Source organism: Argopecten irradians, chromosome 10, assembly GCF_041381155.1.
Source record: "Argopecten irradians isolate NY chromosome 10, Ai_NY, whole genome shotgun sequence".
In the NCBI taxonomy this organism is placed as follows: domain Eukaryota; kingdom Metazoa; phylum Mollusca; class Bivalvia; order Pectinida; family Pectinidae; genus Argopecten; species Argopecten irradians.
In genome coordinates this window covers 43,272,573-43,336,331 of record NC_091143.1, presented here as the reverse complement: position 1 = coordinate 43,336,331, position 63,759 = coordinate 43,272,573, and the positions used below count along the sequence as shown (strand labels likewise).

General features: G+C 36.4%; 4 long non-coding RNA genes and 1 pseudogene across 8 annotated transcripts; 3 read left to right on the top strand and 2 right to left on the bottom strand.

The window, feature by feature from the left end:
* Window positions 1-3,877: 3,877 nt before the first annotated feature.
* On the bottom strand, window positions 3,878-7,140 carry LOC138333979 (uncharacterized). Of its 2 annotated transcripts, XR_011210064.1 has the most exons (4): window positions 7,038-7,140; window positions 6,146-6,287; window positions 5,156-5,267; window positions 3,878-4,790 (listed from the first exon to the last, which is right to left on the bottom strand). It is a non-coding gene; the product is annotated as an uncharacterized lncRNA (long non-coding RNA). The 2 variants fall into 2 exon arrangements; XR_011210063.1 differs by having other exon boundaries at window positions 3,880-5,267.
* An 850-nt stretch (window positions 7,141-7,990) lies between these two features.
* LOC138333978 (uncharacterized) lies at window positions 7,991-16,641 on the bottom strand. 2 transcript variants are annotated; one of them, XR_011210062.1, is made up of 11 exons: window positions 16,529-16,641; window positions 15,621-15,762; window positions 14,631-14,742; window positions 14,041-14,267; window positions 13,141-13,282; window positions 12,147-12,258; window positions 11,557-11,783; window positions 10,673-10,814; window positions 9,685-9,796; window positions 9,094-9,320; window positions 7,991-8,346 (listed from the first exon to the last, which is right to left on the bottom strand). It is a non-coding gene; the product is annotated as an uncharacterized lncRNA (long non-coding RNA). The 2 variants fall into 2 exon arrangements; XR_011210061.1 differs by having other exon boundaries at window positions 7,994-8,346; window positions 9,094-9,796.
* A 6,956-nt stretch (window positions 16,642-23,597) lies between these two features.
* LOC138333977 (uncharacterized) lies at window positions 23,598-29,009 on the top strand. 3 transcript variants are annotated; one of them, XR_011210060.1, is made up of 7 exons: window positions 23,598-23,648; window positions 24,017-24,243; window positions 24,990-25,131; window positions 26,008-26,119; window positions 26,485-26,711; window positions 27,454-27,595; window positions 28,473-28,677. It is a non-coding gene; the product is annotated as an uncharacterized lncRNA (long non-coding RNA). The 3 variants fall into 3 exon arrangements; XR_011210059.1 differs by lacking the exon at window positions 23,598-23,648 and adding an exon at window positions 28,949-29,009 and having other exon boundaries at window positions 23,969-24,243; window positions 28,473-28,584; XR_011210058.1 differs by lacking the exon at window positions 23,598-23,648 and having other exon boundaries at window positions 23,969-24,243.
* Window positions 29,010-42,643: 13,634 nt separating this feature from the next.
* LOC138333973 (uncharacterized) lies at window positions 42,644-45,016 on the top strand. Its single transcript, XR_011210057.1, has 3 exons — window positions 42,644-43,994; window positions 44,475-44,691; window positions 44,937-45,016. It is a non-coding gene; the product is annotated as an uncharacterized lncRNA (long non-coding RNA).
* A 12,770-nt stretch (window positions 45,017-57,786) lies between these two features.
* The window catches only part of LOC138332717 (uncharacterized), a 74,985-nt pseudogene continuing 69,012 nt past the window's right edge, over window positions 57,787-63,759 (top strand).

Here is a 63,759-nt window from a genome sequence, read left to right as displayed (position 1 = left end):
CTTAAAAAACCAAAAGGCAATAGCGACCTGATATCAAATTTCATTTAAAAAACCACAAGTCAATAGCGACCTGGCCTGCCTGGCAATGGCTGGGATGAAAGTGCAAACCAAGTTTGTGTTCCCAATGAATGACCTTGATCTTCCATTAAAGGTCAAGGGGGTCCAAATAGGCTAAAATCTTTTAAATGACTTCTTCCTCTCCAAGTGAACTAGAATGCCCCAATGGGGGGGGGGGTACTGGAATTGGACATGTAGCATGCTTGGATGGAGGGCTATCAAAGTTTATTCAAAAATGAATGAATGACCTTGGGGGTTTTTTTTTTTTGCGCGCGTCGTAAACCTGTGCTGTTACTTTTATTAAAATTGAATTATATTATGCATGTGTTGATGTGCTTTTACCTGATTTCAGCGTCATCATTTGGTTCTTTCATTAGCTTTGATAACTTTGTGGAAAGTCTACTTTTCAATTGACTGGTAGAAGCAGTGTTGTACAACTCGCGAGCTGATACTGAAAACTGGTTTTTGTTATCAATTATTTCGAATATAATTTCATCCCAAGAACAAGGATGTATTTGATAGGCTCGAAGATTTTTTTTCGGAGAATTTCCGGTCTTCCAAAAGGTACATTTTTTGACGTTCGCTTGCTTAAAATCACCTGCAAGCATAGACAAGATATACATGTATATGAAAGAAGTTAGCACACATACATGTACAATTAGTATATGTAGTATAATTCTTAGCTCACCTGCCCGAAGGGCAAGTGAGCTTATGCTATGGTGCATCGTCCGTCGTCCGTCCGTCGTCCGTCTGTCTGGCCCTCCGGCGTCAACTTTTCCATTTAAACAATTTCTTCTCCAAAACTTGGAGACCTAGAGTCCTGAAATTTGAATTATAGCATGCTGGGATGAAGGCTACCAAGTTTGTTCAAATGAATAACCTTGACCTTCATTCAAGGTCACAGGGGTCAAAAAGGCTAAAATCTTTAAACGACTTCTTCTTAATCACCAAGAGGTCTAGGGACCTGATATTGGGCCTGTGGCATGCTGGGATGAAGGTCTACCAAGTTTGTTCAAATGAATGACCTTGACCTTCATTCAAGGTCACAAGGGTCAAAAAGGCTAAAATCTTTAAATGACTTCTCCTCAAGAACCAGAAGGCCAAGGTACTGATATTGAGCATGTAGCTTGCTGAGATGAAGGGCTACCAAGTTTGTTCAAATGAATGACCTTGACCTTCATTCAAGGTCACAGGGGTCGAATAGGTTAAAAATTTTAAATGACTTCTTTTTAATAACTAAGAGGCCTAGGAACCTGATATTGGGCCTGTGGCATGCTCGGATAGATGGCAACCAAGTTTGTTCAAATAAATGACCTTGACCTTCATTCAAGGTCACAGGGGTCAAAAAAGCTAAAATCTTTAAACGACTTCTTCTTAATAACCAAGAGGCCTAGGGACCTGATATTGGGCCTGTGGCATGCTGGGATCAAGGGCTACCAAGTTTGTTCAAATAAATGACCTTGATCGTCATTCAAGGTCACAGTGGTCAAAAAGGCTAAAATCTGTAAACGACTTCTTCTAATAACTAAGAGGCATAGGAACCTGATATTAGACCTGTGACATACTGGGATAGAGTGCTACCAAGTTTGTTCAAATGAATGACCTTGACCTTCATTCAAGGTCACAGGGTCAAATAGGCTAAAATCTTTAAACGACTTTTTTTAATAACCAAGAGGCAAAGAGGCCTCTAATGTGCTTAGGGATGATAAAAATTCTTATTTATTCTATTTGTTAAGTATGAACCATGTATAATTACCAGATTGCAGGTGAGCGATTCGGGCCCATTGGGCCCTTGTTTGTATATGAATTTTAATTTGATTTCTCTCTTTCCTTTTGTTTAAACAGTCTTTGTTCTCCACTTCATTAAGCATGCTATATTATATTAATGTAGTAGTGATTTGTATACCCGTCACCTATCAGTATAATTCACGTAACGACACGTGTATCAGTACGTGACACAGACGTGTGTTGCACGAGCGATTAAGAAGTTTTATACGTTGATATAAACATCATTTGAACGTCACTGTTTGCCATTCTTTCGTGAGTATACATCTTTTCCTACTTAAAATGTAAGTGTATTATGTTTATACCACAAAACGAACAAGAGGCCCAAGAAGCGTTGACGGTCACCTGAGTGCTGCTAGAGAAAGAGCATTGCAAAGTTGGTTCAAATCTGTAAAAAGTATTTACGAATCAGAATAAATTTTAAAGTTGAACCTTCGTATTAGAATTTTTATTTTTTGTTTTTCATTTTGATAGTTAGTGTATTATGTTACCTAACCTTATGCTTAAAATTCCAATTTGCTTTGCCAACGTTAAACAACAAAACCAAACAAGAAGTCAGCGATTTTACAAATTTCACTTTTTAATCTATGAAGATTATTTGGTTCCATCAACACTGTGAATTCAGAAGAAGATTTTTGAAATTTTAGCCATTTTGGCCCCGCCCCTCTGGCCTCTGGGGGTCAGTCAGGACCAATATGGATATGGTGTTAAAATGCTATCTCAGGCTAATAATTCTAACCCAGATTAGCCTATTTCTTATGAAAACTAAGCAAATAATGTTTATAAATGTGTTTTTCCTATATAAACTATAGTAAATTTGACCCCCTTCCCAGGGGAAAATCTGAGATCCCAAGGCCATGAAATTCACAATTTTTGTAATGGGCCTTAAGACCTTCCAATTTATGAAGAGTACTTGGTTCCATCAAATCTGTGAATTCAGAAGAAGATTTTTGAAGTTTTAGCCTATTTGAACCCCATTTGGACCCGCCCCTCTGGTCCCTGGGGGTCAGCCAGGACCAATATGGATTTGGTGTTAAAATGCTATTTCAGGCTAATAATTCTAACCCAGTTCGGCTAATTTCCTATGAAAACTAAGCAAATAATGTTCATAAATGTGTTATAAGTTTTGAAGTTTTAGCCTATTTGACTCCTTTTGGCCCCGCCCTTAACGTCCCTGGGGGTCGGCCAGGACCAATATGGATATGACAATAAAATGCTATCTTAGGCTAAAAATTCTAACCCAGTTTGATTAATTTCCTATGAGAATCAAGCAACTAGCATTCATTAATGTGTGTTTTCCTATATACATGTAAACTATAGTAAACGTGACCCCCTCCCCAGGGGGAAACATGAAACCCCAGGGTCATATAATTCACAATTTTTGTAAAGGACCTGAAGACCTCTCCATCTATGAAGAGTATTTAATTCTAGCAGTTCCAGAATTTCAGAAGAAGATTTTTGAAGTTTTGGCCAATTTGACTCCTTTTGGCCCCGCCCCTAAGGCCCATGGGAGTCAGTCATGGAAAATTTGTTAATAGGATTCAATGGCCAGTTCATATGGATAATTCTGACAACATTTAACTAATTTTCTATGATAAATGACCCAAATTTACTATAACTTATATAGGAAAAACACATTTATGAACATTATTTGCTTATATTCTAGTTTTAATAGAAAATGAGTCAAACTGGGTTAGAATTATTAGCCAGCCTGAAATAGCATTTTAACACCATATCCATATTGGTCCTGGCTAACCCCCAGGGACCAGAGGGGCGGGGTCAAAATGGCTAAAATTTCAAAAATCTGAAGCTGACTGACTTCTAGTTTGGTTTTGTTGTTTAACGTTGGCAAAGCAAATGGGAATTTTAGGCATAAGGTTTGGTAACATAATACACTAACTATCAAAATGAAAAACAAAAAATAAAAAATTATAATACGAAGGTTCAACTTTAAAGTTGATTCTAATTCGTAATTACTTTTTACAGATTTTAACCAACTTTGCAATGCTCTTTCTGTAGCAGCACTCAGGTGACCGTCAAGGCTTCTTGGGCCTCTTATTTTCCTACCTTTTTGATTAGAGATGTGTCACCTCTTTGACGAATCATATGAAAATCTAAGATGTATATTCCTACGTGTGATGTCATCATTATCTATATAGATGCCAGAGCTTCACAGATAATCTTCATGTGGGCAAATTCATAATGTGCTAGCGCGCATAATGATTATTGCGATCTCAACATTAATGGGACCATTCAATGAGGCTAATTCTGTTACATAACCACGACTTAGACTGACTTGTCTTTTTTATAGAGTTATAATGTCCAAGATTTGGCTGTCATTTATACCCACATATATTTGAATTTGGCTTGGTTAGTTTATATATTAGAAGTGACAAGTAAATGTAGATATTAAAATGTATCCTGCTGGAGATCAGATCGTGGACACTGATAATGAATAAGATTGTTCATAAATGCTTTTGCTTTGTTTCAGCAAATGGATCCAAGAAGGGCAGGGTCTTTTCTTACTATTGTGTCTGTACCACCACCATATGTAGATTTTAGACAACTTTTGGTTGCCTTCCTTTTCCTTATCAACCAAATTCCCACGGATCTTATCAGAAACATAAGAAATAGGCTATTTGGTAACATTGAAAACCACTGGCAGGGAAGAGATGTGTTTACTATATATGCTGACCATCCATTTGAATTGTTTGAGTCGACCGGGGAAACGTCAGAAACTTTAACAAATATTTTGACTAACATTTCACATGCTTTGCCAAGAGAAACCCTGGAGCACACACTTTCACCTCGTAACCGTGTATACAGAGACCGCAGAACCAAATGATTTCGCTATATACGATATATTAACGTTTGCCGCTGTCAAGGTTAAATGGAGTTTTCAAGTCTGGTCACCTGTCACTAATTTTGAAGAATGGCATCTCGCATACCTGTGAATAAAAAGAAATAAAGATCTACCATCTTGCTAAACTTTTATGTGGGGGGGTGCCATCTTATGTTGAATTCCGCACCAAAAATTGACCAAAATATTCATGAAATTCTAATATTGATTACCTCCCCCTGTCAGACACACACTTGACAGAATTTTAAAATTTCTTTATATATTTTACATCTACATGTATTGCCCAACCCACACATTAAACATTTGAAACTGATGCACCCTGGATACCCAATCAGCAGGCTCCGAAACATTCACCTCTCTATGAAATCTTGTGCCCAAAAGGGGATTTCCAGGAATCTATTTTTGGTTTGATTCTGCGGTCCCTATAGCATTTTACATATTTTTCAAATTTACCATTTTTGGAAAGCTACATGTCCATAAGGTCTGATTCCAAAATGGGAGTTTGCTCGCTGCATGGGTTGGTCTGGTACTGCAAGCTGTGTACTCGTATCGACGATGAAGATTCCTGTAAGAAAAATTATGAGAATTGAAACAGTTTTGAAATAAAAATTTAAATATTTCAATGAAATTTGAACCTAGACTTTTGACTTTTACTTATAACTATAGTATAGTTAGTGTACTACAGGGAAATATGACCAATTGAATTAAACTTGGAGGTCAGGGGGAGATAACTCATATTCTTTACCCCCACCCCCCCATTTTTGGAATTTCTAGCAAAAAATATCCAGAACTGAACAATTAAGCAAATCAAAGTTCCAGAACTGGCTCAATACTATAGATATATATATAACTTAGTAAACAATAGAATATCATAAAGAAATGATTATAACATATTATGTCATAATATATCTGATATAACACAGAGAAATTACGGTGCAGCTAATAAAATATGGATACAAAATAGCCCCAAAAATTTCAAATTTGCCCTGATTTTCTGAATCAGATGATTCTAAAATTACAAATGTATACCAATTGATGTAAAAAAGGGAATTATTAACCTCTGAAGGATTCCAAGGACAGATAAAATCAAATCTAGAGCAACATTTGAACCCGAAAAACTGGACAGAACTAAAGAATCGTGGCTATTAGAAAGAAAATGATTTTGAAAAATAGAATTAAACTTATCCTTCACTCACATATTGATGTATACTAGTCAGTTACAAGATCTGGAAGTGAAAGAATTACACAATTCACCTCTAAATTTGCACCATCTCACTGCTAAAAAAACCCGTTTACCAGAGACCTACAAATGTACAGACAATGGAAGGGAGATAACTCGAATTTCACTCGACTATCCATCTCGAAGAAATTAATAACACTGATAATTGAACCAAAGAGGTATATGAGAGAAATGTATAGAGAAAAAAAAAAAATTATACTCACAATTAAATACTCAGGTCAATTATGGAAAGGTAACTCTGTCTAGTATTTTCATGAAATGAGTTAACTCCCCTTGGCGCTGTCTTCATGTCAGGAAAAAGCTGTTAAACTGGTCGGCCCAAAAGGTACCATGGTCAAAGCTCGGCTGAAACAGAAGAAATGTATAAATTAATAAATAAATGACTAAAATGAAAGAGTTAAAGTAGCTGATTAATGAACACAAAAACAGAAAGTGTTTTATATAGATCGGTTAGGGTTCATGGCCATTTAAGGATGTGTCAATACTTGGAGGAACCCAGAGTATCAAAATAAAAACCACCGTCCTACAGCCTGAATCTATTACCTATTCCTGACCAGTCTTAAACATTTAATTTTGAAAAAGAAGACTATACTGTTTATTTTACAGAACCAAACAACACTATATCCATTTGATGAATTTATATATAAAATATTTGACTTACATATACAGATAAATAGAATAGTGATTATGATAAATAGATAAATACAGGGAAAGAGATTATTAGGCTTGAATAACTCCTAATCACAGAGTATCACGCGAATTCAGAGAAGTTTACTAAATATCATTGAAATACACATCATATTCTAAATATTCTAAGTCACCAGACTTCTTACATGTACCCCCCCCCCCCCCCCGGGCCAGGACCCTAGCCCCTGTGTCATACTGCCCCAAGCCCCTGTGTCATAATCGTGACAAAAACATCTTCTGTATAATCACTTTCTAAGATATTGGTTCATGTGCTAAGCTATATTAACAACATATGTGTAATGTGATTTTTTTCAACAAAATCCACCAATTTACAGTGTCGTTATCAAGACAGAAAGGCCTCCGTACTAAAAATAGCTACCAAATATTTATAAAATACAAGCAAAATACCTTCAACACTCGATTTCCAGTCAAATACATGCAGATTGGGTTCAGTCAAATGGTGTCCAGGGACGCTGAATGACGGAAACGTCATATCCGGTTGTCATCCTATAGCATTTTACCAAATTTTACATATATTTTTAAATTTACCGCTGTCAAGGTTTTTGGAGTTTTCAAGTCTGGTCACTGTCACTATGTCCATTTCAAGGTCTGATTCCAAAATGGGAGTTTGCTCGCTGCATGGGTTGGTCTGGTACTGCAAGCTGTGTACTCGTATCGACGAATGAAGATTCCTGTAAGAAAAATTATTATGAGAATTGAAACAGTTTTGAAATAAAAGTTTAAATATTTCAATGAAATTTTGAACCTAGACTTTTGACTTTTACTTATAACTATAGTATAGTTTAGTGTACTACAGGGAAATATGACCAATTGAATTAAACTTGGAGGTCAGGGGGAGATAACTCATATTCTTTACCCCCCACCCCCCATTTTTGGAATTTCTAGCAAAAAATATCCAGAACTGAACAATTAAGCAAATCAAAGTTCCAGAACTGGCTCAATACTATAGATATATAACTTAGTAAACAATAGAATATCATAAAGAAATGATTATAACATATTATGTCATAATATATCTGATATAACACAGAGAAATTACGGTGCAGCTAATAAAATATGGATACAAAATAGCCCCAAAAATTTTTCAAATTTGCCCTGATTTTCTGAATCAGATGATTCTAAAATTACAAATGTATACCAATTGATGTAAAAAAGGGAATTATTAACCTCTGAAGGATTCCAAGGACAGATAAAATCAAATCTAGAGCAACATTTGAACCCGAAAAACTGGACAGAACTAAAGAATCGTGGCTATTAGAAAGAAAATGGTTTTGAAAAATAGAATTAAACTTATCCTTCACTCACATATTGATGTATACTAGTCAGTTACAAGATCTGGAAGTGAAAGAATTACACAATTCACCTCTAAATTTGCACCATCTCACTGCTAAAAAAAACCCGTTTACCAGAGACCTACAAATGTACAGACAATGGAAGGGAGATAACTCGAATTTCACTCGACTATCCATCTCGAAGAAATTAATAACACTGATAATTGAACCAAAGAGGTATATGAGAGAAATGTATAGAGAAAAAAAAACAAATTATACTCACAATTAAATACTCAGGTCAATTATGGAAAGGTAACTCTGTCTAGTATTTTCATGAAATGAGTTAACTCCCCTTGGCGCTGTCTTCATGTCAGGAAAAAGCTGTTAAACTGGTCGGCCCAAAAGGTACCATGGTCAAAGCTCGGCTGAAACAGAAGAAATGTATAAATTAATAAATAAATGACTAAAATGAAAGAGTTAAAGTAGCTGATTAATGAACACAAAAACAGAAAGTGTTTTATATAGATCGATTAGGGTTCATGGCCATTTAAGGATGTGTCAATACTTGGAGGAACCCAGAGTATCAAAATAAAAACCACCGTCCTACAGCCTGAATCTATTACCTATTCCTGACCAGTCTTAAACATTTAATTTTGAAAAAGAAGACTATACTGTTTATTTTACAGAACCAAACAACACTATATCCATTTGATGAATTTATATATAAAATATTTGACTTACATATACAGATAAATAGAATAGTGATTGATGATAAATAGATAAATACAGGGAAAGAGATTATTAGGCTTGAATAACTCCTAATCACAGAGTATCACGCGAATTCAGAGAAGTTTACTAAATATCATTGAAATACACATCATATTCTAAATATTCTAAGTCACCAGACTTCTTACATGTACCCCCCCCCCCCCCGCCAGGACCCTAGCCCCTGTGTCATACTGCCCCAAGCCCCTGTGTCATAATCGTGACAAAAACATCTTCTGTATAATCACTTTCTAAGATATTGGTTCATGTGCTAAGCTATATTAACAACATATGTGTAATGTGATTTTTTTCAACAAAATCCACCAATTTACAGTGTCGTTATCAAGACAGAAAGGCCTCCGTACTAAAAATAGCTACCAAATATTTATAAAATACAAGCAAAATACCTTCAACACTCGATTTCCAGTCAAATACATGCAATTTGGGTTCAGTCAAATGGTGTCCAGGGACGCTGAATGACGGAAACGTCATATCCGGTTGTCATCCTATAGAGACCGCAGAACCAAATGATTTCGCTATATACGATATATTAACGTTTGCCGCTGTCAAGGTTAAATGGAGTTTTCAAGTCTGGTCACCTGTCACTAATTTTGAAGAATGGCATCTCGCATACCTGTGAATAAAAAGAAATAAAGATCTACCATCTTGCTAAACTTTTATGTGGGGGGTGCCATCTTATGTTGAATTCCGCACCAAAAATTGACCAAAATATTCATGAAATTCTAATATTGATTACCTCCCCCTGTCAGACACACACTTGACAGAATTTTAAAATTTCTTTATATATTTTACATCTACATGTATTGCCCAACCCACACATTAAACATTTGAAACTGATGCACCCTGGATACCCAATCAGCAGGCTCCGAAACATTCACCTCTCTATGAAATCTTGTGCCCAAAAGGGGATTTCCAGGAATCTATTTTTGGTTTGATTCTGCGGTCCCTATAGCATTTTACATATTTTTCAAATTTACCATTTTTGGAAAGCTACATGTCCATAAGGTCTGATTCCAAAATGGGAGTTTGCTCGCTGCATGGGTTGGTCTGGTACTGCAAGCTGTGTACTCGTATCGACAATGAAGATTCCTGTAAGAAAAATTATGAGAATTGAAACAGTTTTGAAATAAAAATTTAAATATTTCAATGAAATTTGAACCTAGACTTTTGACTTTTACTTATAACTATAGTATAGTTAGTGTACTACAGGGAAATATGACCAATTGAATTAAACTTGGAGGTCAGGGGGAGATAACTCATATTCTTTACCCCCACCCCCCATTTTTGGAATTTCTAGCAAAAAATATCCAGAACTGAACAATTAAGCAAATCAAAGTTCCAGAACTGGCTCAATACTATAGATATATAACTTAGTAAACAATAGAATATCATAAAGAAATGATTATAACATATTATGTCATAATATATCTGATATAACACAGAGAAATTACGGTGCAGCTAATAAAATATGGATACAAAATAGCCCCAAAAATTTCAAATTTGCCCTGATTTTCTGAATCAGATGATTCTAAAATTACAAATGTATACCAATTGATGTAAAAAAGGGAATTATTAACCTCTGAAGGATTCCAAGGACAGATAAAATCAAATCTAGAGCAACATTTGAACCCGAAAAAACTGGACAGAACTAAAGAATCGTGGCTATTAGAAAGAAAATGGTTTTGAAAAATAGAATTAAACTTATCCTTCACTCACATATTGATGTATACTAGTCAGTTACAAGATCTGGAAGTGAAAGAATTACACAATTCACCTCTAAATTTGCACCATCTCACTGCTAAAAAAAACCCGTTTACCAGAGACCTACAAATGTACAGACAATGGAAGGGAGATAACTCGAATTTCACTCGACTATCCATCTCGAAGAAATTAATAACACTGATAATTGAACCAAAGAGGTATATGAGAGAAATATATAGAGAAAAAAAAACAAATTATACTCACAATTAAATACTCAGGTCAATTATGGAAAGGTAACTCTGTCTAGTATTTTCATGAAATGAGTTAACTCCCCTTGGCGCTGTCTTCATGTCAGGAAAAAGCTGTTAAACTGGTCGGCCCAAAAGGTACCATGGTCAAAGCTCGGCTGAAACAGAAGAAATGTATAAATTAATAAATAAATGACTAAAATGAAAGAGTTAAAGTAGCTGATTAATGAACACAAAAACAGAAAGTGTTTTATATAGATCGATTAGGGTTCATGGCCATTTAAGGATGTGTCAATACTTGGAGGAACCCAGAGTATCAAAATAAAAACCACCGTCCTACAGCCTGAATCTATTACCTATTCCTGACCAGTCTTAAACATTTAATTTTGAAAAAGAAGACTATACTGTTTATTTTACAGAACCAAACAACACTATATCCATTTGATGAATTTATATATAAAATATTTGACTTACATATACAGATAAATAGAATAGTGATTATGATAAATAGATAAATACAGGGAAAGAGATTATTAGGCTTGAATAACTCCTAATCACAGAGTATCACGCGAATTCAGAGAAGTTTACTAAATATCATTGAAATACACATCATATTCTAAATATTCTAAGTCACCAGACTTCTTACATGTACCCCCCCCCCCCCAGGACCCTAGCCCCTGTGTCATACTGCCCCAAGCCCCTGTGTCATAATCGTGACAAAAACATCTTCTGTATAATCACTTTCTAAGATATTGGTTCATGTGCTAAGCTATATTAACAACATATGTGTAATGTGATTTTTTTCAACAAAATCCACCAATTTACAGTGTCGTTATCAAGACAGAAAGGCCTCCGTACTAAAAATAGCTACCAAATATTTATAAAATACAAGCAAAATACCTTCAACACTCGATTTCCAGTCAAATACATGCAGATTGGGTTCAGTCAAATGGTGTCCAGGGACGCTGAATGACGGAAACGTCATATCCGGTTGTCATCCTATAGAGACCGCAGAACCAAATGATTTCGCTATATACGATATATTAACGTTTGCCGCTGTCAAGGTTAAATGGAGTTTTCAAGTCTGGTCACCTGTCACTAATTTTGAAGAATGGCATCTCGCATACCTGTGAATAAAAAGAAATAAAGATCTACCATCTTGCTAAACTTTTATGTGGGGGGTGCCATCTTATGTTGAATTCCGCACCAAAAATTGACCAAAATATTCATGAAATTCTAATATTGATTACCTCCCCCTGTCAGACACACACTTGACAGAATTTTAAAATTTCTTTATATATTTTACATCTACATGTATTGCCCAACCCACACATTAAACATTTGAAACTGATGCACCCTGGATACCCAATCAGCAGGCTCCGAAACATTCACTCTCTATGAAATCTTGTGCCCAAAAGGGGATTTCCAGGAATCTATTTTTGGTTTGATTCTGCGGTCCCTATAGCATTTTACATATTTTTCAAATTTACCATTTTTGGAAAGCTACATGTCCATAAGGTCTGATTCCAAAATGGGAGTTTGCTCGCTGCATGGGTTGGTCTGGTACTGCAAGCTGTGTACTCGTATCGACGATGAAGATTCCTGTAAGAAAAATTATGAGAATTGAAACAGTTTTGAAATAAAAGTTTAAATATTTCAATGAAATTTGAACCTAGACTTTTGACTTTTACTTATAACTATAGTATAGTTAGTGTACTACAGGGAAATATGACCAATTGAATTAAACTTGGAGGTCAGGGGGAGATAACTCATATTCTTTACCCCCACCCCCCCATTTTTGGAATTTCTAGCAAAAAATATCCAGAACTGAACAATTAAGCAAATCAAAGTTCCAGAACTGGCTCAATACTATAGATATATAACTTAGTAAACAATAGAATATCATAAAGAAATGATTATAACATATTATGTCATAATATATCTGATATAACACAGAGAAATTACGGTGCAGCTAATGAAATATGGATACAAAATAGCCCCAAAAATTTCAAATTTGCCCTGATTTTCTGAATCAGATGATTCTAAAATTACAAATGTATACCAACTGATGTAAACAAAAAGGAATTATCAACCTTTGAAGGATTCCAAGGACAGATAAAATCAAATCTAGAGCAAAATTTGAACCCGAAAAACTGGACAGAACTAAAGAATCGTGGCTATTAGAAAGAAAATGATTTTGAAAAATAGAATTAAACTTATCCTTCACTCACATATTGATGTATACTAGTCAGTTACAAGATCTGGAAGTGAAAGAATTACACAATTCACCTCTAAATTTGCACCATCTCACTGCTAAAAAAAACCCGTTTACCAGAGACCTACAAATGTACAGACAATGGAAGGGAGATAACTCGAATTTCACTCGACTATCCATCTCGAAGAAATTAATAACACTGATAATTGAACCAAAGAGGTATATGAGAGAAATGTATAGAGAGAAAAAAAAACAAATTATACTCACACAATTAAATACTCAGGTCAATTATGGAAAGGTAACTCTGTCTAGTATTTTCATGAAATGAGTTAACTCCCCTTGGCGCTGTCTTCATGTCAGGAAAAAGCTGTTAAACTGGTCGGCCCAAAAGGTACCATGGTCAAAGCTCGGCTGAAACAGAAGAAATGTATAAATTAATAAATAAATGACTAAAATGAAAGAGTTAAAGTAGCTGATTAATGAACACAAAAACAGAAAGTGTTTTATATAGATCGGTTAGGGTTCATGGCCATTTAAGGATGTGTCAATACTTGGAGGAACCCAGAGTATCAAAATAAAAACCACCGTCCTACAGCCTGAATCTATTACCTATTCCTGACCAGTCTTAAACATTTAATTTTGAAAAAGAAGACTATACTGTTTATTTTACAGAACCAAACAACACTATATCCATTTGATGAATTTATATATAAAATATTTGACTTACATATACAGATAAATAGAATAGTGATTATGATAAATAGATAAATACAGGGAAAGAGATTATTAGGCTTGAATAACTCCTAATCACAGAGTATCACGCGAATTCAGAGAAGTTTACTAAATATCATTGAAATACACATCATATTCTAAATATTCTAAGTCACCAGACTTCTTACATGTACCCCCCCCCCCCCCCCCCCCCCCCGGGCCAGGACCCTAGCCCCTGTGTCATACTGCCCCAAGCCCCTGTGTCATAATCGTGACAAAAACATCTTCTGTATAATCACTTTCTAAGATATTGGTTCATGTGCTAAGCTATATTAACAACATATGTGTAATGTGATTTTTTTCAACAAAATCCACCAATTTACAGTGTCGTTATCAAGACAGAAAGGCCTCCGTACTAAAAATAGCTACCAAATATTTATAAAATACAAGCAAAATACCTTCAACACTCGATTTCCAGCCAAATACATGCAGATTGGGTTCAGTCAAATGGTGTCCAGGGACGCTGAATGACGGAAACGTCATATCCGGTTGTCATCCTATAGAGACCGCAGAACCAAATGATTTCGCTATATACGATATATTAACGTTTGCCGCTGTCAAGGTTAAATGGAGTTTTCAAGTCTGGTCACCTGTCACTAATTTTGAAGAATGGCATCTCGCATACCTGTGAATAAAAAGAAATAAAGATCTACCATCTTGCTAAACTTTTATGTGGGGGGTGCCATCTTATGTTGAATTCCGCACCAAAAATTGACCAAAATATTCATGAAATTCTAATATTGATTACCTCCCCCTGTCAGACACACACTTGACAGAATTTTAAAATTTCTTTATATATTTTACATCTACATGTATTGCCCAACCCACACATTAAACATTTGAAACTGATGCACCCTGGATACCCAATCAGCAGGCTCCGAAACATTCACTCTCTATGAAATCTTGTGCCCAAAAGGGGATTTCCAGGAATCTATTTTTGGTTTGATTCTGCGGTCCCTATAGCATTTTACATATTTTTCAAATTTACCATTTTTGGAAAGCTACATGTCCATAAGGTCTGATTCCAAAATGGGAGTTTGCTCGCTGCATGGGTTGGTCTGGTACTGCAAGCTGTGTACTCGTATCGACGATGAAGATTCCTGTAAGAAAAATTATGAGAATTGAAACAGTTTTTGAAATAAAAATTTAAATATTTCAATGAAATTTGAACCTAGACTTTTGACTTTTACTTATAACTATAGTATAGTTAGTGTACTACAGGGAAATATGACCAATTGAATTAAACTTGGAGGTCAGGGGGAGATAACTCATATTCTTTACCCCCACCCCCCATTTTTGGAATTTCTAGCAAAAAATATCCAGAACTGAACAATTAAGCAAATCAAAGTTCCAGAACTGGCTCAATACTATAGATATATAACTTAGTAAACAATAGAATATCATAAAGAAATGATTATAACATATTATGTCATAATATATCTGATATAACACAGAGAAAATACGGTGCAGCTAATGAAATATGGATACAAAATAGCCCCAAAAATTTCAAATTTGCCCTGATTTTCTGAATCAGATGTATTCTAAAATTACAAATGTATACCAATTGATGTAAAAAAGGGAATTATTAACCTCTGAAGGATTCCAAGGACAGATAAAATCAAATCTAGAGCAACATTTGAACCCGAAAAACTGGACAGAACTAAAGAATCGTGGCTATTAGAAAGAAAATGGTTTTGAAAAATAGAATTAAACTTATCCTTCACTCACATATTGATGTATACTAGTCAGTTACAAGATCTGGAAGTGAAAGAATTACACAATTCACCTCTAAATTTGCACCATCTCACTGCTAAAAAAAACCCGTTTACCAGAGACCTACAAATGTACAGACAATGGAAGGGAGATAACTCGAATTTCACTCGACTATCCATCTCGAAGAAATTAATAACACTGATAATTGAACCAAAGAGGTATATGAGAGAAATGTATAGAGAAAAAAAAAACAAATTATACTCACAATTAAATACTCAGGTCAATTATGGAAAGGTAACTCTGTCTAGTATTTTCATGAAATGAGTTAACTCCCCTTGGCGCTGTCTTCATGTCAGGAAAAAGCTGTTAAACTGGTCGGCCCAAAAGGTACCATGGTCAAAGCTCGGCTGAAACAGAAGAAATGTATAAATTAATAAATAAATGACTAAAATGAAAGAGTTAAAGTAGCTGATTAATGAACACAAAAACAGAAAGTGTTTTATATAGATCGATTAGGGTTCATGGCCATTTAAGGATGTGTCAATACTTGGAGGAACCCAGAGTATCAAAATAAAAACCACCGTCCTACAGCCTGAATCTATTACCTATTCCTGACCAGTCTTAAACATTTAATTTTGAAAAAGAAGACTATACTGTTTATTTTACAGAACCAAACAACACTATATCCATTTGATGAATTTATATATAAAATATTTGACTTACATATACAGATAAATAGAATAGTAATTATGATAAATAGATAAATACAGGGAAAGAGATTATTAGGCTTGAATAACTCCTAATCACAGAGTATCACGCGAATTCAGAGAAGTTTACTAAATATCATTGAAATACACATAATATTCTAAATATTCTAAGTCACCAGACCTCTTACATGTACACCCCCCCCCCCCCCCCCCCCCCCCCCCCCCGGGCCAGGACCCTAGCCCCTGTGTCATACTGCCCCAAGCCCCTGTGTCATAATCGTGACAAAAACATCTTCTGTATAATCACTTTCTAAGATATTGGTTCATGTGCTAAGCTATATTAACAACATATGTGTAATGTGATTTTTTTCAACAAAATCCACCAATTTACAGTGTCGTTATCAAGACAGAAAGGCCTCCGTACTAAAAATAGCTACCAAATATTTATAAAATACAAGCAAAATACCTTCAACACTCGATTTCCAGCCAAATACATGCAGATTGGGTTCAGTCAAATGATGTCCAGGGACGCTGAATGACGGAAACGTCATATCCGGTTGTCATCCTATAGCATTTTACATGAACCAAAAATTTCGCTATTCCTATATAAACTAAAGGAAACTCGGCCCCTCCCCAGGGGGTAACATGAGACCCCAAGGTCATATAATTCACAATTTTTATAAAACACCTTAAGACCTTTCCATCTATAGTTATTTGATTCTACTATATCCAGAATTTTAGAAGATTTTTGAAGTTTTAGCCTATTTGACCATTTTTTAGCCCCGCCCCTCTGCCCCCAGGGGGTCGGCCAAGACTAATGTGGATATGATATTAAAATGCTATCTCAGGCTAATAATTCTAACCAAGTTTGACTCATTTCCCACGAAAATTGAGCAAAAAATGCTCATTAATGTCTTTTTCCTATATAAACTATAGTAAACTTGACCCCCTCCCCAAGCGGAAACAGGAGACCCCAGGGTCATATAATTTACAATTTCTATAAACAAACTTTAAGACCTTTTCATCTATAAAGTGTATTTGATTACTCCATTTCCAGAATTTTAAAAGAAGATTTTTGAAGTTTTAGCCTATTTGACCTTTTTTGGCCCCGCCCCTCTGCCCCAAGGGGGTCGGCCAGGACCAATGTGGATATGATATTAAAATGCTATCTCGGGCTAATAATTCTAACCAAATTTGACTTGTTTCCAATAAAAAGATTTTTGAAGTTTTAGCCAATTTGACCCCTTTTGACCCCGCCCGAAGGCCCCTGGGGGTCAGTCATAGAAAATTTGTTAAAAAGATTAAATGGCCATCACATACTGATAATTCTGACAACATTTGACTCATTTCCTATTACAAATGACCAAATAATGCGCAAAAATGTGTTTTCCCAATATAAACTATAATAAACTTAACCCCCTCCCCAGGGGGAAATTAGACACCCCAGGGTCATATAATTCACAATTTTTGTAAAGGACCTTAAGACCTTTCTATCTATGAAGAGTATTTGATTCTACCACATCTGTGAGTAGAGAAGAAGATTTTTGAAATTTTATTCAATTTTACCCCTTTTGGCCCCTCCCACAGCCCCCTGGAGGGTGGGGACCATATAATTCACAATTGTGATTGGCCCTATACTATAGTGGTCACAGGCACTGTCATTGTATCAACATGATAGTTATCATAGATAATAATTGTATTCTTCGGTTTTGTAAGAAGTTGGTTTCCAGGTCACCAAAATGACGCTCAAATTTTGAATTTTTTACCCAATATAGGTGCAAACATGGAGCTGGACTTTCCGAATGATTGTGTAATACTCGGAGACAAAAATTTTCCAAACAGATACCCATTTATCACATCATACAGACAACAGCAGATGTTGAACAGAAATGTTAGACAGCGTCGAAAATGCCAATGTTTCAATAATATTTTGAGTAAATACAGGGTTAGAGTAGAACATGTCATACGCAGTATGAAAATCTACCGTGTTATCGGAATGCTGTGGCGCCATCGAAAAGCGTATATCTCAACAATTGTTGAAATCTGTGCTACGTTGCAGTTTGACGCCAAAGATTACCAATAAAACCAGCAGCTAGATTTTACGGGTATTTGATTTCTTGTTATAAGATAAGATATGTCAAATTTTGTAATGATAATTATTTCCATATGCTCGTCGTCAAAGACATCCAATTTAAGCTACGATGTTACATGTAGATATACAATGTGTCAGTAATATAATCACCCTATAAATACACTTATACTGTAAATATACGGTAAGAAATTTCCTTATTAAGGTACATGTATTGTACTGTGCTATCTTAATCCGATTCCAGTTAGAATGTTTTAGGAGCTCCAGTCCTCAAGTGACCACGCAAATAACTGTAGTCACGCGCGATATTTGCGTGGTCACTTGAGGATTGGAGCTCCTTAAACATTCTAACTGGAATTGTAAGACGTCCAACAATGGTAAAATAGTGACTTTCGCTAATTTCAACATTAACTCGCATTCGTATTGCAATTAACTTTTTTCAGTCATTGTCATTCATAAACAGTTTATATTTTTTCGACTTCTACAAAAAATATAGAAACCCCCTCCATGGCCAAAGTCGAAATATTTTTATTTTCTTGGTAGGTGGTCCTTTCTCGATGAGGGGGGGGGGGGCGAAAAGGGATCACATTCACGTTTACTTCAAAATCCCCTTCTCGAGTTTCATATACAGGAAAATAAAATACTCTTCATAGATGGAAGTGTCCAGAAATTAATTCCATGACCCTGGTGGTATACAAGTTTCAAAGACTAAGTAACATCGATTAGTAAAATTGATGTTCAGTAATGGATTTTTTCCCCCATAAAATTTTTGGTAAAAGAATGTCAAAACGGAAGAATTCAAAATTCTTTGAAACATTCCATTTTTAGTATTCAGGTTAGTATATTAAATAAATTTTACTAGAAACCCATCCTAAAAATGTATTGAAGAGTACTATTAATAAATATTGAAGTACCATCATATACTTTGTATTGAATAAGTTTTTCGGAGTGTTAAATATCTATGGTTTAACTGACATAGTCCAAGAATGGTTATTTTACCATCTTTTGAATTCTTTATAACATTAATAATTGCAAAATTATTTGAGGTGTTTGATTACCTAACACGGCATTTCATGTAAAAGGTGAACATAAATATGTTTTAAATATAATTAAGGGAGTTTGTACGTGATATATTAAATATATATTCTACCTAACGAATTTGTAATAGGTCATTTAATTATTTAAGATTAACAAATACATTACCATTTTGTTGACTGTCATAAATGGAAAACATCAGACGTTCCTGAACTAATTCAAAATTACGTTGTAAACATTTCTTTTATACAAACACAGTACTTTTGTCATAGGTTATTACTGGCACATTTTACTAATATGAATATTTCTATGTATGTTTCAAAAGGAGTAGGATAATTTGAAGTATGTTACGAGTATGAGAAGATGTTTAACCCAAAATATTTTGATATTGAATTCTTGTTCCTTATTTACTATAAAAAACAATCAAATGAAGTAAAATCTTAGAACATGTAGGTTGTATTGTATTTTAATCTGATTGTTCATGCAAACTTGCATTTGTATAAGTGGGAACAATTCGAAATGAAATATTTAAATTTCTAGTAAGATTAAAATATTAGTGATATACCGATTAAAAGTTTGTCAAAAACAAGTTTTTATCCTCACAAATACGCATTATGAGATTAATCTGTTATGTATTTGTAAACTATGTGTCTTTGGCTAGGACAAATGAAATCTTGGACAAATTTATTGATATGCAATGTCCATTACAATCTCGAGTTATTTGAGACAGAAAAATGTCTTGAGATAAATGAAATATTTTATTACCCCTTTATATTTTTCTCTTGCAATCACTTAATTAAACCATTGGGGGAGTAATCACATTTTGTACTACTGACAGATAAAACAACACTGTAACATTCAAGCATTTGTTGACTAGATATTTACGATTGTTTATACAATATAAACTATTTTAGAATAACCGAATGACATTGCTTATACATGTAGATGATTTGATTAACATCATGGTTCAGAAAAATAAATATGTAAAACGACCTTTATATTCAGAATCATCAATGTATTGGTATGGTTAAAATTAAGGGCATTTTTAATTTATATATATACTTACCAAATCGCAGTTACGCTCCATAAATTCATCTTACTTGGTGGTCAATATCAAAGTAAACCCTTTTCCTCACATAAGTTTTAGAATCATTCTCATATTTATTTAATAATGGGACTATGTACATATTTCCAGTTATTTTGCATTTTTTAGGATAAGTCATATGCTTGGGTATTCTAGTAAGAATTTTTACTTTATCAGTTTATAAGTTTATGAATCAATTATTCCACGAAATTGCTTTTTAAAGGACGGCGTTATTTGGCTCATTTGTAATGGAAATAAAATCAAAACTTTTCAAATTATAATACATTTTTGATAGATAAAACACTTCGAACATTTTAACATTCAATTTTCTATGAGGCAGAAAGTTTAAACAGGTTCCCAATCGGATTTTCATGAAATGAGTTTCAAAGTCTATAGCTTGGCGCTAAAACTTCAAAATTATCAATTTATTGGAAAAAAAGTTTATTACATTTGGTTAGTATTATTACCCAGAATGAAGTATTAGTAATTATGTTTTGACTACCTGGATTTTGGTATGTGTTGCATGGGGTTTAAAATTAAATTGGACAAATGGTAAAAATTCAAAAATTTCTTTTAAAATTGGAGGAGAGAATGGAGGTATTGAATACATTTATAGATTGAATTTAGGTCTTAAAAGTAAAAGTTATAAAATAAATTATATGTAATGTGGTATAGGACATGTGTTTTTGGGGACAGGGGTCAATACTTTTACTATAGTTTATATAGGAAAAATATTTACATCCATAATGGCATTTCATTATTTAATATTTCGTTGGACCATATCAAAACTTTCTGGTTTATTGATTAATTAGCCTAATGGTATAGCATTTTAATATCATATCCATTAGTCTTGAACACCCCTGGGAATGTTTACTTTCGGGGCTACATAGGTCAAATAGGAGAATGAATTTGAAAAATCTTCAAAATTCTGGATATAATAGAATCAAATTTGTATACTCTATGGAAATTCTTAAGGTGTTTAATAAAAAAATTGTGAAACTATTATGACTTGGGTATTACCCCCTGGGGATCCCTATTTTACAGGAGTTTCCGTTAGTTTCATATACTTAGTGAAACATATTTGTGAACATTATTTGCCACAATTTTCAGTTTCTTGAATGAAATATTAGTAAACTTGATTAGAATTATATACAAAGATTCCGTAAATAATTTTAACATCCATATCCGTTTCGATGACTCCCTAAGGGGGACCTAGGTTTTATAAAATCAAACAAATGGGTGGAAATGGGTCAAAATGATTATCTTGTACTATTTTGACACAATGACAAATCCGCATGATATTTGACGGAAATCGAGTGTTGAAGGTATTTTGCTTGTATTTTATAAAATTATTGGTAGCTATTTTTACCAAGTACGGGAGGCCCAATCTGCATGTATTTGGCTGGAAATCGAGTGTTGAAGGTATTTTGCTTGTATTTTATAAATATTTGGTATATTTTTTAGTACGGAGAGCCTTTCTGATTGTATAACGACACTGGTAAATTGGTGGATTTTGTTGAAAAAAAAAAAATCACATTACACATATGTTGTTAATATAGCTTAGCACATGAACCAATATCTTAGAAAGTTGATTATACAGAAGATGTTTTTTGTCACGATTATGACACAGGGGCTTGGGGCAGTATGACACAGGGGCTAGGGTCCGGTGGCCCGGGGGGGGGGGGGGGGTGGGTGGGGGGGGGGGTTGGGACATGTAAGAAGTCTGGTTACTTAGAATATTTAGAATATTATGTGTATTTCAATGATATTTAGTAAACTTCTCTGAAGTTCGCGTGAGATACTCTGTGATTAGGAGTTATTCAAGCCTAATAATCTCATAAATCACTAGTCCCTGTATTTATCATATTATCATAAATTACTAATCTATTTATCTGTGATATGTAAGTCAAATATTTTATATATAAATCTTCATCAAATGGATATAGTGTTGTTTGGTTCTGTAAAATAAACAGTATAGTCTTCTTTTTCAAAATTAAATGTTTAAGACTGGTCAGGAATAGGTAATAGATTCAGGCTGTAGGACGGTGGTTTTTATTTTGATACTCTGGGTTTTCCTCCAAGTATTTGACACACCATCCTTAAATGGCCATGAACCCTAATGAATCGATCTATAAAAAACACATTTCTGTTTTTGAGTTCATTAATCAGCTACTTTTAAAACTCGTTCAATTTTTAGTCAGTTAATTCCTTAATTATACGTTTCATCTGTTTCAGCCGAGTGCAGAGGTCACAATCAGCCGAGCTTTGACCATGGTACCTTTTTGGCCCGACCCAGTTTAACAGCTTATTTCCTGACATGAAGACAGCGCCAAAGGGAGTTAAACTCATTTCATGACAATACTAGACAGGAGTTACCTTTCCATAACTGACCTGATTATTTAATGAGTGTTAGTATGATTTTTATTTGGGTTTTTTTTCTCTATATATTTCTCTCATATACCTCTTTGGTTCAATTATCAGTGTTATTAATTTCTTCGAGATGGATAGTCGAGTGAAATTCGAGTTATCTCCCTTCCATTGTCTGTACATTTGTAGGTCTCTGGTAAACGGGTTTTTTTTAGCAGTGAGATGGTGCAAATTTAGAGGTGAATTGTGTAATTCTTTCATTTTCCAGATCTTGTAACTGACTAGTATACATCAATCAATTGTGAGTGACAGGATAAGTTTTAATTCTATTTTTCAAAATCATTTTCTTTCTAATAGCCACGATTCTTTAGTTCTGTCCAGTTTTTCGGGTTTTTCAAATGTTGCTCTAGATTTGATTTTATCTGTCCTTGGAATCCTTCAGAGGTTAATACTATTAACCCTTTTTTTACATCAATTGGTATACATTTGTAATTTTTAGATATCATCTGATTCAGAAAATCAGGGCACCAAATTTGAAAATTTTTGGGGCTATTTTGTATCCATATTTATTAGCTGCACCGTTATTTCTCTGTGTTATATCTATAGTATTGAGCCAGTTTACTGGATATATCTTTGATTTGCTTTGATTTGCTTAATTGTTCAGTTCTGGATATTTTTTGCTAGAAATTCCAAAAATGGGGGGGTGGGGTAAAGAATATGAGTTATCTCCCCCTGACCTCCAAGTTTAATTCAATTGGTCATTTGGTCATATTTCCCTGTAGTACACTAACTATACTATAGTTATAAGTAAAAGTCAAAAAGTCTAGGTTCAAATTTCATTGAAATATTTAAATTTTTATTTCAAAACTGTTTCAATTCTCATAATTTTTCTTACAGGAATCTTCATCGTCGATACGAGTACACAGCTTGCAGTACCAGACCAACCCATGCAGCGAAGCAAAACTCCCATTTTGGAATCAGACCTTATGGACATGTAGCTTTCCAAAAATGGTAAATTTTGAAAAAATATGTAAAATGCTATAGGGACCGCAGAATCAAACCAAAAATAGATTCCTGGAAATCCCCTTTTGGGCACAAGATTTCATAGAGAGGTGAATGTTTCGGAGCCTGCTGATTGGGTATCCAGGGTGCATCAGTTTCAAATGTTTAATGTGTGGGTTGGGCAATACATGTAGATGTAAAATATATAAAGAAATTTTAAAATTCTGTCAAGTGTGTGTCTGACAGGGGGGAGGTAATCAATATTAGAATTTCATGAATATTTTGGTCAATTTTTGGTGCGGAATTCAACATAAGATGGCAACCCCCCACATAAAAGTTTAGCAAGATGGTAGATCTTTATTTCTTTTTATTCACAGGTATGCGAGATGCCATTCTTCAAAATTAGTGACAGGTGACCAGACTTGAAAACTCCATTTAACCTTGACAGCGGCAAACGTTAATATATCGTATATAGCGAAATCATTTGGTTCTGCGGTCTCTATAGGATGACAACCGGATATGACGTTTCCGTCATTCAGCGTCCCTGGACACCATTTGACTGAACCCAATCTGCATGTATTTGACTGGAAATCGAGTGTTGAAGGTATTTTGCTTGTATTTTATAAATATTTGGTAGCTATTTTTAGTACGGAGGCCTTTCTGTCTTGATAACGACACTGTAAATTGGTGGATTTTGTTGAAAAAAATCACATTACACATATGTTGTTAATATAGCTTAGCACATGAACCAATATCTTAGAAAGTGATTATACAGAAGATGTTTTTGTCACGATTATGACACAGGGGCTTGGGGCAGTATGACACAGGGGCTAGGGTCCTGGCCCGGGGGGGGGGGGGGGGGGTAAGAAGTCTGGTGACTTAGAATATTTAGAATATGATGTGTATTTCAATGATATTTGGTAAACTTCTCTGAATTCGCGTGATACTCTGTGATTAGGAGTTATTCAAGCCTAATAATCTCTTTCCCTGTATTTATCTATTTATCATAATTACTATTCTATTTATCTGTATATGTAAGTCAAATATTTTATATATAAATTCATCAAATGGATATAGTGTTGTTTGGTTCTGTAAAATAAACAGTATAGTCTTCTTTTTCAAAATTAAATGTTTAAGACTGGTCAGGAATAGGTAATAGATTCAGGCTGTAGGACGGTGGTTTTTATTTTGATACTCTGGGTTCCTCCAAGTATTGACACATCCTTAAATGGCCATGAACCCTAATCGATCTATATAAAACACTTTCTGTTTTTGTGTTCATTAATCAGCTACTTTAACTCTTTCATTTTAGTCATTTATTTATTAATTTATACATTTCTTCTGTTTCAGCCGAGCTTTGACCATGGTACCTTTTGGGCCGACCAGTTTAACAGCTTTTTCCTGACATGAAGACAGCGCCAAGGGGAGTTAACTCATTTCATGAAAATACTAGACAGAGTTACCTTTCCATAATTGACCTGAGTATTTAATTGTGAGTATAATTTGTTTTTTTTCTCTATACATTTCTCTCATATACCTCTTTGGTTCAATTATCAGTGTTATTAATTTCTTCGAGATGGATAGTCGAGTGAAATTCGAGTTATCTCCCTTCCATTGTCTGTACATTTGTAGGTCTCTGGTAAACGGGTTTTTTTTAGCAGTGAGATGGTGCAAATTTAGAGGTGAATTGTGTAATTCTTTCATTTCCAGATCTTGTAACTGACTAGTATACATCAATATGTGAGTGAAGGATAAGTTTAATTCTATTTTTCAAAATCATTTTCTTTCTAATAGCCACGATTCTTTAGTTCTGTCCAGTTTTTCGGGTTCAAATGTTGCTCTAGATTTGATTTTATCTGTCCTTGGAATCCTTCAGAGGTTAATAATTCCCTTTTTTACATCAATTGGTATACATTTGTAATTTTAGAATCATCTGATTCAGAAAATCAGGGCAAATTTGAAATTTTTGGGGCTATTTTGTATCCATATTTTATTAGCTGCACCGTAATTTCTCTGTGTTATATCAGATATATTATGACATAATATGTTATAATCATTTCTTTATGATATTCTATTGTTTACTAAGTTATATATATCTATAGTATTGAGCCAGTTCTGGAACTTTGATTTGCTTAATTGTTCAGTTCTGGATATTTTTTGCTAGAAATTCCAAAAATGGGGGGTGGGGGTAAAGAATATGAGTTATCTCCCCCTGACCTCCAAGTTTAATTCAATTGGTCATATTTCCCTGTAGTACACTAACTATACTATAGTTATAAGTAAAAGTCAAAAGTCTAGGTTCAAATTTCATTGAAATATTTAAACTTTTATTTCAAAACTGTTTCAATTCTCATAATTTTTCTTACAGGAATCTTCATCGTCGATACGAGTACACAGCTTGCAGTACCAGACCAACCCATGCAGCGAGCAAACTCCCATTTTGGAATCAGACCTTATGGACATGTAGCTTTCCAAAAATGGTAAATTTGAAAAATATGTAAAATGCTATAGGGACCGCAGAATCAAACCAAAAATAGATTCCTGGAAATCCCCCTTTTGGGCACAAGATTTCATAGAGAGGTGAATGTTTCGGAGCCTGCTGATTGGGTATCCAGGGTGCATCAGTTTCAAATGTTTAATGTGTGGGTTGGGCAATACATGTAGATGTAAAATATATAAAGAAATTTTAAAATTCTGTCAAGTGTGTGTCTGACAGGGGGAGGTAATCAATATTAGAATTTCATGAATATTTTGGTCAATTTTTGGTGCGGAATTCAACATAAGATGGCACCCCCCACATAAAAGTTTAGCAAGATGGTAGATCTTTATTTCTTTTTATTCACAGGTATGCGAGATGCCATTCTTCAAAATTAGTGACAGGTGACCAGACTTGAAAACTCCATTTAACCTTGACAGCGGCAAACGTTAATATATCGTATATAGCGAAATCATTTGGTTCTGCGGTCTCTATAGGATGACAACCGGATATGACGTTTCCGTCATTCAGCGTCCCTGGACACCATTTGACTGAACCCAATCTGCATGTATTTGGCTGGAAATCGAGTGTTGAAGGTATTTTGCTTGTATTTTATAAATATTTGGTAGCTATTTTTAGTACGGAGGCCTTTCTGTCTTGATAACGACACTGTAAATTGGTGGATTTTGTTGAAAAAAATCACATTACACATATGTTGTTAATATAGCTTAGCACATGAACCAATATCTTAGAAAGTGATTATACAGAAGATGTTTTTGTCACGATTATGACACAGGGGCTTGGGGCAGTATGACACAGGGGCTAGGGTCCTGGCCCGGGGGGGGTACATGTAAGAAGTCTGGTGACTTAGAATATTTAGAATATTATGTGTATTTCAATGATATTTAGTAAACTTCTCTGAATTCGCGTGATACTCTGTGATTAGGAGTTATTCAAGCCTAATAATCTCTTTCCCTGTATTTATCTATTTATCATAATTACTATTCTATTTATCTGTATATGTAAGTCAAATATTTTATATATAAATTCATCAAATGGATATAGTGTTGTTTGGTTCTGTAAAATAAACAGTATAGTCTTCTTTTTCAAAATTAAATGTTTAAGACTGGTCAGGAATAGGTAATAGATTCAGGCTGTAGGACGGTGGTTTTTATTTTGATACTCTGGGTTCCTCCAAGTATTGACACATCCTTAAATGGCCATGAACCCTAATTGATCTATATAAAACACTTTCTGTTTTTGTGTTCATTAATCAGCTACTTTAACTCTTTCATTTTAGTCATTTATTTATTAATTTATACATTTCTTCTGTTTCAGCCGAGCTTTGACCATGGTACCTTTTGGGCCGACCAGTTTAACAGCTTTTTCCTGACATGAAGACAGCGCCAAGGGGAGTTAACTCATTTCATGAAAATACTAGACAGAGTTACCTTTCCATAATTGACCTGAGTATTTAATTGTGAGTATAATTTGTTTTTTTTCTCTATACATTTCTCTCATATACCTCTTTGGTTCAATTATCAGTGTTATTAATTTCTTCGAGATGGATAGTCGAGTGAAATTCGAGTTATCTCCCTTCCATTGTCTGTACATTTGTAGGTCTCTGGTAAACGGGTTTTTTTAGCAGTGAGATGGTGCAAATTTAGAGGTGACTTGTGTAATTCTTTCATTTCCAGATCTTGTAACTGACTAGTATACATCAATATGCGAGTGAAGGATAAGTTTTTAATTCTATTTTTCAAAATCATTTTCTTTCTAATAGCCACGATTCTTTAGTTCTGTCCAGTTTTTTCGGGTTCAAATGTTGCTCTAGATTTGATTTTTATCTGTCCTTGGAATCCTTCAGAGGTTAATAATTCCCTTTTTTACATCAATTGGTATACATTTGTAATTTTAGAATCATCTGATTCAGAAAATCAGGGCAAATTTGAAATTTTTGGGGCTATTTTGTATCCATATTTCATTAGCTGCACCGTAATTTCTCTGTGTTATATCAGATATATTATGACATAATATGTTATAATCATTTCTTTATGATATTCTATTGTTTACTAAGTTATATATCTATAGTATTGAGCCAGTTCTGGAACTTTGATTTGCTTAATTGTTCAGTTCTGGATATTTTTTGCTAGAAATTCCAAAAATGGGGGGTGGGGGTAAAGAATATGAGTTATCTCCCCCTGACCTCCAAGTTTAATTCAATTGGTCATATTTCCCTGTAGTACACTAACTATACTATAGTTATAAGTAAAAGTCAAAAGTCTAGGTTCAAATTTCATTGAAATATTTAAACTTTTATTTCAAAACTGTTTCAATTCTCATAATTTTTCTTACAGGAATCTTCATCGTCGATACGAGTACACAGCTTGCAGTACCAGACCAACCCATGCAGCGAGCAAACTCCCATTTTGGAATCAGACCTTATGGACATGTAGCTTTCCAAAAATGGTAAATTTGAAAAATATGTAAAATGCTATAGGGACCGCAGAATCAAACCAAAAATAGATTCCTGGAAATCCCCTTTTGGGCACAAGATTTCATAGAGAGTGAATGTTTCGGAGCCCTGCTGATTGGGTATCCAGGGTGCATCAGTTTCAAATGTTTAATGTGTGGGTTGGGCAATACATGTAGATGTAAAATATATAAAGAAATTTTAAAATTCTGTCAAGTGTGTGTCTGACAGGGGGAGGTAATCAATATTAGAATTTCATGAATATTTTGGTCAATTTTTGGTGCGGAATTCAACATAAGATGGCACCCCCCACATAAAAGTTTAGCAAGATGGTAGATCTTTATTTCTTTTTATTCACAGGTATGCGAGATGCCATTCTTCAAAATTAGTGACAGGTGACCAGACTTGAAAACTCCATTTAACACATCATTTAATATCGTTCTGCGAAATCGGTCTCTAGTCTCTGTCACACGGGTTATCGAGGATGAAGAAGTGTTGTGCACCCGGGTTTCTATTGGACAAAAAGCATGGGTAAATGTTAGTTCTAGAAATTTTTGATAGAGCTTTGTCTGATCGTCTTACGTATGGTCGAAACTACAATCATGTCAAATGCGGCCTTGTGTCGTATGCATTTGTTACTAAACACATCTCCTTCCCTGACAGTTGGTTTTCAATTGTAACCAATTAGTCCTGTTTTATGTATGTTTCAGTTCTGGACATCGCCATTGGACATTTATGTATTTGTGTGATTTATGGAAAAGGCTAGGGCAAACAATTAAAGTTGTCTGTTAAATATCTAAATTATTGTGGGTGGTACTGACACATTTTAGTAAGAATAAGACACTCGCCTCTTCTGTGATCCATTTGCTTGAAAAGCAAAGCAAAAAGCTAATTCATGAAACAAATCTTATTCGCATTATCGCGTGTGTACCACGATATGATCTCACAGCAGGATACATTTTAATATCTAACATTTACTTGTCCACTTCTAATATATATAACTAACCAAGCCAAAATCAAATATCAAGTTGGGTGCTATAAATGACAGCCAAATCGTGGGACATTGTAACTCTCTATAAAAAGGTACAAGTCAGATCTAAGGTACGTGGTTATGTAACAGGAGATTAGCCCACGAATTGGAATGGCCCCATTAATGTTGAGATCGCAATAATCATTTATGCGCGCTAGCACATAATGAATTTGCCGATCAATTGAAGATTATCTGTGAAGCTCTGGCATCTATATAGATAATGATGACATCACACGTAGGAATACACATCTTAGATTTTCATATGATTCGTCAAAGAGGTGACACATCTCTAATCAAAAAGGTAGGAAAATAAGAGGCCCAAGAAGCCTTGACGGTCACCTGAGTGCTGCTACAGAAAGAGCATTGCAAAGTTGGTTAAAATCTGTAAAAGTATTTACGAATTAGAATAAACTTTTAAGTTGAACCTTCGTGATAGTTAGTGTATTATGTTACCAAATCTTATGCCTAAAATTCCCATTTGCTTTGCCAACGTTAAACAACAAAACCAAACATAGAAGTCAGTCAGCTTCAGATTTTTGAAATTTTAGCCATTTTGACCCCCGCCCCTCTGGTCCCTGGGGGATTAGCCAGGACCAATATGGATATGGTGTTAAAATGCTATTTCAGGCTGGCTAATAATTCTAACCAGTTTGACTCATTTCCTATTAAAACTAGAATATAATAATGTTCATAAATGTGTTTTTCCTATACAGTTGAAAAAAACAAAGATAAAGAAGAAAAAATCGGGACCGCAGAATTTTATGCATATAACCGAAATATTCGAATAACCGTTATTCGATTATGTGGAGTCCTCTGTATAACTATATAACTAGTAAATTTGACTCCCTCACCAGGGTCATTTATTACAGAAAATTAGTTAAATGTTGTCAGAATTATCCCAATGAAATGGCCATTGAATCCTATTAACAAATTTTCCATGACTGACTCCCATGGGCCTTAGGGGCGGGGCCAAAAGGAGTCAAATTGGCTAAAACTTCAAAAATCTTCTTCTGAAATTTCCGGAACTGCTAGAATTAAATACTCTTCATAGATGGAGAGGTCTTCAGGTCCTTTACAAAAATTGTGAATTATATGACCCTGGGGTTTCATTTTTCCCCCTGGGGAGGGGGTCAAGTTCACTTTAGTTTATATAGGAAAACACACATTAATGAATGCTAGTTGCTTGATTTTCATAGGCAATTAATCAAACTGGGTTAGAATTTTTAGCCTAAGATAGCATTTTATTGTCATATCCATATTGGTACTGGCCGACCCCCAGGGACGTTAAGGGCAGGGCCAAAAGGAGTCAAATAGGCTAAAACTTCAAAACTTTTAACACATTTATGAACATTATTTGCTTATTTTTCATAGAATATTAGCCGAACTGGGTTGGAATTATTAGCCTGAAATAGCATTTTAACACCAAATCCATATTGGTCCTGGCTGACCCCCAGGGACCAGAGGGGCGGGTCCAAATGGGGTCAAATAGGCTAAAACTTCTTCTGAATTCACAGATTTGATGGAACCAAGTACTCTTCATAAATTGGAAGGTCTTAATGCCCATTACAAAAATTGTGAATTTCATAGCCCTGGGATCTCAGATTTTCCCTGCAGGTAGGGCGTTAGAATTGTACCTGCTGCCCCTATTGCATGATCGTAAAAGGCGACTAAATTTAGGATCTTATCTTTTCTCTTCTTCCTAACTGACTTTATCTTTCCTAATGCCTCCCTTGGCACCGCCTCACTTTTGGCCTTGAGTTGAGCGTTCGCCCCTGTGAGGAAGGCTATAGGATCTGTCCCCTGGCCGAGACACACCCAAGTCTATAAAAGAGTGGTAGTTTCTGCTCCTGTTAAGCGTTCAGCATACAGGGAGTGGGACGACTGGTTCGCCCGTTGTCAGTATAATGTGACCGGGTGGGGTGTGTTGCTTGGTGTCTTCGGCGGCATGCTTCAGTGATATAGCACTATAAAAAGGGCAACAGTTCCACTATACAAGAAGACACAACACGAACATACCGCAGTCTCCCAGTACACTCACCTTGCACAACATACACGCAACACACCGCATACATGGGAGGCCGTCCTTACATGACCATAGCTGTTAATAGGACGTTAATAAATCAAACAAACAAACAAACAAGGGAAGGGGGTCAAATTTAATATAGTTTATATAAGAGAGAACACATTTATTAACATTATTTGCTTAGTTTTCATAGAAAATAAGCTAATCTGGGTTAGAATTATTAGCCTGAGATAGCATTTTAACACCATATCCATATTGGTCCTGACTGACCCCCAGAGGCCAGAGGGGCGGGGCCAAAATGGCTAAAATTTCAAAAATCTTCTTCTGAATTCACAGTGTTGATGGAACCAAATAATCTTCATAGATTAAAAAGTGAAATTTGTAAAATCGCTGACTTCTTGTTTGGTTTTGTTGTTTAACGTTGGCAAAGCAAATTGGAATTTTAAGCATAAGGTTAGGTAACATAATACACTAACTATCAAAATGAAAAACAAAAAATAACAAGAGGCCCAAAGGGCCACAACGGTCATCTGACTACCTTGGCAATAGTAAAATTAATTACATATGGGGTCACTTTGTCAGGACCATGTCAGGATCATTTCATGCAAGTTTCAGCCAAATCGCACTGGTAGAACTTGAGAAGAAGTTCAAAATGTGTTTTCAAGATGGCGGCTTTGGCGGCCATCTTGGATTTCAGATCGACCCGAAAAACAACACTTTGTCAGGACCATGTCAGGATCATTTCATGCAAGTTTCAGCCAATCGCACAGGTAGAACTTGAGAAGAAGTTCAAAATGTGTTTTCAAGATGGCAGGTGTGGTGGCCATCTTGGATTTCAGATCGACCCGAAAAATAACAACACTTTGTCGGGACCATGTCAGGATCATTTCATGCAAGTTTCAGCCAAATCGCACAGGTAGAACTTGAGAAGAAGTTCAAAATGTGTTTTCAAGATGGAAGCTGTGGCGGCCATCTTGGATTTTGGATAGACCCGAAAAATAACAACACTTTGTCGGGACCATGTCAGGATCATTTCATGCAAGTTTCAGCCAAATCGCTCTAATAGAACTTGAGAAGAAGTTCAAAATGTGTTTTCAAGATGGCAGGTGTGGTGGCCATCTTGGATTTCAGATCGACCCGAAAAATAACAACACTTTGTCGGGACCATGTCAGGATCATTTCATGCAAGTTTCAGCCAAATCGCACAGGTAGAACTTGAGAAGAAGTTCAAAATGTGTTTTCAAGATGGCGGCTGTGGCGGCCATCTTGGATTTCAGATCGACCCGAAAAATAACAACACTTTGTCGGGACCATGTCAGGATCATTTCATGCAAGTTTCAGCCAAATCGCTCTAATAGAACTTGAGAAGAAGTTCAAAATGTGTTTTCAAGATGGCAGGTGTGGTGGCCATCTTGGATTTCAGATCGACCCGAAAAATAACAACACTTTGTCGGGACCATGTCAGGATCATTTCATGCAAGTTTCAGCCAAATCGCACAGGTAGAACTTGAGAAGAAGTTCAAAATGTGTTTTCAAGATGGCGGCTGTGGCGGCCATCTTGGATTTCAGATCGACCCGAAAAATAACAACACTTTGTCGGGACCATGTCAGGATCATTTCATGCAAGTTTCAGCCAAATCGCTCTAATAGAACTTGAGAAGAAGTTCAAAATGTGTTTTCAAGATGGCAGGTGTGGTGGCCATCTTGGATTTCAGATCGACCCGAAAAATAACAACACTTTGTCGGGACCATGTCAGGATCATTTCATGCAAGTTTCAGCCAAATCGCACAGGTAGAACTTGAGAAGAAGTTCAAAATGTGTTTTCAAGATGGCGGCTGTGGCGGCCATCTTGGATTTCAGATCGACCCGAAAAATAACAACACTTTGTCGGGACCATGTCAGGATCATTTCATGCAAGTTTCAGCCAAATCGCACAGGTAGAACTTGAGAAGAAGTTCAAAATGTGTTTTCAAGATGGCGGCTGTGGCGGCCATGTTGGATTTTGGATCGACCCGAAAAAATAACAACACTTTGTCGGGACCATGTCAGGATCATTTCATGCAAGTTTCAGCCAAATCGCACTGGTAGAACTTGAGAAGAAGTTCAAAATGTGTTTTCAAGATGGCGGCTGTGGCGGCCATCTTGGATTTCAGATCGACCCGAAAAATAACAACACTTTGTCGGGACCATGTCAGGATCATTTAATGCAAGTTTCAGCCAAATCGCACTGGTAGAACTTGAGAAGAAGTTCAAAATGTGTTTTCAAGATGGCGGCTGTGGCGGCCATCTTGGATTTTGGATCGACCCGAAAAATAACAACACTTTGTCGGGACCATGTCAGGATCATTTCATGCAAGTTTCAGCCAAATTGCACTGGTAGAACTTGAGAAGAAGTTCAAAATGTGTTTTCAAGATGGCGGCTGTGGCGGCCATCTTGGATTTCAGATCGACCCGAAAAATAACAACACTTTGTCGGGACCATGTCAGGATCATTTCATGCAAGTTTCAGCCAAATTGCACTGGTAGAACTTGAGAAGAAGTTCAAAATGTGTTTTCAAGATGGCGGCTGTGGCGGGCCATCTTGGATTTCAGATCGACCCGAAAAATAAGAACACTTTGTCGGGACCATGTCAGGATCATTTCATGCAAGTCTCAGCCAAATCGCACCGGTAGAACTTGAGAAGAAGTTCAAAATGTGTTTTCAAGATGGCGGCTGTGGTGGCCATCTTGGATTTCAGATCGACCCGAAAAATAACAACACTTTGTCGGGACCATGTCACGATCATTTCATGCAAGTTTCAGCTAAATCGCACCGGTAGAACTTGAGAAGAAGTTCAAAATGTGAAATGTTAACGCACGGCGGACGGCGCACGGCGCACGGCGGACGGCGGACAACGACGGACGAAACATGACGACTATAGGTCATCCTGACCCTTCGGGTCAGATGACCTAAAAATTCTAATACGGAGGTTCAACTTTAAAATTTTATTCTGATTCGTAAATACTTTTTACAGATTTGAATCAAGTTTGTGCAATGCTCTTTCTCTAGCAGCACTCAGGTGACCGTCAACGCTTCTTGGGCCTCTTGTTCGTTTTGTGGTATAAACATAATACACTTACATTTTAAGTAGGAAAAGATGTATACTCACGAAAGAATGGCAAACAGTGACGTTCAAATGATGTTTATATCAACGTATAAAACTTCTTAATCGCTCGTGCAACACACGTTTGTGTCACGTACTGATACACGTGTCGTTACGTGAATTATACAGATAGGTGACGGGTATACAAATCACTACTACATTGATATAATAAACAAATTAATGAAGTGGAGAACATAGACTGTTTAAACAAAAGGAAAGAGAGAAATCAAATAAAAATTCATATACAAACAAGGGCCCAATGGGCCCGAATCGCTCACCTGCAATCTGGTAATTATACATAGTTCATACTTAACAAATAGAGTAAATAAGAATTTATATCATCCCTAAGCACATTAGAGGCCTCTTTGCCTCTTGGTTATCAAAAAAAAGTCGTTTAAAGATTTTAGCCTATTTGACCACTGTGACCTTGAATGAAGGTCAAGATCATTCTTTTGAACAAACTTGGTAGCCCTTCATCCCAGCATGCCACAGGCCTAATATCAGGTCCCTATGCCTTTTGGTTTTTAAGAAGTCTTTTAAAGATTTTAGCCTATTTGACCCCTGTGACCTTGAATGAAAGTCAAGGTCATTCATTTGAACAAAATTTGTAGCGCTTCATCCCAACATATCACATGCCCAATATCAGTCTCTAGCCCTCTTGGTTATTAAGAAGAAGTTGTTTAAAGATTTTAGCCTATCTGACCCCTTTGACCTTGAATGATTGAAGGTAAGGTCATTCATTCGAAGAAACTTGGTAGCACTAGGCCTTGATCCCTGCATGTCATAGGCCCAATATCAGGTCCCTAGACTGTTTGGGTATTAAGAAGTCGTTGAATTTTTTTAGCCTTTTTGACTCCTGTGACCTTGAATGAAAGTCAAGGTCATTCATTTGAACAAGCTTGGTAGTCCTTCATCCCAGCATGTTACATGCCAAATATCGGGTCTCTAGGCCTCTTGGTTATTTGATCCCTGTGACCTTGAGTGAAGGTCAAGTCCATTCATTTGAACAAACTTGGTAGCACTCTATCCCAGTATGTCACAGGTCTAATATCAGGTTCCTATGCCTCTTGGTTATTAAAAAGAAGTGGTTTAAAGATTTTAGCCTATTTGACTCTAGTGACCTTGAATGAAGGTCAAGGTCATTCATTTGAACAAACTTGGTAGCCCTTGATCCCACCATGCATCAGACTCAATATCAGGTCCCTAGACGTGTTTGGTTATTAAGAAGAAGTCGTTTACAGATTTTAGCCTTTTTGACCACTGTGACCTTGAATGAAGGTCAAGGTCATTTATTTGAACAAACTTGGTAGCCCTTGATCCCAGCATGCCACAGGCCCCATATCAGGTCCCTAGGCCTCCTGGTTATTAAGAAGAAGTCGTTTAAAGATTTTAGCTTTTTTGACCCCTGTGACCTTGAATGAAGGTCAAGGTCATTTATTTGAACAAACTTGGTTGCCATCTATCCCAGCATGCCACAGGCCCAATATCAGGTTCCTAGGCCTCTTGGTTATTAAAAAGAAGTCATTTAAAATTTTTAGCCTATTTGACCCCTGTGACCTTGAATGAAAGTCAAGGTCATTCATTTGAACAAACTTGGAAGCCCTTCATCTCAGCATGCTACATGCTCAATATCAGTACCCTTGGCCTTCTGATTCTTGAGAAGAAGTCATTTAAAGATTTTAGCCTATTTGACCCTGTGACCTTGAATGAAGGTCAAGGTCATTCATTTGAACAAACTTGGTAGCCCTTGATCCCACCATGCATCAGGCTCAATATCAGGTCCCTAGACCTCTTGGTTATTAAGAAGAAGTCGTTTAAAGATTTTAGCCTTTTTGACCCCTGTGACCTTGAATGAAGGTCAAGGTCATTCATTTGAACAAACTTGGTAGCCCTTCATCCCAGCATGCTATAACTCAAATTTCAGGACTCTAGGTGTCCAAGTTTTGGAGAAGAAGTTGTTTAAATGGAAAAGTTGACGCCGGACGGGACCGGACGACGGACGGACGACGGACGCTGCACCATAGCATAAGCTTACTTGCCCTTCGGGCAGGTGAGTTAAAAATTATACTACATATACTAATGTACATGTATGTGTGCTAACTTCTTTCATATACATGTATATCTTGTCTATGCTTGCAGGTGATTTTAAGCAAGCGATCGTCAAAAATGTACCTTTTGGAAGACCGGAAATTCTCTGAAAAAAAATCTTCGAGCCTATCAAATACATCCTTGTTCTTGGGATGAAATTATATTCGAAATAATTGATAACAAAAATCAGTTTCCAGTATCAGCTCGCGAGTTGTACAACACTGCTACTACCAGTCAATTGAAAAGTAGACTTTCACCAAAGTTATCAAAGCTAATGAAAGAACCAAATGATGACGCTGAAATCAGGTAAAAGCACATCAACACATGCATAATATAATTCAATTTTTATAAAAGTAACAGCACAGGTTTACGACGTGCGCGCAAAAAAAACCTCAAGGTCATTCATTTGAATAAACTTGATAGCCCTCCATCCAAGCATGCTACATGTCCAATATCAGTACCCTTGGCCTTCTAGTTCTTGAGAAGAAGTCATTTAAAGATTTTAGCCTATTTGACCCCCGTGACCTTTAATGAAGATCAAGGTCATTCATTGGAACAAACTTGGTAGCCCTTCATCCCAGCATGCCACAGGCCCAATATCAGGTCCCTAAACCTCTTCATTATTCACAAGATGTTGTTTAAATGGTTATAGCCTATTTGACCCCTGTGACCTTGAATGACGATCAAGGTCATTTATTTGAACAAACTTGGTAGCCTTTCGTCCCAGCATCCTACGGGCCCAATATCAGTACCCTGGGCCTTTCGTTCTTGAGAAGAAGTCGTTTAAAGATTTTAGCCTATTTGACCCTCGTGACCTTGAATGAAGTTCAAGATCATTTATTTGAACAAACTTGGTAGCCATCCTTTTCAGCAACCTACAGGCCAAATATCAGTACCCTGGGCCTTCTGGTTCTTGAGAAGAAATCATTTAAAGATTTTAGCCTATTTGACCCTTGTGACCTTGAATGAAGGTCAAGGTCATTTATTTGAACAAACTTGGTAGCTCTTCATCCCAGCATGCCAGAGGCCTAATATCAGGTCTCTAGGCCTCTTAGTTATTCACAAGAAGTTGTTTAAAGTATTTTAGCCTATTTGACCCCTGTGACCTTCAATGAAGATCAAGGTCATTCATTTGAACAAACTTGGTAGCCATCCTTATCAGCAACCTACAGGCCAAATATCAGTACCCTGGGCCTTCTGGTTCTTGAGAAGAAGTCGTTTAAAGATTTTAGCCTATTTGACCCTCGTGACCTTGAATGAAGGTCAAGGTCATTTATTTGAACAAACTTGGTAGCCCTCAATCCCAGCAACCTACAGGCCAAATATGAGTACCCTGGGCCTTCCAGTTATTAAGAAGAAGTCGTTTGAATGAAAGGTTTACGCACGCCGGACATCGGACGGGTCAGATGACCTAAAAATACTAGGGAATCGTGACCTGGGGATGTAGCCAATCTGATTAAAATACAGATCCTTATTATCACTACGTTTGAGGATCTGAGAAAATCCCATTAGGGGTCATGTCGAGGTGACCTTTGGAAATGGCCAATCAAATTGCTACTTGCAAAATTTTGACAGTGAATTTCAGGGACAAAATAATTGAAAAACTGTCAGAATTATTTTCGTTTACGTAGTCATCTCGCCCAAAGAGCACAATAGAGCTAATCGTATATGTATGTTGGGTCGAAATATCGTTTACAATGGATGTGACAAGGTGTAGAAAATGTATCTGATATGAAGACCACGTTTGGTACAAAGGTCATCTGGACGTGACCCCCTACGGGATATTGTCAGATCCTTTATATAACGAGTGGTTATAAAATCTGTATTTTAATCAGATTGGGGATGTAGCGTGTACTTTTCCGACTAAAGATTTATACACGAATCCTCGTAATTCAACTTTCGACATGAAATAAAATTCGCCCATAATCCCATCATATCATATACCATAGTGACCAGTAAGGAATTGTCTTCAATGTAAGCTAAAAAATATATAGATCGGATGATTCTGTGGTGTTCAGAGCATTTTAAAATTAATTACCCCATTTTCTGGAGATGGGATATACAGGGCTAAGTAAACAACCTTTCAGTATTTTTAGTAATTTTTTTTTTTTTTTTTTTTTTTTTTGCGCATCGTAAACCTGTGGTAACAGCAAATCATACCCTTTGCCCAAAAGGAAAGAAAATGAAGCTGACAAAATAAAACTAATGTGAATGTCTATAAAATACAAATGTACATTACTATACAATCGGTTGCGTTCCCTGAGCATCAGTAAAAAAAACAGAACAAAGATGAAACTTAGAGTAGCTCAGAAACGGATGCAGTCTATGACCAGATTCAAACTCGGTAATAATGTGGCAACAGACGAAGATAATCATGTCAATTAAAAAATACACACTTACAATACATGAATATAGTATAGAATAAAATAGAATAGAAATAGAATAATAGTATAGAATACATATTTTCAATTTTCGTTTTTAACATGTAGCTATATGCATGTAGATTGATTACGTTGCCTGTACATCTACTTCATACTAACGACACATATTGGTGTTAATGGGCTATGAAAATCTTTTCTTGACTTGTGTAACATGCAGTACCAAACTTTTATTTTGTCCTATCAACGAAAAATAATCACTGCACACCTTTGTCCTGTCGATGTCATGTGACAAACTGTTTTGTTCTTTCAATGTCAAATTGTGACCGAAAATCACATATATATCCACACGTTTGGCCAGACAATGTCAAATCACATATATTCTAACTTTTACGTAATATACAAAGAATTTCTATATTTGAGTTCGTTGAGTAACCATATACAACCAGTCTAAACACTCGGTAACTCGACATCGGCGGGGAGAGGGTAGAAATGCGAACAATCTAGCTATTTCAGTTACATGCGATTGAAAATATGTAATTTTAATACGATATAACTATAAGGTACATTACAACTAAGGATATTTCTTTTGCATATTATTCAATCGTTTCGCTTAAATTGAAATTAAAACAAAATCACGTTTCCATTAACTTAAAATTTTTATTGAAATATTCCGTAAACAAACATGATAGTTTTAGCAAATATGAAAAAATACGTTGATGAAGCGATTCTGCAAAAGAAAAGTAAAACGACATGTTAAATAACATTATGAGGACAATGTTAAACATACTGAAGATATGCGTAAGCATGAGCTACAAAATACTTTCTACAGTGTATTCACGATATTTTTCTTCACACAGAAGATAAAAAATAATTGTTACAGACTTTGTTCATAATGAAGTTTATATGTAAAACCCTGGCTTGAGTTTGTCGGTGTTTGAATATGCTATTCACAAAGGAAAATAATCTAATCTAATACTTTTTTAATAAGAAATCAATTAATTTACCTGAAATGACACCGGTCTCAATATCCACCGAATACAACTGGACTTTGTCTCGGCCACGCTCTTCCATATCCACGTCCGAAACTGCCTTGTCCGTATACCCCAGGGAAGTTGTTACCATATCTAATTCCGGATACAAGTCCACCATAGCCAGCATTTCTTCCAAAACCAACATCAATTACTGGTCCCAAGCCATAGCCATACGAAGTGTCTGTAAAAAAGATGAAATCAATTGTACACACAAAGTTCTTATGTATCTACCGCAAGCAAAAATCAACTCATTTCATATGGTCTTTCCCATTCAAGTTTTAAAACACCGTCGAATTTCCATCGTGTTACGAAATAAATAGTATCCTAAATTCGTGATTTTGTGTTATGCTTTAAAATATTATGTCAATTGAATCAATATGTCTACTTAAAGATGCTCCACCGCCGACAGAGCATAAATGATATTCATCATTTGAACAATATTTGGTGATTAATCATGTATATATATATATATATATGTCTAATTAACACAGAAAATAATTTTAAATAATTTATTTTGCCTTTGGTGCATGCGCAATCAGTACTTCATTCCATATAAGATATAGTGCCACGGAATTTTTTCGGGATGCAATTTATTATTTTTCATATTTTTAACTTGAAGTAAAATTGGAAGCTCAAACTGTTCAATGGTGGTAATGGTGTAAAATAACCAAAACTAAGGAAAAATACTAAATCGTCTGCTTCTGTTTTTGATAGTGAAAAAACACCATTTGTCAGCGGTGGAGCATCTTTAATGATGTAAAGTCAACAATCACAGAGTACTTGGTACTACATACCATAGTAATGACAGAAAGCACAAGCCAACAGACAGGACAGGATAAGTACTACCTTCATCATGGTTACAGATGGGCAAGGACTGTAACACAATTATTTGTAATAGGAATTTTAGTTAACAAACAAAAGATGATGCTAAAATTAATAACTGATAAGAAAACAATCATATGCTACATTTAACTGAAACATTATTGTGATAACGACATGAATATCATGAGAAGATGAATACAATACGAAAGAGATGTCGATATTACCTGAACGTCGTTATTCAATGTAGAATGAAAATTGAGAATGGTTTGGAGAAGTTTCACTGTCATATTTATACTGATACAACTGGAAGTTAAGGGATTTTTTGTCGAAATTTAGTCGTAAAAACGCCATAAATTGTCGTTATTACGGGAAGTGACCAGTGCCGATCCAGTGACCTGTGCCCAGCGAGTTATGATAATAAACAAGTGATCAAAACGATGCCCGAGGCTGTAGACCAGCGTTGTTTTTGCGTATGGAAAGTTCGTTACCATACATAACTATTTATGACTGTGTTATACTACATTTTACAAGGAATGTATATAATGGAATTGAAATTTCAATATCAGACAGCAAGTAGGAATATAAGAAACGCGCATATACAATTGAATACCGATTATGCATTCCTAAAGTATCAAAATACTTGTATATTTGTTTTCAAATATTTTGCAAAGGAAGTAGTACATGGTTGCCCTCAGTCAATTATTTAAGTAAATGAAGTGTAAATACATTGTGGAGACTTAAAAAAGCAAACGCTATCATACCAGTCTACATAACATATATAAGATGCATGGCGTGTTTATTTTTAGTATCACATTAACTAAAAATCAACGAGCAGGTACCAAATGTGGAACGACTTTATGTATACTTCATATCACTGAGCTTGATGTATTCAAGTAGAAATTGATTGGAACCCTTCATTCTGATCATTCTGATTTAAGATCAGATCGAATTTTGAAGATATTTTTAGTATATATTTTTTGACGTTATGCAAATTTAACAAAGACTAGGACAGTAAACAACGGGCAACCAGTCGGCCCATTCCATTTGTGCTAAGCGTTCTTTAAAAATATTTGTTTGCTTAGGCTAGGGGACTAAAACCAGAGACGATCTCACTTGTTCCTACGAAGATTAACGCATTTCCCATGGAAATTGAAAACAAAACATGCACAATAATGAGATTATCATAATATATACACTATGTTATAGTAAACTCTTTAAGAGTAAGAGTAAATGTTTCCATTGCATCACACCTAAGAACTGAATAGAACATTGTGGTAATTTCAGCCATTTTGAACCCTTTTGAACCGTCGCCCGAGTCAGTCAATGCCAATTTGATTTTAACACAAATTTGAATTCAATGATGATACGTATACACTACAAGAAAATATAAATATATGAATACGAGTAAGAGGAAACAAATACCAGACTAAAAAGTGTATAGGTACACTTTTCATGTATTTCATGCAAAACGTGCATTTTCTTCTCATCACGATGACATGACATGTAATAGAACTCTATGCTGCTGACAATAAATGACGGTGTCATCGTATATAAATAGAAAATTAAGAGTAAAAGAAAATGTTGATATGAGAGATCACATGGTGATAATATGAACGTTAAATTTAATGAAAGAGAACCGTAAGGAATATTAAGATAAATATCATCTTTGGAAATCTGTCTTACAATCGGCCTTTCTTTCTTTCATTCTATTTTTTAAGAATGCCTGCTGCAGCTTTAACAAACGAATGTCAAAAAACAACTACACTATACAAGAAGACACAACATGAAAATACCACAGTCTCCCAAAACACGCACCTCGCACAACATACACGCAACATACCGCTTACATGGGAGGCCGTCCTTACATGACCATAGCTGTTAATAGGACCTTAATAAATCAAACAAACAAACAAACAAAAAACGTGCATATTAATCCTCAATTGCTTGTGTAAACTAAAGAAAAAAGACAATCTAGATGCAATTATGGGATGATTTCAAAAAAGTTCATCTTCTGATTGAAGATTCTTATTGAAAGACAATGACACACATGACCCAAGTGTTTTATAGCTGCGCGTTGTTCTATACCCTCGGGCAGTTTTATTGTTGTGGAATGTGTAATTTACTGTACTCAGGGCACCTGAAGTGTGAATATGTCACGACCATCATAGCTCAGTTACCTTCACAATAAGGATTTTTTTTGGATCAGAGTTGACAAGAATTTCCTGATTTTTTCTGAAGAACTCTTATAAATTAAATATGAAACGAAGACTTCAGCAAACCAATCACAATCTTCACTCAAAACCATACTCTATCGACGTTTAGGTAAGTGTGTCTATTTTTGCTTTGATGATAGTGAACATCATTGTGTTTCACTCAAGTGCTTTAGTATTAAGTTTTCTTTGTAAAATACATTTTGTAAGCGTAAGCATCTTGTTAAGGGATTTAATCATAAAGTAATTTTATATCGGAATTCAGGGTCTCCTAAAATGTACATACCTAATATCACGCTATTTTCAGAGGAATTGGTTTGGTAGTGATCATGGCTGTATTGTAGTACTATAAAAGTCTTGCTGACGGGTTCATCTTCATGTACATTTGGTTAATTTGTTGATTTATGTTGATTTAATCAGTTATGTAGAGGTTCTGTGTTCCGAGAAAAGTGTCGGAAACCATTCCGGCGGAAGAAAATAATAATAATAATAACCCGAGCAAAAATAATATGCCCTCCCACTTTGTTTGGGGGGGGGGGGGGACATAATTATGTATTTTTTCTTTTTTCCATATGATATTTTAAAAATCTGTTCCAGTCTCCATTTACCCGCCACCATGATAAAAGTAGTGTTCCTCCTGTTCTGTCTCGTGGCCGGTGCTTTATGTCATTATGATGGTAAGTTATCACTTTGATATTTGCAAACGTTGTCCCAATATATACTTAACAGCTTTACAGCAACTGTATCCAAATATCAAAATTAGTCAACTTCTCGACTCGTCGGCGGCGCTCACGTAAGTCGCGTATGATCAAACGTTAGAAGGAAAATAACCTGACTGAAACCATGTCGTTATAATAATAATAAAAAACCATTATCGTCAAAAAATGTTATCTTATGATGTTGGTTGGCTTGGGTTTGAAGCACTTTTATAGATTAATTATGGTGTGTCTTGGCCAGGGTTCAGAACCAGGAGCCTTTTTTCCAAAGGCTAAAATCATGGCAAAACATGAGGCGATAAAAGCAAATATTAAGTAATAGATAAGTCGCCTTTTTGCAACGCGACAAAAATATGTGTTTTTTAAACATCCTATGTTATATTAGTATATGTGTATCACTCCTTAGATAATTTTATACATGTTCAGCCTATTCTTTATCAGATAATCCCATTTCCTATCAACCTGGACCATTTGTTAACTATGGATACGGAAGAGATCTAGGATTTTCGGGCTATAATGGATACAGGCCTAGATTAGCCAACTTCATCGGCAGCGGCGTCGGAGACTACGGACTGGGAAGTTTCGGACGTGGATACGGAAGCAGATTTATGAGACCGAGTCCTGTAATCGGGGGATATTGAAACCTTAAAAATTCCAGGTAAACAATTGTTTGCTATACATAATGACATAATGAAAAGTATCATGTTTAAAGTGCCACTCATTGAAAATATATCTGCATGTTAATAATAATTGATAAAAAAATAAATATATTCTGAATAAATGAGATAAGTTCTTAAAATAGTCCGAATGCAATGTATTTTTTTCAATCTTTTTTTTTCTTATAGAAAATAGACTAAACGCTAATCTTATCAATTACTAAAATGGATTTCTTTCTCATTGTAGATCAACTAATTCATCTTTATCTATCATCTTATATATTGCCGAGATTCCTTTCACAAGTCCGGAAATAAAACAATAAAATATTTGCAAAAAATAATATTTTTGTTTTGATTATATAGCATTGTACACGGAAATTATACTGAGGGAGAAATGTATATTGTATACAATGTAGTAGGATTTTGTCAAAATGAATTACTTGATGTGACGCCATCTCGTTATTGAATGGCTCAGAATTGTTTCAGTCAAATACTACGATTAATAAGTCATTTGTTCTATTGATTCAAGGACAGTCTCCCATACGTGTGGCGTGTAATTAACGTATGCCAGCAAAGAACTGCACACGATATATCTGACTCTCAGTTAGGAATTAAAGAATAAGATTTAATTTTAATTCCCATAATGACAATCACTCTTCTTTCTTACTAATTTTCTTCTTCCTCATGCCTTACTTAGACACTTTTAACCCCGGCGCTCAGCATAACGGAGATTGAGAGGGACGACTGGTTCGCCCGTTGTCTGCATCGTAAGACCGGATGTAGTGTGTTGTTTGGTGTCTTCGGCGGCATGCCTAAGTAATATAGCACTATAAAGGGCAAGAATTCCACTTTACAATACACAACATGTATATACCAATCTTCTAAAAACTTGCACTTCACATGTGCAAGACGCCACATATGCGAGAAGCGATACTGAATTTGTTTGTTTGTTTGATTAATTAACGTCCTATTAACAGCTATGGTGATGTAAGGACGGCCTCCCATGTATGCTGTGTGTATGTTGTGCGAGATGCGTGATTTGGAGGACTGCGGTATATTCATGTTGCGTCTTCTTGTATAGTGGAACTGTTGTACTTTTTATAGCGCTATATCACTGAAGCATGCCGCCGAAGACACCAAGCAACACATCCGATATTGAAATGACAATAGAACGTAAATATAACAAACCAAAGAAAACATAACGTAATAAGCGACATCTTTAATATCTCCTCCGACAGGATCCTTTTTATGATCAAGCTATAGCTATCCATGTTCTGCGATCGACCAAGTTAAGTGTGCTTACACTGACCTCCGTAATATATATGATCTTTTTTCTTGCGCCTTCTTTGTTAAAAGCATATCTTTTCAAAGTAAACTGATATGGTTTTCAGACAAAACATGTTAAACTCTTCCTTCGATTAGCAATGGAATACTATCAACGTCATCTAAAACCACCAATCAGCCAAAAACCGAAACTTACTGATTTTGCCGGCATCGTGGTCACATGTGCACAGTGAAATTGATATATGATCTCCCTGCATAACACTAGTTAGATAGTCTTATATGACCTCCCTGCATAATGCCAAATAGCTTAGAAAGTCTTATAATAATGACTTCCTTGCGTCATACCTACGAGTGTATAACTAGTTCATTTCATGCAATATGATACTAATGTCGTCTGAAGAGGCTACATTTCAAAACCACCCATGCACTACAACTTATTGACGTCGCGGCACCTACAACAAAATGTTTTCTCGGTAAAATCACCAATTTTAGAAACCAGTATGGACGCTAACATTAGGATTTATGTTCAATTATTATTACGATTTGTAGTCGCGGTTTTCTTAGAAATTTTTTTAGCAAAAACTTAACCTGTAAATTTGTCACCTCAACTTCGGCCACCCTGCAGGTAAGGCGTCGGAATTACTTTTGGCCTCCTGTTAAACGCTCGGCCCTGTGAGGTAGGCTTTTGGTTGTGTCCCTTGGCCGAGACACACCAAGTGTTAGTTTCTACTCCTGCTTAGCGGTCAGCTTGTTTATTGAAACCTTTCAAAAATTAGAACAGTGAAAGCTTAAAAATTTAATATATCCAACAATTCTATGTGAAAATGAGAATAAAGCCTCCTTATTTGTATTCAAACATGTAACCTGGATGGTATTTCCGTGCAAAACTGAGAAAAATGCGTGAAAATATGAACATATCTCAAGATATCGGATGCATTTCAAATTAGGGTAGAACAAAAACTATCTACCACTTCAAATTTATCGTAAATACATCCTTTTTGCCATCGTCGATGATGTTTATCGAGCATGTTATAACTAGAGTGTACGTTTTTGGTACGCACAAAAATTCCGGTTTGGTATATTCAATTGTTGTATACGGTTTGGTTGGCATAATCCCTTGCGCTTAGTAAGAGTTATTTATTAATGCGTTTATTGTGAAACTGAAAGAAAACCAGCTGGTTACAAAAATAGACAGTAATTTGGTAATTTGACTAGTTTCCAAGACTACAAAAAATACCAAAAATGGAAGGTTTGAAATAGCAAAAGGCACAACTAGGGCACTTGTCTGATATATACACAGAAAACGCGTTTCACAGAGGATAGTAAAATCCGATTTACTGAAGGAACGAACAAACGTTTAAAGTAACGAACAAGCAAAAAGGACGCACGAAAGAAATCTTTTTTGTTTGTTTGACCAGACTATTTTCGTACGAAACATTTTATGATTTTATAATTTTGAATATACATTAATGGTAGATCGTTCACGAATATTACGGACAGTAGTGGGCCCAGCACGGATCCTTGAGGGATTCCTGATGATACGTCTTTCCAAGGATTTCATATACGTCCTTTTTCTTTTCAATAGGAATGCTGTTTAAATAGATATTGGGCAGTCGAACAACTGAAATGACACCACAGCCAGTAAATTATGGAGAATTGGATATAAGCTGTTTCATAAAAATAAACACTTGAACAATGTAGATAACATCACGGGAGAGATTATACTGTTAATAAATTGGTTTAGAAATATCATGACATCAATATTAAAGATGCTCCACCGCTGACAAATGGTGTTTTTTCACTATCAAAAACAGGAGCAGACGATTAAGTATTTTTCTTAAGTTACAAAAGTTACTTACTTTACACCGTTACCACCACTGAAAAGTTTGAGCTTTTAATTTGACTTCAAGTTAAAAATATGAAAAAAAATTAATTGCATCCTGAAAAAATTCCACGGCACTATATCCTATATAGAATGAAGTACGGATTGCGCATGCACCAAAGGCGAAAATCAGTCTTTTTATATTATTTTTTGTGTTAATTAGACATATATTTGCACAATTAAACACCAATTATTGTTCAAATGATGAATATAATTTATGCTCTGTCGGCGGTGGAGCATCAATATTAATTTTATATGTAATGAAATGCGAATCTGTAAATAGAACACAAAGATTAATAGAATCTTACATGGGTCTGTGAAGTGGACAGGGATATCTCAACCCCAGCGAAAGATTTTGGCCGGTCAACCCGAAGCTTGCCGAAGGTTGACGGCCAAAATCTTTCACGAGGGTTGTGATATCCCTATCTACTTCACAGACCCATGTTTGATTCTTTTTCTCCCATACTTATGTCAACTACAATGCGCGGAGCTATTACGCCCGCATGTATTGATGATGTCACGTACAACCCCCCTGTGTAAGAAAGAGTTATCTTTTCCCTAGCAACCGCGGGATATCCCTGCGAAGTATGGGAGAAAATGTGTCTCCTCAAATGGGGGTGAATAAAAAACATAGTAACCCAAAAATACCACGAGTAAACATTACGCATGAGTATGGAAACTTGTATAAAAGTTTCTAAGACTTGATTTGTATTTACAATGCTTAATAATTAATTGTTGCATAATTTTATTGCGTGCGGTGTTTTTCCCGGCTTTCCCCGATATATTTTTTGATATGACGAAGCTACATACTGTATAGTATATATATATCTATAAGCTAGCCAAAACACCTGCCTAGGATTACAAATCTTACATGTATATAAATTTACTTTTTTTTCTATGATTGTAATTATGGTATCGGGTCTTGCTGTGTAATATGTTAATTTGAGCTGCACAAAATGATAATACTCTCATTAAGTTATCCTATGTTTTTATTTGTGATTCAAATTTTTAACCAGGTTGTTAACCAACCCGTATATACTAATGAATACCAAACCGGAATTTCGTACGTACCAAACACGTACACTCTAGTTAACACATGCTCACTATAACATCATCGATTATGGCACACATGATGTATTTATGATACATTTGAAGTGATAGATAGTTTTTTGTTCTATCCTTATTCTTCATTCAACATCTTACCTTAAAGAAATGCATCCGATATCTTGAGATATGTTTGTTTGTTTGATTAATTAACGTCCTATGAATACAGCTAATGGTCATGTAAGGACGGCCCCCTCCCATGCATGCGGTGGTGTTGCGTGTATGTTGTGCGAGGTGCGTAATTGTGTTTTGGGGAGAATGCGGTATATTTATGTTGTGTCTTCTTGTATAGTGGAAGAACTGTTGCCCTTTTTATAGTGCTATATCACTGAAGCATGCCGCCGAAGACACCAAGCAAACACATTCCTCCCCGGTCACATTATACTGAAAAGGACGGGCGAACCAGTCGTCCCACTCCCTGTGTACTGAGCGCTAAGCAGGAGCAGAAACTACCACTTTTATAGACTTTGGTTGTGTCTCGGCCAGGGGACAGAACCCAGAGCCTTTCCTCACAGGGGGCGAAACGCTCAACTTAAGGCCAAAAGTGAGGCGGTTGCCTTGCCAAGGGAGGCATTAGGAAAGATAAAGTCAGTTAGGAAGAAAAGAAAACGATAAGATCCTAAATTTAGTCGCCTTTTACGATCATGCAATAGGGTGCAGCAGGTACTACAATTCTAAGCGCCCTACCTATATTCTCACGCAATTTTCTCAGATTTGCATAGGAAATCCCATCCAGGTTACATGTTTGAATTACAATAACCGAGACTTTATTCTCATTTTCGACATACAATGGTTTTGGGACATATCTATAATGTTAAGCGTTTCACTGTTCTAATTTTGTTAGGTTTCAATAAACAAAATTAAATAATATCGAGGTTTTTAAAGCGATTTAGCACGTTACCCCTCTCATTTTGTTTGGGTACGAATGTTTCCGGAAGTAGATACCAAACAACCGGGGCCGGATCCGTTACCAATAGGAGTGATACAGTGTGTAAGACGACAGGTAAGGCTAAGACTCTGTAACTGCAGTGGTCCATATTAAATGAATCCTTTGACTACTTCTTAGTTTATATGTATGTTTTACATAATACAATATCTTAAGAAGTCATTTTAATACAATTTGAGACCTATGGAGCATTTGTCAAAATAAGAATTAAAGTTGTGGACCAAATGTTGTGGATTGACCTTAACTATATGCCCATTTATTGCATTTCAATTGCTATAAAAAAACAAAAATTCTTGTTGAGTCGTAGTGCACAATAGGGGATACGGGGACAGTGTCTATAATTCTAAAAGTGTTTATATCGATTTGTCTGTATGGTGAAAAAATGCAATAACTGTAACACCACTTAAATACAGATACAATTATGAATCTGTTTATTGACGTAGTTTAATATGCTAATGCACAAGTTTATCTTACATTATCTGTAGTACACGTAAGTACTATTACTCCTCTTTTGTCAAGCTTTTCGACTCCTTAAATGTATTTTACAAGTTTGGACTTAACGTTTCTTGAGGTTACATGTGTGTTAGATTTTAATGAAGGTAATATCACACCCCCCCTGTAATCTGTATGTAAATAGTTATTAGCTGTTAATCTCTGATATCGAATCCCCAATAGTTTTGCTATGGCTATTATAATACAATTACAATTGTAGTCGTTTCACCTACCAAAGTTACAACACACATGCTATTCAGTCCTTTAGATTCTAACGTTACACTATCATGTGTATCCATTTTGCTTGGCGATACAATATTGACCACTCCTACTGCAAATCTCATCTGAACTTGTTTTTGATCAGTAATAAATTAACTTGGATATGACCATTTGATATGTTGAATTTGATGGTAACTTCTCTGTCCTCGATTTAGGTGTTGGCATCTTGATCGGTTTATCTTGAGACTGTTTTGGAAAAACAATGTACTATGTGTATACTTTTGTAAAAATTGTTGGTATTCCCAAAAACTTTAGATACTGGATGATTTCTAATTTAAGGAGTTTTGAATTGAAGTCTAAAACTGATGACTTGCTGAGATAAAGGAAAATAGCGATAACAAATTTTATACAAATTATATTAAAAGTCCAAGATGGCTTTTCCAGGCGGGCCAGCTCCGTTTTACACGTATCGGGTCCCATCCCTATCCCAATATGCCTAAATATGCACACTCTAGGGCCCGTAGGGGAAAAGGTCACAAAATGTAATTTTGCTCTAGCTAGGGCCCCCCTAGGGGAACACTTACATATTGCGCATTGTGAGTAAGATATCCTTCAAGTACTTTCTGAAGAAAATCACGATAACTAAACTTTTAGCTGTATCAAAATCTATGAGGGCATTCCTATGCCGCAATCTCGCTGTACCGATACAGCCAAAGAACCCTAGTATGCTTAAGTAATAAGCTCATAGGGGAAACCTTCATATGGATTTTGGAGACAGATCCTGTAGTGTTAATTTGATGTAAGAAATAACGCGATTTCAAACTTGTTAACTATCAAAATCAAGATTTGTGCTCTGCCTAGCGGCTTATCTTGTTTACCGCGATCAGTGTCCAATAAAGCTTACTGCCACTAGACTAGGGCCCAAGGGGGACCCAAAATTATGAAATTGAGAAAGATATTTCCTTCTGTTCTTTCTGAGATATAACATAACAAGTCTTTAATTATCATATACCTAAGCAGATGGCTGCCTGATCGGTGTCCTAAATGCAGCTACGTATCCTACAACGAGAGCCATAGGGGAAAACTACATATATAGATTTATGTGAGAATATGATCCATTCAATTAATTTTGAGAAATAGCGATAACAAACTTAAACTATCAAAATCCAAATTGGCTGCCTGGCGGCGATCTTGTTGACCGATCAAACCAAAAACGCAACATGCATAACTAGAGCCCTAAGGGAACCTACATATGAATTCGAGACAGATCCCTTCAGTAATTTGTAAGAAATGAGTATAAGAAACTTTAACTTTCAAAATTCAAGATGGCTGCCTAGCGGCCATCTGGTTTACAAATCGGTCCCAAAATGCGATATGCACAATAAGGGCCCTAGGGGAACCTACATATGAAATTTGAGAAAGATTCCTTCAAAAGTTTCTTAGAAATAACGATAACAAACTTTTACTATCAAATCCAAGATGCTTGGCGGCCATCTTGTTTACCGATCAATCCAAAAACGCAGTATACATAACTAGGGCCCAAGGGTAACCTACATGTGAAATTTGAGAATATTTCATTCAATTCTTTCTGAGAAATAGCGATAACAAACTTTATCAAAATCCAAGATGGCTATCCTGTTGACAGATTGGTCCAAAAATGCAATGTGCACAACTAGGAGAACCTACAAATGAAATTTGAAAGATTCCTTCAGTACTTTCTGAGAAATAATAACAAACTATAACTATCAAAATCCAAGATGGCTGCCTGGCGGTCATCCTGTTTACCGATCGGTCCTCAAATGCAATATGCACAACAAGGGCCCTAGGGGAACCTAGCCCTGAAGGTAGGGCTTAAGAATTGTACCTGCTGCCCCTATTGCATGATTGTAAAAGGCGACTAAATTTATGATCTTATCTTTTCTCTTCTTCCTAACTGACTTATTCATCTTTCCTAATGCCTCACTTTTGGCCTCGAGTTGAGCGTTCGCCCCTTTGAGGAAGGTTCTGGGTTCCTTTGTTTGATTAATTAACGTCCTATTAACAGCTATGGTCATGTAAGGACGGCCTCCCATGTATGTGGTGTGTTGCATGTATGTTGTGCGGGGTGCGTGTTTTTGGGAGACTGCGGTATATTCATGTTGTGTCTTCTTGTATAGTGGAACTGTTGCCCTTTTTAGTGCTATATCACTGAAGCATGCCGCCGAAGACACCAAGCAACACACTCCACCCGGTCACATTATACTGACAACGGGCGAACCAGTCGTTCCACTCCCTGTATGCTGGTATGGCCGAGACACACCAAAGTCTATAAAAGTGGTTGTTTCTGCTCCTGCTTAGCGCTCAGCATACAGGGAGTGGGACGACTTGTTCGCTCGTTGTCAGTATAATGTGACCGGGTGGGGTGTGTTGCTTGGTGTCTTCGGCGGCATGCTTCAGTGATATAGCACTATAAAAAGGGCAACAGTTCCACTATACAAGAAGACACAACATGAATATACCGCAGTCTCCCAAAACACGCACCTCGCACAACATACACGCAACACACCGCATCCATGGGAGGCCGTCCTAACATGACCATAGCTGTTAACAAGACGTTAATTAATCAAACAAACAAATAGACATATGAATGATCCATTCAATACTTTCTGAGAAATAGCGATAACAAACTTAAACTATCAAAATCCAAATTGGCTGCCTGGCGGCGATCTTGTTGACCGATCAAACCAAAAACGCAATATGCATAACTAGGGGAACCTACATATGGAATTTGAGACAGATCCCTTCAGTAAGTTGTAAGAAATAACGATAACAAACTTAACAAGCACATAGTCATTCAGATCCCCTGCCAATGGAGATATCAAAGTAAGTTTGATTGTGGAGACTTATGTGTATGAAAAAAACCCAGGAAAAAGGAAGTTGAGCTAAAAAAAGATGGAGTATAATTCAAGTTTGTTTGTTTGTTTGATTAATTAACGTCCTATTAACAGCTATGGTCATGTAAGGACGGCCTCCCATGTATCTGTGTTAATTTGTTTGTTTGTTTGTTTGTTTGATTAATTAACGTCCTATTAACAGCTATGGTCATGTAAGGACGGCCTCCCATGTATGCGGTGTGTTGCGTGTATGTTGTGCGAGGTGCGTGTTTCGGGAGACTGCGGTATATTCATGTTGTGTCTTCTTGTATAGTGGAACTTTTGCCCTTTTTATAGTGCTATATCACTGGAGCATGCCGCCGAAGACACCAAGCAACACACCCCACCCGGTCACATTATACTGACAACGGGCGAACCAGTCGTCCCACTCCCTTTTTGCTGAGCGCTAAGCAGGAGCAGAAACTACCACTTTTATAGACTTTGGTGTGTCTCGGCCAGGGGACAGAACCCAGAGCCTTCCTCACAGGGGCGAGCGCTCAACTAAAGGCCAAAAGTGAGGTGGTGTCAAGGGAGACGTTAGGAAGAATAAAGTAATTTAGGAAGAAAGAAAAGATAAGATCCTAAATTTAGTCGCCTCTTACGATCATGCAATAGGGGCAGCAGGTACAATTCTAACGCCCTACCTGCAGGGCCAAGTAGAGCGAGGCTGCAATTGTTGAATCAGGTATACAGCCTTGACATTTATATTAGACTATATACACAAATTTTGCAAAGTAGCATTTACCATTAACCATGATATTTTCAGCAATGTTTCCATGGTAACGGAAAAAGTGCAGAAAAAAATAGCAAAGGTACTACAAGACCATAAAAAGAATGTGTCTATGAAGTTTCGTGGAAATATCTGCTGGTTTTAGAGTTATGCTGCGGAAACGATCCTGGTACAAAAATATGATATTTTTCAGCAATGTTTCTATGGTTACAGAAAAAAAGCACAAAATGAAAACCTAAAAATAGCAAAAGGCACTACTAGACCATAAGACCAATGGACGGAACCCATTTGTATATCCCGCGCCATCTTTGTTGGGCGGGGGATAACTATTTAAATCCAAGATGGCTGCCTAGCGGCCATCTTGATTACAGATCGGTCCCAAAATGCAATATGCACAATTAGGGCCCTAGGGGAACCTACATATGAAATTTAAGAATGATCCATAAAATTCTTTCTGATAAATAGCGCTAACAAACTTTATCAAAATCCAAGATGGCTACCTTGGTGGCCCATCTTGTTGACAGATTGGTCCTAAAATGTAATATGCACAATTTGGGCCCGAGGGGAACCTACATCTACATATGAAATTTGGGATAGATAGCTTCAGCACTTTATGAGAAATAGCGATAACGGGAATTGTTAACGGACGGACCACGGACAAAAACGAATTGAAAAAGCTAAAATAAGGATACACATACATCGCTAAATACATTAACATACACTAAAGGGGAACATATCAGTTATATATTTATTATTTCTAAGAAGAAGAAGAAGAAGACGTATTTCAGTATTATGTCGATCACAGACACCTTAAGAGTACACAAGAATATGTAAAAAAAAAATATGCCATGGAACGCAACTTTAGAATTCATTCATAATGCAATTTTCATAAACGTCGCTATATTAAGGTAATCATGGTGTGAAAGTAAGGAAAATCCATGATTGGGCAAAATATTTGCCCCTCATTGCCCCTTCTCTTTTAGGGTCTTATCTTTTCTTTCTCCCTAACTTACATTCTTCTTCCTAATGTCTCTCTTGACACCACCTCATTATTTGACCTTCGGTTGAGTGATTGCCCCTGTGAGGAAGACTTTTGGGTCTGTCCCCCTAGGGCGAGACACATCAAAGTCTATAAATGTGGTAGTTTCTGCTCCTGCTTACAACTCGGCACACAGGAAGTGGGATAACTGGTTGGCCCGGTGTCGGTATTATGTGACCAGGTGGTAGTTTCTGCTCCTGCATACAACTCGGCACGGCCAGACACTGTAGGAAGTGGGATAACTGGTTGGCCCGGTGTCGGTGTGACCAGTGGGGTGTATTGCCAGGTGCCTTCGGCGGCATGCTTCTGTGATATAGCGCTATAAAAAGTGCAACAGTTCCACTTTACAAGAAGATACAACACGAACATACCGCAGTCTCCCAAAACACGCACCTAGCACTTCACACACGCTACTCACTACATACAAGGGAGGCCGTCCTTACATAACCCTAGCTGTTAATAGGACGTTAAAATTATCAAACTTCATTATGATAGGAGATATATATGTAACAGGAGAGGAGAAACTATAGCAGCCAGACCAAATAATTGCATCTAGTGCTCTACTGACTGAGCTACCTGGTCACCGATGATCGACCCAGTTTGATACCGCTACAAATATCAACCAATTGTCTTAATATAGCTAATATATATGTATATAATTTTTTTCTTAATATATTGTGTCACTGTCAATCGTCTATCTTAAACTGTAAAACTAATTGACAGATTAAGGCCATTTTAAAATTAATTTTAGAAACACAGAAAAAAAACCTGAAAACTCTTCTATTGAAAACTAATAACATTATGCACATTAATTACATAGCCATATTTAGTTTGTACTAAATATGGCTATGATAAAGTGTTTTTCTCAAAACATTTCATGTAGAGGTATAAAAAATGATAAACAAATCACCATTTTCAGATGTCTGAAGAATTAATTTCATCAGCCATTTCATAACATGTTTTCATACCGTTTTGGTGTATTTTATGTAATATATACATGTATACAGGTAAAGAAAACCATGATGGAAGTTAACATTAACTTGATGAGAATCATGCAATATCATAAAATACCAATTCAATGTCACCATAATTTATATCAGACATAAGGTGATAGTTACATATTTGTTCGTTTGATAAATTAACGTCCTATTAAGCCTACTGTAAAAAAAATTACGGTTCATTTAAGAGTATATATTCTTATTTTTGTGTTATATCCATAATACAAGAGGCCCAGTATCGCTCTCATGGTTTGTAATGCCAAGTAATGTTCTGAATACAGGTCCATTGTTTCTTTTTGAAGGAATAAGAATATTTATTACCTCTAATTGGGCCCCGCCCCTTCTGTCCCCGGGGGGTCAGAGCCAAAATTTATACAAGTTCTGTTCCCCTTCCCCCAAGAATGTTTGTGGCCAAATTTGGTCACAATCCATGCAGAACTCTAGGACAAGTAGCGATTTATAGGATTGACCTCTAATACCCCTATTTGGCCCCGTCCCTCCTGCCCCCAGGGGCTCAAAGCCAAAATTTATGCAAGTTCTGTTCCCCTTCCCTCAAGGATGTTTGTGGCTAAATTTGGTCACAATCCATGCAGAACTCTAGGACAAGTAGCGATTTATAGGATTAACCTTTATTTTCCCTATTAGGCCCCGCCAGTCCTGCCCCCGGGGGTTCAGAGCTAAAATTTATACAAGTTCCGTTTCCCTTCCCCTAAGGATGTTTGTGGCCAATTTGGTTACAATCCATGCAGAACTCTATGACTTGTAGCGATTTAAAGGAAATGTGGAAGGACAGACGGACGGACGGACGCCGCACCATGACATAAGCTCACCGGCCCTTCGAGCCAGGTGAGCTAATAAAAAACTATTCAATTTAACCCTTATATAAGATATTCTTCATTTCTTTTCTGAAAATATAGTATAATTATAGGCGTGTATGAATTGCTGTAGGAATGCGCCACTGGGGACCAAGAAGTCTTGAAATCGGACAAGTCAAACATGAAGCGGAAAATCTGTACGACAAACGCTATTGCAATTTGTGCCGACAAAGGAAAGGGAAGAAATATTTGCAAAGGGGAGAAAAAACACTTGATATTGTAGATATATTTCGATATGTAATAGCACATGGCTTTGTCCAATCAGATTGGGCTTTGTCTAGCTTAAAGCCAAAGACGAACCATCAAAATTAAAAAATAATATCAGTGGTCCCATGCAGAGATGCAATATTGAGTTTATGGCAGCAGAGAACGATGTTAATCGTATTCAATTAATTTGCAAATATAAACTAGTTGAAATTGTCTTTTATTAAGTTTTGATGTAAATTTAGATTATACTTCTACCTGTTGTTTGGTTTTACTTTGACAGAATGGGACCAAAACGTAATAATTGGACAGCGGAATCCACGAGTGTCGCCGTCAATGAGGTTAATTTAGCGGAAACAGTGTAAGGCAGGCTGCAGTAAAATATAATGTCCCGAAGTCAAGTCTTGGGGACATGGTAAGTGGGCGTGTCCCAGAAGGGGCAATAAATGGAAAAGCCCTTGTATTAGAAAAGGCGGATGAGTTCCTCATAAACACGGCATCTCATCGATTCCAAATGGTGTTGGGTTTAGTAAGCAAAATTTTAAAAGGTCTGCTGCACCTTGCTAAAAAGAGGGATGTTACATTTAAGTGTAAAGGAAACATTCCCGCAGAAAAGTGGAGGGAACGGCGGGTGTGCGCTTAAGATGATGAAGCCAGAGCGCGTTAGTTCTTATTTCAATGTTTTGAAGGACGAGCTAACCATGCAGAACCTCGTTGACCAACCACAGCGTATATTGAACATAGACGAAACAGGCATAAACCTGTCATCAGACTCTGTCAAAGTAGTCTCTGGGTATAAGTCATACTGTTATACTTCACATTTTTAATAAAGCTCGTGAAATGAACATTCATTTCCATATTTTCATTATAACCTGTTCAGGTATACTGAATATGACGTCATATCTCGAACACACACATATAAATGCAAATATACATGTATATAAGTAAGGATAAATCGTCAGATTCGTCTTGCTTATATTTCCATTCTACGCTCACAAACTATATTGCCTTGTTCCGTTAAAATGACACTCTTACTTAAACATTGGACATGTTTTCTGAGCTATATTGATGGTGTATGAGGCTAGAGGGTACACGAAATGCATTCTAATTTCTATTAGGTGTAGTGATACCGTGGATCGAACGCATTGATACCATACATCGAACACACAATTAATCCTTACCTCTATTTCTAAATCATTGGTCTTTACCATCTTAGTTAGAAACCTAGATATTCAGTGTAGCGATTGCCATGCCATCCTCAGCAGACAAGACACTCAAAACACATGCTGTTCCCCCAACAAGACGGAGAGGTCTAGGCATGTCAAGGTCATTCGACGCCCTGCGAAGAGTAATGCAGAAAAGAAGGAGATCCAGCCTAAGGATAGGCCAGCTAATAAAGATCTTAAACGAAAAGCACCCCAGATTGTGCTACTTAGAAGGGCCCAAACAAAACCAAGCAAACCATACAACAAGAAAAGGAAACTGCCCCGAGGTATAGGTCGAGCCACCAGAGCCGGTTCCTCTCTTGTAGATGAGGTCCAGGTGGTTGTCCTTGACCTCAGCACCTCAAAGGATGATGAGCTCTCGTTGACCGCTCCAAGTACATACTCCGTGGAATCATCGGACCTCATCTATACTGCCACCAGCAAACCTAGGCATGAAGTCAAGCTTAAAGGGATGGTGCTCAACCAGGCTCAGCGAGTGATCGTCAACGTTGGCGGAGACCGCTTTGAAACAAGTGCTAAACACTGGAGAGTGACCCATCCGGTATTCTGGCAGGTATGTTCAAGAAAACGCATCCCTTTCAGCCCTACGAAGTGGATCACGTATATACATATTTTCTCGACAGTGATGACAAACATTTCAGAGTGATTTTAAAACTAACGGACAGGTCAGGCTCCTTCCTGAAACCCGGTGTCATCTGCAAGAGTTGTTAGAAGAATGTAACTATTATGAAATTGAGTCCCTGGCAAGAACGGTAAAAAAGAAACTTTCCGATTTTTTTTTATCCCGGGTTTAAGTGTGTGTATATATATATATCTATTTTTTTATCTGAGAATTAATATTCCTAAATATCTGGCTGCAAAGATATCATATTTCAATATATAAACATCCCGCTGGAGTTTGGAATTGAATTCTTCGGGTATACCCCTGGAACCCGAGAACGGCTATGTTTTTATATAACCATGATATAAATGAACAAATTATGATACTTAGTGATGCTATGTATGTTACTTTTAAAATGAATTTTAGAAGTTTGGATTAAATTATGTCAAAATTGTAGTTTTATATGGTGCAAGATTGTAAATAACACTTTCTCAAGAAAGAAAATTACAAACATCCGGCTGGAGTTTGACCAAATGTATATATTGTAAATTAATTATACCCAGTACCTTACATTCAAATATTGTTTTATTTTTTTCCACCGCACTTTGACGAATAACAGATTTAAAGTGGTTATTTATCTTATCTTATTTTTTTGACGGTTTGATCACTACGTAAACCAATCAGGAAGGTCACCTTTACAGATACTGAATAATCGAAACACTTTCCGGTAATAACTTACCTGAACACAAATTGTGACTTTCCTCGATTGTCTTCTGCACCCAACCGTATGCAAATCAGGATAGTACCGCGTGCAAAGCCTCGTTTTGGGTTTCACTAATTGATCAATTAACTGGATTTTTTTTGCTGAATTCTCGATATAAACATAAGGGACGAATGCTGTTAAGAATTTTGTTCTCTCATATTTACATCAATATCACGTAAAAGTTAAGGAAATTATTCAGGATTTTGTAGCAATTGCTGTTAACATGACCGAGTGGGGCACCGGGTGGATCAGCCCCGACTCAGGAACAATTAATAGAGTTTTAAGTATATTCAGTCAAATTCGCAAACAGTATATATACCTTAGGTCTTAATAATTTGTTTGTTTTATTATTTCAACGTCCTATTAGCAGCCAGGGTCATGTAAAGACGGCCTCCTATATATGCAGTGTGTGCGAGGTGCGTAATTTGGGAGACTGTGGTATGTTCGTGTTGTATCTTTTTGTATAGTGGAACTAAAACCCTTTTATAGTGCTATATCACTCCCTGTATGCTGTATGTTAGAATTGTACCTGCTGCCCCTATTGCATGATCGTAAAAGGCGACTAAATTTAGGATCTTATCTTTCTTCCTAACTGACTTTATCTTTCCTAATGCCTTCCTTGGCACCGCCTCACTTTTGGCCTTGCGTTGAGCGTTCGCCCCTGTGAGAAAGGCTCTGGGTTCTGTCCCTTGGCCGAGACACACCAAAGTCTATAAAAGTGGTAGTTTCTGCTCCTGCTTGGCGCTCAGCAAACGGGGAGTGGGACGACTGGTTCGCCCGTTGTCAGTATAATGTGACCGGGTGGGGTGTGTTGCTTGGTGTCCTTCGGCGGCATGCTTCAGTGATATAGCACTATAAAAAGGGCAATAGTTCCACTATACAAGAAGACTTAACATGAATTTTACCGCAGTCTCCCAAAACACGCATCTCGCACAACATACACGCAACACACCGCATACATGGGAGGCGTCCTTTCATGACCATAGCTGTTAATAGACGTTAATTAGTCAAACAAACAAACAAAAAGCCACCGGTTCCAGGTATGTACCACGATCTGGTTATAGACGATGTCAAAAATAGTTTGTTTGATTAATTAACTTCCTATTAAACAGCTATGGTCATGTAAGGACGGCCTCCCATGTATGCAATGTGTTGCGTGTATGTTGTGCGAGGTGCGTTTTTTGGAGATTCGTGTTGTGTCTTCTTGTATAGCTGTTGCCCTTTATATAGTGCTATATCACTAAAAACATGCCGCCGACCCAAGCAACACACCCCACCCGTACATGACACAACGGGCGAACCAGTCGTCCCACTCCATGTATGGTGAGCGCTAAGCAGGAGCAGAAACTATAAAATTTGGTTGCAATCCATGCAGAGCTCTGGGACTAGTAGCGATTTAAAGGTGATAAAAACAGATTTTAAATATGCCTATTTTTTGTGTTGATATTTGTTTATTGTGGTGCACTTTATGATTTCCAACAAAAAAATACAGGTTGTATTTGACGTAATTTCCATAAAATGTGCTTGAAACGAAGTCCACAACGACAGTTGTCTAGAACAATTGCATCGCTTATCGCCCCTGATATCACCAGGTGGCCGTAGATTCGTGACGTCATCTGAGACCAGCAGCTGTGACAAGAGCCGGGAAACTCAATGGGGCAGTGTTGCGGTATTGGCGATTATAGATATTTAAAACAGTCGCGCTACGCGTAGTTGCTATATTGAATAGTGGAAATGAATCCGTATATAATATATAATCTATAACATACAATGATATAATAAAAACGATAGCTTACTCATTCTTATCGTCATATTCTGGGCTATAAAATTGTTATGTTCAGTATGTTAAAGATGCTCCACCGCTAACAAATGGTAAATTTTAACTATCAAAAACAGGAGCAGACGATTAAGTATTTTTCTTCAGTTACAAAAGTTACTTACTATACACCATTACCACCATTGAACAGTTTGTGAGCTTCTAATTTTACTTCAAGTTAAAAAACATGAAATATAATTAATTGCATCCCGAAAAAAATCCGTGTTACTATATCCTATATGGAATGAAGTACTGATTGCGCATGCACCAAAAGCGAAATAAATTATTCTATATTATTGTTTGTGTTAATTAGACATATATATAACACGATTAAACACCAATTATTGTTCAAATGATGAATATCATTTATGCTCTGTCGGCGGTGGAGCATCTTTAAAAGCCATTTGACACCGTGTACGTGTGTGTCACGGACTCAGGTTCAGGGGGGTTGCGCTTGACTTTTGTCTGTAACTTAAAACTCAAAACATAGACTTTAAAGTTAAACCAACAAGAAGAAATATGACTTTACAAGAAAATGGACCCAAATTACAATGAGACTACATGCTACATGCACATACATGTACATATAATGCATATTTATAAAAAAAAAAAAAAAACGCCACCCTTCATACCCTATCACAAAACCCTATCATACCGCGATAAACGTGCCCCTATCCCACCTTATGTACGTACTGCACACCTCTATATTTCCTATTTGAAGCTTAATCCTTCAGAACACCGCACAGAAAGGGCTAGACTTATTTATTTTTCTTAAAGTTCTATAATGAGTTTTTACTGATGTGTACGAAATAGAATAACATGTACAGTAGTAACAATACACGTACGGCCGATAAAAAAGACGGGACACAAAACACAGATACTAGATACAATGACCTAATATGGATGACATGTACTCGTGGACAAGATACACATGTAATAGTTCAACTAACACAGGACCATGAAACAACATATATTTCTTATAAAACACAAATCATTTACAAGACCGCTTCATTATATTTTCTAACCGTGCGTAGTTTTGGAAATAAGAAACCTGTCGACCTTAGTAAATTTTAAAAGTATACGCACAGACCACAGCACACTAGATAGCCTATTGACCATTATGGGGGAGACCGATGATGATTTTGCAAGGGCTTAAGGCGAGATATTTTGTTTTTTAGGGGTCCTAAGGTCTCCCCCGAGAAGGAAAAATATTACTAAATGTATTTACGATTGCTGAGATGAGTTATACGATGTATTTTGATGACTTTAGAACGTTCTTAACATGGTAATTTTTCGAATTTAAATTCCTGCAATTAAATAATGATAACTGTGAATGTCGTCATATCATTACGCAACCCTGCTCGATTTGAACTAGTCCGCTAAACCTGCCTATATATTAGTTGTTGTTGTTGTTTTTCCCTATATATTAGGCAAAAAATAAATAAAATTAAAAAAGCCTAATAATATAGGCAGGTTTAGGCGGACTAGATCTGAACATACCGCTTTCATACCACCGGCACATTGTTGTGTAACCCAAAATAAATATGAAAATCCCTAAAATGAAGTATGAAAAAATGTGCAGAAGGACCTCTTTTATTTTTATAATGCGCATTTTGAGAACATTTCAGTCGACGAAAATGGGGGGCAAAAAGACACAACTTGTAAATTATTGATTTTTTTTCTTTTAATCTGCATGTATTTTTCATGTCTCCGTATGTTTGTAACAGATGATTTTTCTATTAAAACGTAGGTCTAAAAGAGGTGGGCCCCAATTTTCGCTACGATCTTATTTCGCACATAAAATTACCAGTAGATTATATGCAGCCATCGACACTAACGTAAGACCGGGGGCCCCGAGGCCCCTTAAATTTGCTACGGGCCCCCTGATTGTCTGCCGTTTGTGGCCGCGGCGGGCCCCTGACTATTTTACAAGAAAAATAATATTAAGAACAGGTAATCCACTGAATTTGCTTAATGTC